Here is a 72,089-nt window from a genome sequence, read left to right as displayed (position 1 = left end):
AATGATGGCTGCATTTTGGTTCGCCGCAGACAGGGGGAGAGGCCATCCACTGACTGCATTCGTACATGGCATACAGCGCCAACTTAAGGCCTTATGATGTGGGAAGCTATTGGGTACAGTCAAAAAACACAGTTGGTGCGTATCCAGGGCACTGTGACCAGTTTGACCTACGCGAATGACATCCTGCGACCCGTAGCCATACACCCATACACTTCCTGCACGACCCCTCAGACGCCATATTTCCACAGGAAAATGCGCGAACACATGTTGCTGTACAAACACATGTCACAGGATGCCAGACTGTTGCCCTGGCCCACCCGATCAGCGAACTTGTCGTCCATCAAAAATGTGTGGGATATGGTGAAACGACGGGTGCGGTGCTATGACCCAATGCCAACCAGCAAAGATGAACTGTGGAACTAGGTGAATACAGCATGGATGGTTATACTCCAGGACGCCATTCGCGCCTTATACGCGTCGATGGCATCACGCATGGAACAAATTATCAGTGCCCATTGAGGACCCCGTTCCTACTACGCAACAGGACACATGCTGAACCAGGTGACTGAAATGCTAATCATTTCTGCAGGACATGCTAATGAACATTTCCTGTGAATATGAACTTCCTATCTCTAGTCTTTCAAGGTGTTCTGTTTTTTATGAACACGAGTGTATATTCCGGCGCAAAACACGTACCGCTGGGTGGGTAGAAATGGACATCAGTGTTCATAGCTATCATAATAAGGATTCAAAACGTCACAAGTGTAGGCTACTGTGTAGTTAGAGTTGTGTATTTCTTATTTCTTTTAGAATTTGTTTTACGTCGCACCGACACACATAGGTCTTAATGACAGAGATGGGATAGGAAAGGCCTAGGAGTGGGGAGGGAGCGACCGTGGCGTTAATTAAGGTACAGTCCCAGCATCTGCCTGGCGTGAAAGTCGGAAACTAGGGGTTGCCGAGTGGGGTTCAAACCCTCTTTCTCCCGAATACAAGCTGACAGTTATGTAACGCAAACCGCGCAGCTACAAGCTCGGTGTAGTTAGTGGAAAAGAGTAAAAGAGTATCACTCATTATATCGGTGTCATGCGTGGACCCGCTAAAAAGAAACTATAATTAATAATAAGTGTAACAATGAAGGTAACTTTATTACATGTACAACTGTTCGAATGTCTGTATGAACTGTACGAAAACTAAAACTCGATTACTCATAGGAGGGTGGATTTCCGTGAATACATATTCCAGAAGAAAAAGTTGTTTAATTGGCTGACTGCTGATTAGACCAAATTGGCGGACCATTCCACCACTCCTCTAATTATGTAATTTACTATAGAATAACGTTGGTAGAAAGTTGGAGTCCTGCACATTAGTCACTCATTTCACTCCACTCAACCAACGATAATCCTGGATTCGGCTTGCTTTCTAGATGAAGTCATCTCATTTAAGTCCTTAAAGTTCAGGTTTTGCTTGATCTATTATATTTTATAGAAGTGTTCTGAAATGTCCATGCTATTCACTAATTATTAAAATGTTAAAAAGAGATAAACTGTATATCAATCTCAATTAATTGTACTGTAGGACTATTCTTCAACATTTTTAGGACTACATTATAACTTAATTTTTAAAATACAAGAATCATTATCTTGAAAGTTATGTCTATCTGTTAATTCTTCAGGCCGGAGGCTAACTGGTTCCTCGGAAAGCATCTCAAAAGGTATGCAATTATAGGGTAAACCACAAAAACCGTTGGCGGTGCCGTAATAATAATAATAATAATAATAATAATAATAATAATAATAATGACGTGTGGCCTCGGAGGTGGCCTGGTGCAGGTCTTTCGAGTTGAAGCCGTGCAGGCGATATGCACGTCCGTGAGGATGGAGCTCTACCTGTGATGAATATTCTAAAAATGAAAACCGCACACACACCCAGCCTTAACCAATGACGGTTAAAATCTGCGACCGGCTGGGAATTGAACCCGGGACCCACTGAACCAAATGGTGGTGGTGGTGGTGGTGGTGATTATTGTTTTAAGATGAAGTACAACTAGGCAACCATCCTCTATACAGTATAATACTAATTAGAGAGAAAAAATAGAAGGGATCCAACATTTCGAAAAATGAAGATATTGGCCAGGGAAGATAAAAGGGACACGAAGGGCGTGGAAATGAAAGACTCCCTATGCCTCGATACCTAATACCGTCGGTGTCATATAAGAACAAGAGCTGACCAAGGGAGGTCGAAGAGGATAGATGAAAGTGGGGAGCATGGCACAAGTAAGTGGACTCAGGTGGACTTATAGCAAAGGCCAACACGCTAACCATTAAGTCATCGAGCCGAACGTAATGAGGCATAAAAGGTATGATGAGAACTGAAGTGGTTTTCCATTGCTCTCCTCACTCGGCTAGAAAATGCTATTGTAGCACGACTGACCCAATGAGTAGTGTCTTTCATTACATCCAGATGTTCTAGGCGAACTCCGAATGTCATTACTTAGCACCATCCAGGCCTCTGCAGCTTCCACATTGTCAGAGCTTTAAATGAGGGAGACTTCGGTACATGCTACACTTTGCTCTGGCCTGTGCCGAAAGATAGATGAAATAAATACTGCAATAGCAACAGGCTAAGAGAGCTATGTACTCATATAAAAACATATAGAATAAAGTTTTACGTATACAATTATACTTACATGTAGCATTCTATTAAAAAATGCAGAAATGTTTTATCCCCTTCGCTGGCTTGGGGAGATTAAGTGAACCGCGTTCCAGTCCTCAGTTCAAAATCTTTGGTCCAGCCGAGGATTGAACCTGGAATCTACGAGTAAGGGACAGGCATGGTACCCTTACACTTCGGGACTAGCTGAAGGTCAGTACTGGGAATACATATTCGAAAACGAGTAATTGTTTCTATGGTCGAGTGCCGATTGGACCCATCTTGGGTAATCATTTTCACCACTCATGTTATAAAGCCTTTATAGCTATTTTATTGCTGTAGGCCCGGGACTAACTCCTGAAGCTAATGCTGGCTATATTTCGAACCTCTACATATTCATATCCTTCGAACATACCTACTCTGTCGCACTCTGTCATGCTTCAGTTTTTACATATTTCTGCTGTTGTCTATACTTGCTATTAAATTACGTTCAGTAATTATATCTGGAAAGTACAAGAAGTAGAGGTACGAGAATCCCAGTCGATCATGGGTTGAGACTTTCGCCTGAAAAATTACATGGCTTCAAGAAGGGCATCTGGCCTTAAATCCCTGACCAAAACTAAAATATGCCTGGGTGGCTCCAGCGACCCCAGAAATAGGTGGGGTTAGCTGAAGAAATTTCCAAGTTCTACTGCGAATCGGAACCAGTTTTCCATGGACGGCAGCTACACTACGGAAGTGAACACCAACTAGATAATTTGTACCTTTCACAATCGTACTGAAATCCAAAGGGAAAATAAATTTTAACCAAAATATTACCAGTTGTTTCTTTCATGACACAGCAATATAAGCGTTGGCAATAGATAATCACAGAACATACTGCCACATACAAGTTAAAAATAGCTGCCAGATGATGAATGAATCTGTACGAAGGGTATCTTCACTGTATGGTGGGTTGTTTCGCAGAATGCAACCCAAGAGTTAACAAAAAACACACTAGCTTCAGTAGTAATGGCGAAGAAACTGTACAAATTCTCCCTTACGTACCATCGTTAGGTGATACCGACTATAACTGCTGCAGCTGCAGCCTTGTCCATACCGCTGCATTCGCTCTTGACTTCATATTTTCTCTTCATTCATGCAAACGTTTTATCAAACCGAGACCTACAGTATATATAGCTACGAGGAACCTATCTGACTTCAACTTGAGGGAACCGCTATGTTGTTGAGTTTGCAGAAAGCGCCACCACACAATGTCAAGTTTGTATGCGCATTATGAGCCTCTAATGCAACAGGAGAACGATGGGAATTTGTCTTTGAATGTTGCAAACAGCATCTGCCTGTAATCAGGAAGATGATTAATATGGGATAGAAGTCTTATTTCACAAACTGGTCATAGTCAGAGTTCACAGAATGATCAATGCCGACATATAAATTACACCCTGAGCAGTGTGTTACTGAACTAGTTATAACATTTCACTCCATATAAATCAAAAGCTAACTTTTTCGGCGTCATAAACCATTCAGAATGATCATATTTGTATATACCAATGTAAACTGTTGACAGGACTCTCCGTTAGCAACAAATGATGGCCATGCGCACTAGACCTGGGTGGCGTTTTCAGAGATATCAACAACATTAGGTTTCCCCAACCTGGAAGTGGGCAGGTTCTTCGTCAGCCATACGTCCATCCTTCACCGCTGCATGGCCGATTATAATCTCCTTGGCAAAATGTGAAATTTGTGCTGGATATATATATAGCCAGATATCATTCGATATCGCATCGAAGGTGTGTTACCAACTCACTTGTCAGCTAGTTTCAAAGTACTATAAAGCTCTTTACTCTAGCCGGCTTATGTAGGTTATTGTATTGTTAAACGGATACAATTCTGAGTAAACTATCTGTAAATTTAATCGATAAAAATGAACGTGCCATGCCTTCCACACTTATCATGAATTCACTTTGGTCGACACTTGTCCTCTTAGACGCACAAAATGGAAATGTTTGAATTTAATTTAGGATCTAAGTGATATACCAACAGCTGACCAATACTGAATGGAAATGGCTGAGGTCTGGAATCCAGGGAACCTCCAGATATCCGAGAGTGATAATCATCGGCTTTAATGCCCCTGTTTAGGATGCTCAACTGGGATTATGGGCTTTGTGTATATTTTAATGATAGAGCTATGAAAATTAAGTTTGATAGCCTATGGTAAATATTCACTTGTACAAGTACAAATTCAGGGTGACCCGAAAATCCAGTAATACTTGACGAAGCAATACTTCACGGAATATTGGAGGTAGAGGGATAATAATTGACACAATGATTCCTTTGACATGAGGTTTCATTGAGACCAAAATAAAGTACACAAAATGACCAACAGATGGCGCTGGATAGCAACACGTCAGTGACGCCATATGAGACCTGTGTACGGTATGAAAAGAGCCGTCGTGAGAGAGGGCGTCAGAGACTCCTGCAATCGTGGCGTGTCGACGTTACTAAAAAAGGCACTGTTAGTGAAGCTTTATCTACTTTATTTTGGTGTCAATAAAAACCCCTGCCATGCCAATCATTTGTGCTCTCTACCTTCATTATTCCGTAAAGCATTGCCTCATCAAATGTTAATGGACTTTTGGGTCGCGCTGTAACTCACCATTATACACTACACAAGGTAGGGACTCTGCTTTGTTCACTTGGAAGAACGCGAGTTCGATACCCTGTCAGGAAGCCAAGAAATGTGGAAATGGTATTTTAACTACAGAAGAGGTGCATGGCTCTGTGGTGTTATTAGCCCACAACAGAAATGGGAACCAGGTTAATTCCTGCGAGTAAATGCTGGTGAATGCAGGGCTTATCCCACATACAGGATCGAGTGACATGAAACTTGTTGGGATAATAAATTAAGGCATCAGAACATCGCTCATTGGTACATGCCGTGGTACCTAGGGGCGTTGGTTTAAAGAGCAACCAAAAGTGCTGGCATTTTGTTCTGGAAAGGGGTACTTCAACGTGGCAGTAGATTTATCGCATTAAGTAGAGGCTCTACTGAATTTTCTATATTCGTTAAATCTGTATGCTCAGTATGGTGAGACAATTACTCTAGTCTAAGTTAAGAAAATTTAGAATTTTATTTAAATTAAATAATTCCTTTTGCTAGATTTTATGTCGAACCACTTCAGACAGGTCTAATGGTGGCAATGGGATAGGATACCGAAAAAAGCCTCCGTGGTCTTCAGCTAGTTTGCCTAGTTTCCTAGTGTGAAAATGGGAAACCACGGAATACATCTTCAGGATATCCAACAAGTGGGGTTCGAACACACCATCTCCCGAATACAAGATAACATTTGCACGGTCCGACCCGCGTGGCCAACTCACTTGGTAGAGCGACCAGTTAGTTCAGAATTATGACTCATTTATTTTTGTTGAAAAAAATTGGTATTTTTCACCAGCTGAAAAAGTTTACTTTTTAATGATATTTTAGTAAAATGAAATGTCGTATGGCTTTTAGTGCCGGGATATCCCAGGACGGGTTCGGCTCGCGAGGTGCAGGTCTTTCTATTTGACACCCGTAGGTGACCTGCGCGTCGTGATGAGGATGAAATGATGATGAAGACAATACATACACCCAGCCCCCGTGCCATTGGAATTAACCAATTAAGGTTAAAATCACCGACCCGGCCGGGAATCGAACCCGGGACCCTCTGAACCGAAGGCCAGTACGCTGACCGTTCAGCCAACGAGTCCGACATGATATTTTAGTTAACGAGTGGCATCGCTTATCTCCTCCATGAATTAACTCAAGGTTTTTCGGAAAGTTTCAATGTTTTTAAAAATGGTTGGTATAAAAAATGGTGCCCGTTTGTTCAAATTTTGAAGCTAATAAGGTTAAAAATGATATCTGAACAATTTTGAAGTTTAGAAAAATGTTACTTTTGTGGAAAGGCACAGTTGGAGTGAGCGTGCAGGTTTGATGTGCCTCCGTAAGGTCTTCACAAATGACCGCACATGTAACAGAGAGGGCACCACCATGTGCTTCGAAGTTTTGAGAGTAAGATAGTACCAAAGTCTCATTTTTAATCCAAAAATCTCAGTAAGATCGTCACTTAGCACCTACGAATCTCAAACGACTGAGCTACGATTTGATTCTCTAACCTTAAGCAGAACTGTGGAGTATTATTTCAGGCAGTGTATACCCCTGCTTTTATTTTCTCGCATGTGTTTATTTTCTAATATGCGACTACTTATCGCGGTGAGAATACAATCGCAGGGCGAAGTTTCGAGACGCTATTCAACGTGTTATTAAATAAGTTTTGCCGACATTTTGTGGTGTAGTGTACTCGTTAGCAGACGATCCTTTACTTAGTTACTTGTTACTTTTGAATTCTAAGCGGTATGTAGTGTGATAATTAATGAAGTTCGAAACTAGAAATATGCGGGGTGGCATGTTGCTGGTCTGGTCACAGCGAAATCAATAGCAACACGTGATCTGCGGACGTCACACCGCAGTTCACGTGCGCACTCCAGTCGCATGCGTCACACTGAGGATTTACACAATGAATAAAAAATCTCGCTGGTTGTAGGTTACTTGAACTAAAATACATAATTTTTCATTTTCCGCTACAGTAATGATAATAACAAGAAATGAAGGACGTGATCACCGCAATGGTTCAGCAGTTTTATTTCTACCTGGACGGCTGTGGTTTGAATCCCGGAAGAAGCTTGCGTGCAATTTTCACTCCAAAAATTACGTGGTATCACTAAGGACACCTGCCATCAAACCCCGACCAAAACCCGAAGTGAGACAGGTTAGCTCCATAACGCCAGTAATATCTGTCGTACGATGAATTATTATTATTATTATTATTATTATTATTATTATTATTATTATTATTATTATTATTATGGATGGTTCTTGATCCTAAAGAAAATTCTGTTTAGGGAACAAGTGCGAAGAAGTGCTACATCTGCTATGAAGAATCTATGAAGGAATATAGAAGAAATTAAGTATCGAGGATGATAATTATATATAGCAAGTGCAAGAAAGGTATGTGCAAACATCCCAATGAAAGAGTGTGTACCTTCCAAAAAAGGCAACATTCACTGCCCGATGAATTAAACTGTATCTCTACAAAGGTTTTATGTAGGAATAATAACAAATATTTATAGTAGTGCCTTTATGAAATTTCTAATGCTCATTTCTAATAACCATTCATACAATTTGCAATTATTGTAACAAAATTCTTTGTAAAATTCATATTCTAAATCAGCATACTCTAAAATTATGTGCGCACAAAATACCCGCCCTTGATCCAACGTGGAATGGGCCTACTGGGTTAATGCCGGAACAAATTCGTCCTATTCTCTCTCAGCTCGTGACTGAGTTTCAAGCTGCCCTCAGTGTCGTTAATTTGGCAATTGTTACAGCTTCTGATAGATATCGACCTTTGAAGTTCAAAAGCGAGGTCCGTCTTGTCTTCAAAGCATTGTGTTCAATATTGCGTATTCAATATTGCGTATATACTGACATTACCGTCATTGCTAATAAGTAATAACTAATATGAACATCCTGAAATTATATGTAAATTTAGCGAATACCACAGTGATTACCTACTTGGGCAAATCTTCTAGTGACATTCCATACTTCTTGTCAACTACTCAGTCATACTGCGTAACATTACACGAAATCTATTCATGTTGTCTATCTTGTGTGAATTGGATGTTGATTTTTGTACAACATGTAATATTGTATACTTGGTCTATGGGCATAGAATTCATGTTTTGTCTCTTGCCTGGTGATGAAAGCATTGCTTCTGATGAACAGGATGATATAGAAAAGCACTCTATCATATTTTGAAGTTTTACATGACTTGATATCGTAATTATAGCCACCTCCAGTTCTACGCGGAATCTGAAACGCGGGGATGTAATTTCCAATTCGGATATACCACATGCATTGGCAGCAGAGCAGAATAAATCAGACTGACTCGTAGACCGATCAGTGTCCTCTCATTTATACTATTGTTGTTTGCTATCATAATCGAGTTTTTGTATTCACTGGGTGTCGATTTCATTTCGGAAAGAGGTAAAAATATCCTCCACTATATCATTATCCGGTTACGAAATACTCCCTTAGTGTTCTGTTTCCGTGTACAACTGCTCTGTTTTCAACCGAAGTGACATGTTAATATTCGAACGATTTAGTATTTTTAAAACATAGGTATATATGTCTTAATTACTTTACAAAAATAACATACTGTACTCATTAATAATATCTCAAAAATATTATCTAGAGAATCTTCTGGAAAACTTAAAACTCTACCATATGACTGTCCAATACTTATATATTAAGTCATGTGCCTATATGCTAGGGGTAGGGATATGCCCATGTGGTACTATTTTCTGTGTGTTGTTAGTGATCATTAAGTCAATTAGTGTATGTGAAGATGATGTATGATTTGTCGGTTTAAGTGGAAGTTTTGTCATGTCACATGTGTGTAAAATACTTAACAGTTGTTTTGTATCTCTAGCCTGTTCCAGTAAATTAGTACTGAAGTCTCCAAATATTTAAGTATGTTCATAAGCAGGTGATAGTCTCTCTAGAATGTCTTCGATGTCTTTAAAATATAATAACGATAAAGACAAAAATGTTGCAGTATCTGAACGTCATTGCCATCTCTGTATTTGTTTAATTGATAGAGGAACACTTAGTTAAAGTTATCTGAACACCAGTCGCCTAATAGGACGGTGATATCTCTCAGCAATCACACTTCGTTCTCACCTGGACACCTAGCTGGGTTGTGTTTACATATTTACGGTCCTAGTGTACTGTAATCTATCAACATTGGCTGCTGACTGAAGTCATCCTCTCCTTTCATCCCTCTCCTGTCGTCATTGTGCCCAAATTTAGCTTTCCTGGTCGAACTATTGTGGTCATTGTGCATTTGTTTTCATACAAGGAACATTGCATAACTAAGCACTACGAGCAATTAAGCCCCCCTCCCCTCCCGCACCTCCTAGGGTCCTTCAGGTTACATGGATAAATTTCGTACACACTTTTCGTGATTTATTTAACTTAGACGTTACTGGCAAACAAAGACAAGAAGTTCATTCAGCAGGACAATGTGCCTAGTTTTATCAAATGGGATGTATAAGTGGAATATTAAATGGCGTAGGACATTTATTTCAAAAAGCACTCAACATTGCGTACAAAATTAATTAGATGAAATACATAAAGAAATTTAAATTAGTAAATTAATGAATAACAAGGTTTCTCAGCCCTTCAAACACTATAGGCGTTAAGAGCCACAATAGTACTGGATTTTGCCCTGAATGGAACTCGTTATCGAGCCAGAAAATCTGTGTATACGGCTTTTTAAGCACCCTATCCTAATCGCCTCTTCTGAGATTCAGTCCCGATACCATGCGTGAAGCAACATCACCAAATAAACTATGTTAATCACCAAGACAGATTACGTAGTAAATGGACGTTTCTAGTGTAATAAGATCAGGACGCACCACAATTAACTCTCACAAATGAACATTGAGGAACTACTCTCTTCGCATCGGTACATCCGTGGTAGAATATTCTTCTCATAACCACAAGCTCTCGATTTCAATCGTGTCTGTCATACTTGATTTTTGAATGGAGGGGAAAAACCTTGTCACTCTACATTGTTGACATGCTAAAGGTCCCTGGCGACGCACTCAGCATCATTCGACCGGATCAGTTCAACCATAAGAACCATCCTGAAGGGTCTCGCTTTTGAAGCAGAGAGAAGCAACATCGGAACATTTAGAAGGCAGGAAGACCGCCAACATTGCACCAACTCAAAAGGTCTACGTTCCATTAGCTGAGACCAGTAGCAGTAGTGTAAAAATAAGCTACGTCACTGTTCATCGGTTGCCATAACACCATCCAAAAATCGGGCAATGTAAACAATAAACTCGTAATTGTACACCAAATTTCTTTAGTAGGGTTGGAAGTAGGGTATTTTTTATTTCCTTTCCTGCGTCTCTCATTAGATTCACCACGTTTACGAGACTACCTCAGCGCATCTTCACAATGAGTAATTTCTACATTCTCCATTGACCGTATACACCTAATGAACATACAGGATAATTTGGGAGTAAATTTCATACATAATTTAGGATGCAAGACAGATGATTGCCGCGAGTATTTGTACGCATGACTTGTTGGTCTTTGTCACCGAAGTCGATTTCTATGTCCAAATCGATTTCTAGGGAGCCTTTACCTGCTCTTGAGGCAGAGAGAGCAGTCTAGTAGCTTTAATTCGAACTATGTATTGTTCTAGTTCTCCTTTCACTCACTCGAGGGCAAAATCGATCGCTACATACCTACCAACTTACGTCCTTCCGAAGAAGTTAGAGGGTGTTGAGACTATCAAGGAGTTTGCAACACAAGTATTCACTTGTTGTTGCCATTTCCTTTAAAGGGGTGCTGAAATGATCAATCTTGCTAACGTGAAAACTGCAAATATTTTATATCTGTATACCTGAAACGTCTATAGTTAGAACTCTGAAGTCATTAGAGCTGTTTTAACATCAATTTTAAGTTAATCTCACTCTAATCAAGTGAGCTTGAATATTACATTTTTATATTAAGATATTATGAAGGAAAAACATATTTATAAGTCTGCCTTATTCAGGCGCTATGTTATGATCTTTGTTCAGTGGCTTCTGCTAACACTTGCAGTAACTCCGATCGTGCGTTAACTGCTCTTTAGCTAACGAGATAGAGCTACACGTAACAATAACAATGTCAAATGCTACAAATTGTGTTCAAAGTTATTCTACAGTATGTGGATTTTTGCAAATTTAATGTTATTAAACAAACACATACCACACTCTAGGCAGCCGTAATTGTTATGAAAATACTACCAACGTACAAAATTAATTTGTCTCCACAAATTCAACGCAAGCCGGAGCCTTGTATGGCAGTTGGATTTGAAAAGTACAGATGTTTCAGTATAACCATGCACAACAGGTAGTGATATCTACACATACAATTTAATTCACGTAAAATCATGTCCCAAGAAAACAAAAAATTAAAAGAAAAGTAAGTGTGCCAGAATATCGCTCTGAAAACCTGTTCTCTACGAGCCAGTAAATCAGTCTCTCACACGAAAGCTCTCTTAAATGATAGCAGAGTCTGCATCAGTCTACTTAATAGCCTGGCAAGAATTTTTGTATTACAGTAATATTTTCAAAAATCCTTCAAGGAACAATATTAGAAATCAAGGAAGGCTCTCATTTTACGTGGCTGTTGATATAGTGATCATAGCTACGAGGCCGCTTGCTTTACGTTGATTATGAACCACACTGGTGTAACTATTCATTCCAAAAATATTACAAGCATTGGCCGGGATTCAAACCGCAGCTCACTTGGTGAGACACCATGGAGAATACCAGCCGGCTATCACAGAGTGGAACATCCTCCACCGTTTTAAAACTTGACTACCTCTTCTGAGTTTGAGGCTGCAAACTATGGATCCTGATGGCGACACTCTAAAACTGAGCCACAGAGAGAGCTTTAACAACGCGGAAAATTTTCACTGGTATGAAACAATAAAATGAATTATAAACTAGGATCTATGATTGCAAGGTTCTATGCGACTTTAAACTCAAGAATAGTTTTCTTAAATTCGTTTTCGGAAAAATGTGTTTCATACATGTCTCTTTCGGTTGGTAACGACAGCGAGTAATAATAATAATAATAATAATAATAATAATAATAATAATAATAATAATAATAATAATAATAATAATAATAATAATGGCTTAACGCCCCACTAACTACTTTTACGGTTTTTGGAAACACCAAAGTGCCGGAATTTAGTCTCGCAGGAGTTCTTTTACGTGCCAGTAAATGTACCGACTTGACGCTGACGTATTTGAGCACGTTCAAATACCACCGGAGTGAACCAGGGTGACAAAGGTAAAGCGGATATTTGAGGGGCAAATACACTCAAGTCACGTTTTACACATTTTTGTTTTTGTGAGAAATTATCTTGTTAGAATGACGTGTTAGTGGTCCAGTATAAAACCGTGCATAAACATTTAAGCCATACCCAATTTACATTTGAAAACGCGCGAGCACTTCATTCTAACAATAATTTTTAACACAAAACCAAAAAAGTTTGAAAAATGGCTTAAGTGTGTTTCCAAGAAACCTCATCAATTATAGGTTAGTCAGCTTGGCATGTATTGCGTGTAAACCCAGGGAAAGTACTGTATTGAGTCTGATTATATCAGACTTGTTTGCAAATTTACTAACTAATTTGATATAAAACAGTTCGGGTTTCGGAAAGGTTGTTCCAGTGAGGCTCAACTTGTAGGATTCAGGCAAAATATAGCGAACATTTTAGATTCAAGAGGTCAAATGGACTGTATCGCTATCGACCTATCCGTAGCTCATGGTGGCTGCTGGATTAGACAAAATAATGGTTGAATGGGTGGCTCAATTTCTAGGAGATAGATCTGAGAGAAATAGAGTAGGTGAAGCATTATCTGATGCTGTAACAATTAAGAGGATGTCCCTCAGGACAGTATTTTTTGACCTTTATGTCTTCTTATGTATATAAATAATATCAGTAAAGAACTGGAATTACATATAAGACTTTTGCAGATGATGTTATACTAGTAATAATTTAGTGTGGTTATTACTGTTCTGGTGCAGCCCTTATATAAGGCAGACCCTCCGACGAGGGTAGGAGGCATCTTCCGTGTATGGAAAACTGCATGTTACTGTAGTGGAGGGTAGTGTTGTGTGTGATGTGTAAGTTGTAAGGATGTTGGGGATATTACAGTACGAGCACCCAGTCCCCGAACTAGGGAAATTAACCATTTAAAGTCTAAATCTCCGACCCGACCGAGAATGCATTCCGGCGCCCTGTGATACGAAGGCGACTTCGCTGACCATTCAGCCAAGGGCCTGGACGATGTTATATTGTACAGGGTAGTAAATAAGTTGCATGATTGTGAGCAAAAGAAAAAAGCCTCACGACAACGTTGTGAGGTGGACAGCAGACAATGGTACGATGGTAAAGAAGATTGCAAGTCAGGTTGTTCATTTCACCAAGAGGCAAAGTCCTCTTAGTTTTAATAACTATGTTGATGGAGTGAAATGAAATGAAATGAAATGTCGTATGGCTTTCAGTGTCGGGAGTGTCCGAGGACAAGTCCGGCTCGCCAGGTGCACGTCTTTTGATTTGACACCCGTAGGTGACCTGCGTGTCGTGATGAGGATGGAATAATGATGAAGGTGACACATACACCCAGTCTCCGTGTCAGCGAAATAGGGAACATGCATGATCCGGGGTTTTAATTAAAAATATGCTAATCTGATTCAAAATTTCATGCAGAATTCAAAAATGTGATCAGAATGTACAAACAATAACTCCAAACATGATAAAAATCTACGAAAATGTCACGTCACGCAAGTACGCGATCTCATTGGTCTGACGTCATCGTACAGGTTGACTGAATTAGCAGACGAAATAACACATAGTGTGCTGTGAGAAGCAGGATACACTTCGCGTATTGCTACTTTACGTTAGTGTCTGGTATGGTTAAATTCGAGGTCTATACATTGGATAATAATCTGAGTGGTATATTTTAGACTTAAAATGAATCCTGCGCAGACAGTGAGGCAGAAAACTTATAAATGGTGTAGAGTTCCGATGTGCAATAGCACATCGCATACCATACCAAACAAATTGTTTATAAACGTTCCAAAGACGCTAAAACTAGGGAGAAATGGATTTTGGCGAGCCGGAGAAATGCTGGTGATATATCGGAAAAGTCTACAGTTTATTTTTTTGAAGATTTTTTTTTTTTTGCTAGGGGCTTTACGTCGCACCGACACAGATAGGTCTTATGGCGACGATGGGATAGGAAGGGCCTAGGAGTTGAAAGGAAGCGGCCGTGGCCTTAATTAAGGTACAGCCCCAGCATTTGCCTGGTGTGAAAATGGGAAACCACGGAAAACCATCTTCAGGGCTGCCGATAGTGGGATTCGAACCTACTATCTCCCGGATGCAAGCTCACAGTCGCTTTTGAAGATTTTAACGTAAGATTAATTTGTTTGAATTTTCAAATCACTTTTCCATGTCAGCTGTTCTAGTGGTAAAACTTTAAATTTTAATGTATGATGCTTTATTTAAATGCTTCAATTACATCTTGGAATATGAAAGTAATAAACAGTGCATTAAATAATGCTGATTATTAAAGTATTCTCCAAACCTAACCTATGTTTTGGGTGATATATGTCTAGATAATAAATCAAAGGGGTTATGAACCATTTTGACAGCTCTAATTCTACCAATATATCTTGGCATGGGACAGTTATGTATGTCTTTATTGAAGAGCTTAATTGGTAAAGAAATTTAGGCTATATCTAAATACTCTATAATGTAACAAAGAATAGGCGTGTGCATTATGAAAGGAAACAACGTGAATTTAACAAATGTATAACTCTACACAAAACCAATGCTTGTCTGTTACGGTCTTATAAGTTAACAATGCTCAATTATAATAATTATCATAATATTAATGAAATAAATAACATAATTGCACACAGGTGAAAATAGTGATATAGGTGTTTAAAATATCCAACTTAGCCTAAGTTTTAGGTTATACAAGCCAAGTCAATAAACCGAAGCGTAAAAATACCGCGCGAGTTGGCCGTGCGGCTAGGAGCGCGCAGCTGTGAGCTCGCATCCGGGAGATAGTGGGTTTTGAACCCCACTGCCGGCAGCCCTGAAGATGGTTTTCCGTGGTTTCCCATTCGTGGTTTCCCATTTTCACACCAGGCAAATGCTGAGGCTGTACCTAAGGCCACGGCCGCTTTGTTCCCATTCCTAGGCCTTTCCAGTCCCATCGTCGCCATAAGACCTATATGTGACGGTGTGACGTAAAGCAAAAAAAAAAAAAAAAAAAGTAAAAGTCACGGCACCCAAAGACATTCCTGTATTGAGCGACTAAAATGTCACCAGGACACTTTTCTTTCCTGATATGCTCAGCTTCTTAAAAGCCAAATGTAATTAATGTTATTGGCTTCACGCCCCGCTAACTACTTCTACGATTTTCGGAGACGCCGATGTGCAGGAATTTAGTCCTGCAGGAGTTCTTTTACGTGCCAGTAAATCTACCGACACGAGGCTGACGTATTTGAGCACCTTCAACTACCACCGGACTGAACCAGGATCGAACCTGCCAAGTTGGGGTCAGAAGGCCAGCACCTCAACAGTCTGAACCACTCAGCCCGACTTGTGAAAACTAGATGAAGTCATATTTATCTTTATCATGTTTAACTTTTTCCCACCACAAAGATATTTAATTCTCTTTCATGGGCACCGGAAGTGGGTAGGCCAGTTGTCCCAACCATAAATATATATTTTTTGGGGAATTATAGATTATAGTACTATGATCTTTCTTTCCTTCCTTCCTTCTTTCTTTCTTTCTTTCTTTCTTTCTTTCTTTCTTTCTTTCTTTCTTTCTTAATCAGTTTATCCTTTAGGGTTGGTTTTCTCTCGGACTCAGCGAGGGATTTCACCTCTACCACTTCAAGGGCAGTGTCCTGGAACGTGAGACTTTGAGTATGGTGATGAAACTGGTGAGGAGGGCCATTACCTCGCCCAGGCGGCCTCACCTGTTATGCTCAACAGGGGCCATTTGGAGGATGGGAGGATCGGACGGGATAGACAAGGAAGAGGGAAGGAAACGGCCGTGGCCTTAGGTGCCTGGAGGAGAAGTAGGAAAATACGAAAAACCACTTCGAGGATGGCTGAGGTGGGATTCGAAACCCTTCTACTCAGTTGACCTCCCGAGGCTGAGTAGACCGCGTTCCAGCCCTCGTACTATTTGTTTTCAACTTTCATGGCAGAGCCGGGAATCGAAACCGGGCCTCCGGGAGTGGCACACATTAACCACTACACCACAGGAGCGGACTAGTACTATAATGCTACCTATATGTTTATGTTATTGCTGAAATCCGATTTCTTACTTTACTATTGCTGAAAGCCCGAAAATGTAATGTTATTCTTTAATAGGGGAATCAGTCTAGAAGGAAATGTTGAAAGTGATGTGATATCTATCCAGGTTCGTTGTTATCCTAATACTATGGGTTACAGTACACTGCACGTATATAAAAGACGCCACTTACAAACTTGCTTGTTATCCGCAAATTTCTGCGGCCACAAAAGTCACATTTTTCAAGAATGATGACATCTACACATGCCGGGAGTGGGTAATTTGCGCGCCTGCTGCCTTCCTTGGATGTGGTAGCCGTTTCTCAGGCTCCCTCTCCGGAATCGAACCCTGATTCCCCGTTACCCGTTACAACCGCGGTAGGCGCAGAACCTACCATCGACAGTTGATAAGGCAGACATTTGAAAGATCGTCGCCGGCACGAGGACCGTGCGATCAGCCCAAAGTTATTCAGAGTCACCAAGGCAAACGGACCGGACGAGCCGAGCGATTGATTTTGATCTAATAAAAGCGTCTGACTGTGCTGTTTTGATCCTTTCTTCTGTCATTTCGAAGTTATTCGCGATCATGAATAATAAACAATCGGCTTTTAGCAACGGCTGATGCACAACGGCTGGTAGAGCTCCATGCGGTACTGGATCGTGACGTCACAGCGCGCCGCTTACGTCAGAGGCCGTTTCACTCGCCTTGCGGAAAGGCACTGTTAAATATTTTTTTAATGGTAGAAAACAAGGCAACATACCACAATGTAATACGTTTACGTACTATTTCATTGGTGTACTTTTCAAAAAAAAATATTTTTGAAAATGATGCATGTTCCCAATTAACCAATTATGGTTAAAATTCCCGACTCTGCCGGGAATCGAACCCGGGACCCTGTGACCAAAGGCCAGCACACTAATCATGTAGCCATGGAGCCGGACTCTTGATGGGGTGAATGTTCCTCACAGAGACCACTGGAAGTACAATATGGGTTAATATAAGGAATCATACTCATTGGAGAAATCACATACCGTAAACGAGGTTATAAATAAAGTTAACAGTTCTTTTCAAATAATTATGAGATTATTTAGGGGAATAAAGGAGAAGGCGTATAAGTTTTGGTATGACCCCAATTAATGTATATTTTCAGTGTATGGGATCCACACCATCTTTACTTGTTAACAGAACTGGAAAAGATCCAAGGAAAACAGCACGATTTGTTCCGACATTTGTTACATTTGTTGCGGAAATGTTCACAAACGTTGGGCTGGGAAGACTTGGGATTAAGGACACGGGCTGCTCGACTAAGCTGGATAATAATAATAATAATAATAATAATAATAATAATAATAATAATAATAATAATAATAATAATAATAATAATAATACCCCCTGAAAATAGAAATTGTTCCTCATTAATTACCTTCAAAAGACAGTCTAAAGATTTCCTCTTGAATACGTAGGCTATATCATGTAGTTATGTGTGAATGTGTGAGTGAATGTCTGGAGTAGGCCTAAATAGTTCCCAAAAGTTTACATAAATTAGTTATTTTTTATTAATTCCACCTAGAGTAGTTAATATTGAATTTATTTATTATTTTTCTAATTTTAGACTTAGGATGTAATCTTTTAGTATTAGACTATATTAAGTTATATTAATATTATATTATATACACTGTGTTAAGTTAGAATATTAAGTTTGGATTCAGTATTAAGCCGCATAATGTGGTTAAGTGTAAGAGAGGGCCAAGAGGCCTAACTTCGCCACGAATAAATAAATAAATAAATAAATAAATAAATAAATAAATAAATAAATAAATAAATAAATAAATAAATAAATAAATAAATAAATAAATAAATAAATAAATAATATTTTTTACGTCCCACTAACTACTCTTTTACGGTTTTCGGAGACGCCGAGGTGCCGGAATTTAGTCCGGCAGGAGTTCTTTTACGTGCCAGAAAATCTACCGACACGGGGCTGACGTATTTGAGCACCTCCAAATACCACCGGACTGAACCAGGATCGAACCTGCCAAGTTGGGGTCAGAAGGCCAGCGCCTTAACCGTCTGAGCCACTCAGCCCGGCAAGCGGGATGGAGCTGTCAGTGAAGAGATGGCGTGGAATGACATTAAAATAATAAGCTTCAGTGGAACATTTATAGGTAGGACGATGATGATATTGATGATGATGATGTTTGTTGTATGAAGGAGCCTAACAGTTAGGTCGTCGGGTCCTAATGGTACGAGCTGCAACGAAATGAAACGGTAATTAAAACTTCAACATGTATCCACTGACTAGAAACTAAACCTAATTATGATGGAAACATCATCGTGAATCCAAAACAATCAGCGGATCCAATTCACAATGCCTTATTTTCTGAGATGATGCTTGTTGTCTAAAGGGGTCCAAAGTCCAGGTCACTGGCCCCTCATAATGGTACATATCACTGGTAAAGTAGAACCATGGTGTTCCTCCTATAGTGGTACTAATCGCAAGTAACGTCGACCCATGGTGTTCCTCTTATAGTGGCACTTATCACAGGTAGCGCAGACTCATGGTGTTCCTCCTATAGTGGTACTAATTGCAAGTAACGTCGACCCATGGTGTTCCTCCTATAGTGGTACTAATCGTAAGTAACGTCGACCCATGGTGTTCCTCCTATAGTGGCACTTATCACAGGTAGCGCAGACTCATGGTGTTCCACCTATAGTGGTACTAATCGCAAGTAACGTCGACCCATGGTGTTCCTCCTATAGTGGTACTAATCGCAAGTAACGTCGACCCATGGTGTTCCACCTATAGTGGTACTAATCGCAAGTAACGTCGACCCATGGTGTTCCACCTATAGTTGTACTAATCGCAAGTAAGGTCGACCCTTGGTGTTCCTCCTATAGTGGTACTAATCGCAAGTAACGTCGACCCATGGTGTTCCTCCTATAGTGGTACTAATCGCAAGTAACGTCGACCCATGGTGTTCCTCCTATAGTGGTACTAATCGCAAGTAACGTCGACCCATGGTGTTCCTCCTATAGTGGTACTAATCGCAAGTAACGTCGACCCATGGTGTTCCTCCTATAGTGGTACTAATCGCAAGTAACGTCGACCCATGGTGTTCCTCCTATAGTGGTACTAATCGCAAGTAACGTCGACCCATGGTGTTCCACCTATAGTGGTACTAATCGCAAGTAACGTCGACCCTTGGTGTTCCTCCTATAGTGGTACTAATCGCAAGTAACGTCGACCCATGGTGTTCCTCCTATAGTGGTACTAATCGCAAGTAACGTCGACCCATGGTGTTCCTCCTATAGTGGTACTAATCGCAAGTAACGTCGACCCACGGTGTTCCTCACATAACGGTAGCAATCACAAGTAGTCTCATGGTTTTAAGTCCATCATTCCTTGGTCGCCCCCGTTTTGTCACCTCTTACTGTAGGCAGGGGATACTACGGATGTATTATCCGTTTTTGCTATTTGTTTTACGTCGCACCGACACATATAGGTCTTATGGCGACGATGGTATAGGAAAGGCCTAGGAATGGGAAGGAAGCGGCCGTGGCCTTAATTAAGCTTAATTTGCCTGGTGTAAAAATGGGAAACCAAGGAAAACCATCTTCAAGGCTACCGACAGTGGGGTTCGAACCCACTATCTGCCGGGTGCAAGCTCACAGCCGCGCGCTCCTTATCGCACGGCCAACACGCCTGGTGACTGCCGTGTTCTTTATCTGCGTCCCCCACCTACAGTTGGTTTTAAAGGTAGGAAACATAATATATTATGAAGATAAAGTTTGAATTCAAGATAAGAAATTGGGGCAAATATTAATTTATAGGAAGAGGAATTAGGGATTGAAATAGCAAGGGAAATGTTCATTAGCGTTGATTAGGCAGGGGTGACGGGTGAGTGGGGCAGTTGCCCCCCTGCCCTCACTTTGTGGAGAAAAGTTACATTTTTATTCTACCTTAGCTACCTGAAACTAAGAATTATATTTTCTTAATGTGTCTTTTCAGCTAATTCTTTCCTTTAATTTCTTTAATTATTAAGAAAAACATAATGCCGGGCTGAGTGGCTCAGACGGTTAAGGCGCTGGCCTTCTGACCCCAACTTGGCAGGTTCGATCCTGGCTCAGTCCGGTGGTATTTGAAGGTGCTCAAATACGTCAGCCTCGTGTCGGTATATTTACTGGCACGTAAAAGAACTCCTGCGGGACTAAATTCCGGCACCTTGGCGTCTCCGAAAAGTGTAAAAGAGAAGTTAGTGGGACGTGAAACAAATACCATTATTATTATTATTATTATTATTATTATTATTATTATTATTATTATTATTAAGAAAAACACTTAGCGGAAATACGCACAAAATGTCGTTCGTCATGACTAACAAAATTGTACAGTACCACAGCAAGCAGTGGAGGCCCGCGGAGCATGTGGTTGCATGTTCTGTGACGATGGGTAGCAGGGGTAACAAGCCTGCCGCGCGCATTCGTTAGTCGGCATTCTCACTCAGTCAATATGTGTGTGCAGTTGTATCTAGTGTCTGTTACTTTGTTAGTGTGTAGTCAAACACTAAATGACTTTTAAATTGTATACTCACACCAACCTTTTAATTGTAAATACATGCGTAATATTTGTTCCTTTGGTAAAAAGTAAACTCGTGTACTCATCCTGAGGTGGTGCAACTCTTTTAAGGCACACCCCAGTGGCGGCGCGTGACTTTCGTCACTGGGGGTTCAACAGAAGAAAAAAATTGCACCCCCCCCCCCTCCACCTCTCCCGTCGTGGGCCGTAACCTCCCAAAATAAGATGATAGAAGTTTTGAAAATGTGATCGAATACGAGAGAAGCAGACAATACATGCCGATATTTACCACATGCAAAATTAGAAATGTTTCACAATCGACTTACCCTATGTAGACAGCTTATACAAAAAATCCATCCTGCGCTCCTTGAGGGATGCAAATTTATCTATAACTGCTTCGTTGAAGTCCACAGAGTCTCGAACCAAGTCCTTTTCAATTGACAGCATAGCAAGAGCATTAAGTCTATCCTCGGTCATTGTGCTGCGCAAGAAAGTCTTTATTCTTTTCAGGGTTGAGAAGCACCTTTCTGCTTCAGATGTCGTCATGGGAATAGTAATAACTATATTTAAAAGTTTTATGCTTTCACCAAAGACACTCTGCAACTTATTTTCTAAAAGAAACTGCAACAAAGTCGTAGCCCCAGAAACAGTTCGAAAATCATTTCTCATGTATAATATTTCAAGTTCGGTTCTCAGTTTCGGTTTGTCGAGAAATGGGTAGGCCTCACACGCTTTGTACAGAAGTGAGTGGGGAAACTGCTTCTCAAAGCTGCCGAAATTTTCAGCTTGAAACAAGTTTGCTGCAAGAAGGTGGTTTGTGACTGTGTCACAAACTTCTTTTGCCGCAACTCGTTTCGAGGTACGCAGCGGCCCTCGTGATACCTTCACTGGCGGGGGCAGTATATCATGTTCGTCAGCGATGTGGTCAATTTTATTTTCCCGAACCATTTTTATAGCAGCCTCGAAACCTGAAAGTGCGCCTTTGACTTCCAACGGATCTGAATTTCGCTTTTGTAGCTGACTGTATAAAATGTCCACATGAGGCATTATCTGATGGAAAACAGCCAACCAGAACTGAAATAACGGGTGCTCCAATTTTAAACGCAAACCTCTTGCTTGCGATATGGTGTTAGGCTGTCGAGAGGTAGTTTCCAGTTGATCCAGGCATTCGATGAGGGCATCTCTGTTCTCGTAAACTACTTCAACGGTCCTTGATTTAAAATTCCACCTTGTGTTTGAAGCATGAGGTACTCTTCTACCAACTATTTCGGTCAATACACCTGATCGCTGCGGGGAGTTATTAAAGAAGCTGGGGATTTCACTTAAATCTGCAAAAAATATACGGACATCCGTATTCTGGCTTGTCACTTGTGCCATGACTAAGTTCAAAGAATGGGCGTAACAGTGAACATAATGTGCATGCTTAAAATCTTCCCTGATGAGAGCTTGCACTCCTGAATGGCGACCACTCATTACATTCGCCCCATCGTAACTTTGTGAAATTAACTTATCTGGGCTATCAACAACATCGCTCAAAGAAGATTTTAAACACTCTGCTATTGTCTTAGCATCATGACTAGCGGGTGAGAGGAAACCCCAAAATCTTTCAACTGGCTTACCGTTGGGAAGAACGTAGCGCAGTACAATAACTAATTGTGCTGTAGTTGATATATCGGTGGTCTCGTCTGCGATTACCGAAATGAAGGGCGCAGTTGTGATTTCTTTCTTTATTTTCTCGCGACAGATTTCAAACATGCACGAAAGCAGTTCATTCTGAATGTCTTTCGAGGTGCCTTTGAAAACAATAGCTTTGGACAGATGGTCCTTTAATGCAACGTCAATTTCAGAACTAAAATTAACGAGGCCTCGGAATATGCCAGGATTCGACGATTCACTTGTTTCGTCATGCCCGCGCAATGCCAACTCAAACGCGCCACAGAACTTTACACAGTCGATAATTTTTGACAGCACATAACGATTTTTCCGTACTTGATCGTTGTGTCTTTCGACAGACTGCCTGTAAGCACAATCAAGTTGCTGCCGGATATCGTGTTTTCCCAGAAGATCGAATTCTAACTGGGCAAGCATATGAGATTTAGAACTTTCGTGTTTCTTTATTTTTTGGGACAAATGTCCTAAATCTACTACTCCGACTTTGGTCCAAGTCCCTTCGCTTTCATCACTCACGAAGCATAAACACGGAAAACAAAACAACCTGTTAGTAACTTCGCACCCACAGATCCACTCGGTTCTTTTGTATATATCCATTCTGAATTTACGCACGATTTCTTTACTTTTACTTTTAGTCTGCTTCGTTATAACAAGATCAGGCATTGGGCGCCCGGCATTCTTAATCTCAAGTTTTCGCTCAAGAGAGAGACAAGAAAAGTTTGTCTTCTTAAGTATCTGGACACTGTTCAAACTCATTATGTAGCTCCTTACCTTTCCGGGGCACAAAGATTGTGGACGTAACTACAACGCACAAAAACACACACACGCACACGGACAAAAGATTGTAACTTCTTTATATCCTAAAAATTAAGTTTCAGAACGGCACAACGGTGCAAAAAAACACTCACACGCTTGCACAGCGTACAATAATGTTATGAATTATGATAATTGCTAAGTACAAACGTTTACAAACACTAGTTTCACACTTGAAAAACACGAGGAAACTATAGGAATGAATGTTCGCACTTTTCACAATGTTGGTAACTTAATTTTAAGAACTAGTGTGAGCTGGTCAATTACCGTTTTCATTGGTATTACCTTCCCGCTACTCTTTGCCTCAATGATTTTTAAGCTATGTTTCTCTCCAAAAAAGTAATTATTCCAAAGAAGGCAAATGAATAGATGTTTAGTAAGTATTGATATATTTGGGACAAGGTATCAATTGGAATTTGGCAATTTAATATGACTTTTGGTAGTAATGATGCTGTTCAACACTAGCGCTAATTATGTGCACTATTCTCTGCTGCCTGGTTAAATTCCTGTAAGGGCAACAGATGGCAGGCACATACTATTACAGTTTTCTTACCCCAACAACACGACTTGCGACAGACTTGAGAGAGAGTGGCATACTGCGCATGCCTACACCACGGATATTCTTTTCTGCGATATCCAGGTCTTGCTTTAATGCTGACAGACTTCCCCCCGCACCTCACTGGTCCCTTCGCCTAAGTACGGACGGAGATGCAGCCTTGTATGGGGGTTCATTCCAGACGAGTCTCCAGCCACAGACTATGCGCAGCTCACATGAATTAAGAGCCAGTACGAGTATATTACGGACAGATGGGCTTAGCACGAGCTTTGAGAATGACAAGGGAATCGTGAAAATTAAGTAGCTGAGTACAATTTGATATAAACTGGAGGTGCATTGCTCCATTGCGCTATACCAGAAACCGCCACTGGCACACCCCCAATGGAAGTGAGCTGCATGTATCATTTTAACCACATACCAGGCCTCCTGCCATTATTAAATTTATGGCAGTACTGGGAATCGAATCCGGGCCCCCGAGGACGGCAGCTAATAACACTAACCGTTACGCTATGAAGGCGGACGTTCCTTTGGTGAGTTTTATTGTATAGTACTGTTATTACTGCACATACGTTGGTAGACTGTCAACCTTTATGCCTCTATCGTTCAGAGAATATCAGAAACTTACCATTTCAATTCAGTGGCGTATACTGAGGGCTCTCAAGGCTATCGGTGAAGCCCAAACCTCAATTGAGAATGATGGAAGTATAAAGCACATTATAATGTAAGCATCTCCCACATTGTTCCATATTCAAAACTTGGAAACAGCGAGAAAAAACGTCATACGCATTTCTGATTGTGAGAACTAAGCATCGGAGACTGATATCGCAGCCCGGATTCTCGTCCCTCTCCCCTCTACTCACGCATAGCGGCTTGCTGCTATATATCGGTTAGAGGCGGGGACCGGGGGGGGGGGGATAGGTGTACTAGACTTCGGTCCGTCACTACTATCAACCATGCAGTGGGCGAAACTATTTGGAGTCATTTGAGGCAATGCCTACCCTAAGAAATACGATTAAATTATATACATATCGTAAAATTTATCTGCTGTTGCTGTTGTTATTGTGTTAAAACTACAATAACCTCTATTTAATATGTATTACATGGTTTACAGCAGCAGGCTATGTGCTTCGCTGAAAGCCCGCTAGATGGTAACAGCGGACTACTTGCTCTGACACAGAGGCAGCATATAACTTGGCTCACCCAGGACGTTTTGTTTTGTTCGCGTTTCGCCAGCTTGTTGATTGGGAGCAGGGTGGTGGAGTAAGGTTAGGTTACGGCCCGCGCCCCTCTCTCCACTGTAACCGTACAACAGGGTTACAGATTCCATTCAGTATTTATTATTATTATTATTATTATTATTATTATTATTAACCCGATTCAATAGATTTTATACATTCTGTTTCTCATCATTTAGACTGTAATAATTAGGTATCACGTATATTATTGTATTTAATCATAGGTTAAGTGAAATTTGTTTGTAATTATTCTGTATTGTAGTAAGTGAGATTTGTTGGTTTCATATTGTCATGCTGTGGCTTGTAACTCTGGCTAGATGAGCTGACATAGTATTTTGCAATCGAGGCTATGTTTAACTGAGAATGTTATGTGCAAGTAGATTTTCCGGTGACGCATTCAGCATAGTCATCCTCAATCCGCTTGGGTACGCTTAGACAACACTTGACTGATGACATCAGTGCGTGGGCACGTGATTGCGACCAAGTGTCAGTATTCGCCAGCTACTGTATGTTGAAGTGGAAGGGATGAACAGAGAGTAGGGAGATGAGTCGTCATCGCGAGGTTATAAAAGTCGATGCGACGGTGGTGAGAGGTATCATATCTATCAGATCATATCGTTCAGATCATATCGTGCAGATCATATGTAACAGTCAGATGTATCAAATGGAAGAAGTGGTCTTAGTGTGATGGTCAGAGCTAAGAGTTGTGTTTTCAAGAGGTCTTGTAATAATCGAGGAGGTCTACTAGTGGTGGTTGTATCCGAGCAGAGACGAGTACTATGCTGATAAAGAAACATCATCTTCTTGTGAGGATGGACTTCACAAGATGTTTCAATAATATTTTCCAATTTCTTATAATATATTGAGTGGACGTAATTACATTGGAGCTCTCTACACGCGTACATGGTATGTAGGCCAACTCCTTGTTATATAAGAAGATAACAGCAGACGGCTCCCGATTTCAGCTCATAGGTTTTCCCAAGAATTTCAAGTTCAACAGCGGTGTATGCAGACATCAGGTAATTAAAGCATCAGACATTTATGCATTCATAACATGAAGAAGAATGTAATGAGCGTCGATATCACATCTCACTTCAAGTTCATGCCAATAGCTTTTTTTGTTTAGATTAAATTTTCCTTTTATTAGTACCGCAAATCTCACTATATATATATTTTTTGTTAAATTAAAAGACGTCAATGATTGTTCATTGTCACGTAAATTATAGTCATAAACTCAGTTTTATTTTAATTATAATAAGTGATTCCAGTTCCATGTACAATCCTCAATTGTGGAAATGCAACAGTAATTTAATATTGTCCTGATCCATATCCCTGTATATTGCCAAATATGTGAGTTTATCACCTCACGCCTTGAGATAATTGATAGAAGAGGTATGCTCTACCAAATGATGTTGTTTTTATTTAAAAAGCAACTAGCGCTCAAACAAATGTTATGTATATGGTGTGAAGGAGATGAAGGTATAAGAGTAGTGGTTGGAGTAGCCACACCACAATTAAAAATTTCGAATATTTGGTCCTTTCGTACTAAAACATTCATCCACTGCAAAGATAGAAACCGACCTGGCTTACGCCGGTCTGAACTCAGATCATGTACTTAAGGATTTAAAAGTCGAACAGACTTATTAATTCCTAGCACGAAGACGACAAAGAAGTACGTATTGTTAATTGTGTAAGTGCTCACGGTATTCTTTCGAGTTAGTAAACAGTGCATTATTGGCAATTCAGACATTCACTTTCTGAGTTTCTCTTGTGTGAAACAAGACTGACATCATCTGGTTGAAACTCGCGTTTAAATAATGAGTGAATCAGGCCCCTGCGGGAACTTCACAAGTCTTTTGAACTCTTTAAAATGTAAACCATTCTCTGTTTGGATTTATGAAGAGAAGTGTGAAGCCAAAAACGAAGGATGTATGCCTAATTTAGATCTTAAGTATTTTGACGCTAAAGTAGGTAGAAAATGTCAATTTTCTTGGTGTACACGATATTCTTGTTTTTTTTTTTTTTTTAAACGGTCTACGTGTCTTTTGTTTGGTGGTGAAAAGGAATGAACTTTAAATGGGATAATTGTTACAAAAACGTTCTTAGGAAAGCGGAGAAGCGTCAAAATTGAAATAAACATATTCAGAATGAAGAGAAATTCCGTTTACTAGGGCGCTGGGGATAGAACGTTCTTTATCTGAAGGTGCAAGATTTTAAGCTGTTAAACATGACGAAGTCGTAAAACAAAATCGGCTTATTATTGAGAGACTTGATATTGTGTGTTTTCTTGGGAAACAGGAACTTTGATTTCGAGGTCATTTTGAAGGGGAGACTTGATCAATAGGAGCTGTTACCTGAAGTTGTTCGACCTTCTTTCAAAACTGGAACAGTACATTCCAGACCGACTGCAGTCCACGTCGAGCTTTTACTAATAATATTAATAAAAATAATAATGGTATTTTATTTACGTCCCATTAACTACTTTAATGGTTCTCGGAGACGCCGAGATGCTGGAATTTAGTCCCGCAGGAGTTCTTTTTACGTGCCAGTAAATCTACCGACAAGAGGCTGACGTATTTGAGCACCTTCAAGTACCACCGGACTAAGTCAGGATCGAACCTGCCAAGTTGGGGTCAGAAGACCAGCGCTTCAACCGTCTGAGCCATTCAGCCCGGCACGTCGGGCTTTAAAGGCACATCAAGCGAAATACAGAATGAATTAATCGAGTCTGTAACTACCACAATTCAGGAGACAATGAAAGCAGAATTAGATTCTTGTGATTTCATTAGTTTTCAGGCAGATTAAACCTTAAATGTATCAAATAGATCTCAAGTCTATGTAATTTTCCGGTTCTGCTCAAAACAGGATCCCACAGAAAGATTCATAGTATTTTATGATGTACCGATTGATAAGACTGCATCGGACTTATCAGAATCAATTGTCGATATCCTGCGAAAGTGAGGTGCAATTGATAAAATCGTATATCGAACATGTGACGGGTGCTCCACAATGGTAGGAAGGCATGAGGGTGTTCAGCATTACGTTAAGCAAGTTTGCCGACGGGCAATATTTCTACACTGCCCACCAATTACACCTTGTTGTTCTCCATTGGTGCGAAACAATAAAATCTGTCGGGCTCTTCATTGATAAGCTGACAGCGTTTCATTCATTTTTAGTAGATTTTTAGTAAATCCAAAAGATTCAGACTTCCACAAGCATGTACTACCCGTTGGAGCTTTCATTCCAGAGCAGTCCACACAATATTTTCACACTATAATGATTTAAGACAGGTTTTTTAAGATATTGCACAGAATGATGAGGGTTGGGACAGTGAGTCGTACAATTCAATCAATCAATCAATCAATCAATCAATCAATCAATCAATCAATCAATCAATCAATCAATCAATCAATCAATCAATCAATCAATCAATCAATCAATCAATCAATCAATCAATCAATCAATCAATCAATCAATCAATCAATCAATCAATCAATCAATATTGATCTGCATTTAGGGCAGTCGCCCGGGTGGCAGATTCCCTATCTGTTGCTTTCCTAGCCTTTTCCTAAATGATTTCAAAGAAATTGGAAATTTATTGAACGTCTCCCTTGGTAAGTTATTCCAATCCCCAACTCCCCTTCCTATAAATGAATATTTGCCCCAGTTTGTCCTCTTGAATTTCAACTTTATCTTCATATTGTGATCTTTCCTACTTTCATAAACGCCACTCAAACTTATTCGTCTACTAATGTGATTCCACGCCATCTCTCCGCTGACAGCTCGGAACATACCACTTAGTCGAGCAGCTTTTCTTCTTTCTCTCAATTCTTCCCAACCCAAACTTTTGCAACATTTTTGTAACGCTACTCTTTTGTCGGAAATCACCCAGAACAAATCGAGCTGCTTTTATTTGGATTTTTTTCCAGTTCTGCTGTTGGGTTGCTAAACATACTCAGGAAGGCCCATTTCATTTATTTGCTCTGTCTTTGTTTAATTTATACAGACCATCTCCTTGTTATGCTGGAACATAAAACCACATCTGATGTAATTCTGTGCAATAATGAAATTAGGAAAACCATTGGTAACCTCAACGATATGCGATCACAAAACACGGTATTCTTCTTGCATTGAAAATATCGTAAAATAAATAGTGAAATGTGGATGGCAGGACATTCCAAACGCTCAAAATTTTAACACTGAAGACACTTAACTTATGCAAATGGAAATACGGTTCGACAATTTTGAAAGCATTCACTTTGTTGAATTGTTGGATCCAACTCGGTTCATAGTTTACAAAGAGAGCTTCCCTGCTATTAAACTAAACAATATTATGAAAATATAACCGTTTTTAATAGAGAAATACTGGAATATGAATTGATAAACATTTATTCCTACATAGAAAAACATTTGTCACCTCGAAAGCGTTTATATTATATTGTCCTCAATGACCTCGAACCAGTGTATGTTGAAGTGTCAAAATTGATTCGCTTAATATTAAGATTTCCTGTGATCACAGCTACCTCTGAAAGAAGTGTGAATACTCTGAAGAGGATAAAAACATTCTTGTGTAATACAACGAACAATGAAGGACTCAGCAGTCTTAGAAGCATTTCTATCAAGAAAAAGCCTGTGAAGGAATTGATGAATGATGAACTGTTGAAAGACCGAGTGATTGACCATTTTGCAACCAAATAAACTCGACGTTTGGAACTGCTCTACAAAAAACTTTAAGCTTTCCTACCTACCCATTCTCTAACTAACAGCTTCGCCACTGCAACCATGCATTACTCATCGTATATACTTCCTCATCTCATACTTCTGACTTAATCATATAGACAACAGAGTGCTGGTATTTCACTTCCGTTTCCTTCTACATCCTTGTAGGAAGACACTGCAGGGCTGCTGTTGTAAGAGCAATATAGTTTTATTTTTATAGGTAAAACTGCTAAAATGAAATGCAAATATTTCAGGTTCTCTTTTGTTGGTTGAAATCGAACCCGAGATTATGGGTCAGACACCACCACTCATCTCCCGAGGAAGCTAATAAACCAGTGAATGATGGGTACGACCGCTGTAATATTCAGCATTTGTATTTAATAATAAATAATAATAATAATAATAATAACGAAATGAAATGGCATATGACTTTTAGTGCCTGGAGTGTCCGAGGACAAGTTGGGATCGCGAGATGCATACTTTTTTCCTACTTTTAAAAACACCACTTAAGTTTATTCGTCTACTTGTTGTATAATTCCACGCGAACTCTCCACTGACAGTTCGAAATATACCACATAGTTGAGTATCTCGTCCTCTTACTTCCAAGTCTTCCCAATCCAAAGTTTGTGACATTTGCGTAACACTGCTCCTTTGTCGGAAAACACCCAGAACAAATCGTGCTGCTTTCCTTTGAATCATTTCCAGTTCTCGTATCAAGTAGTCCTGGTGTGGGTCCCATACACTGGAACCATACTTTAGTTGGGGTCTTGCCAGAGACTTACACGCTCTCTCCTTACATCCTTACTAGACCCACTAAATACTCTCATAACCATGTGGAGAGATCTGTAACCTTTCTTGACAACCTCATTAATATGATTTCCGCAATATACCTTGCCCTATATTGCATATTGTTTCTAGTCAAACAATCAGCAGTAACAACGTTAATATTACGGGAATTACCTCCAGAAGACAAGAGATGAATGCTAGTCGAGGTGTGATGCTCGCCATGCCACTTATTTCTCTTCTACCAGATGTAAAGTTTGTGGGAGAGCTTTAATATACTCTAACTTGCCTTGCGGGTGGGGGCGGTAGAATAACACCCACGATATCTCCTGCCTGTCGTAAGAGGCGACTAAAAGTGGCTCCAGGGACTTTTAACTTGGGAGCGTGGGTTGGCGACCATGGGGGTCTTTAGCTGAGCTCTGGCATTGCTTGTGCCAGGCTTTTCACTTTCATCTGTCCTACCCGACCTCAGTTGATCAACTCTTGTTCATTTCAGACCCCGACGGTATTAGGTCACGAGGCCTAGTGGACTTTGTCGTTCTTTAGCTGATACCTTCATTTTTCTAATTGTCGGATCCCCTCTACTCCCCTCGTCCTCTCTGATTAATGTTATAGGAGGATGATTGCCCAGTTGTACGTGCACTTAAAACAATATTCACCACCACCGCTATGACAACAACGGAGCGGCACCACGTTCTCTATGCGGTCCGTCCTTAATGTTATAAGTGGCGGCTGTAATAATATCCTAATTTGAAGGGGGTATGCGAAGTAGCTCCTTTGCGAAGAGCTTTCGCATTACTGGCCATCCACATGGTCGTTTGCAAGACTACTTTTTATTTATTCTCTTTCGACCGCGCGTCAAAACTTCTTTTTATTTTATTAACTTCTCCATTTTCTACCTTGAAAGCCTTGCAGGCGGCCATGGACCGGGGGTGACAGTGGCTCTTGAGCGGCAGTGGTCTAGCGCCGGGGATGTCTTGGTATGACCGCGACAGGGTAACCAGTGCCGAAAGGAGATATGGGATTGCCTGGTGGGTTTAGGGAGGTTTCTCATAACTTCTCCTTTACGGAGGGGTGGAAGTAGCTGGCAGAAGACTAGCCTTTGCACCTCAAGTTATCCTGTACTCTTGTACTAGGCTATGTTCCTGCGTTAGTACTCGCTTGTCGGTCATTTGTCCAAACAGGTAGGTCACCACGGGCCGTGAGGCGGGGCGGAGCCTCACGGCACCCCCCCCCCCCCAAAGACACATACTGACACAGCTCAGCTCTATTCTCTTTATTTAACATACAAAAAGGCAAACCTTGCCGAGCTGGGCTGAGCGATGACCGTCCGACCAAACCTCCAGTGATTTCCATCTCTTCGGATCGTTGATGAAGCACGAGGATGAACGTCATGACGTGGCTTCAGAAACTGGAAGCAGATTTCTGTCTTGCCAATATCGACGTCTTGATGTAGAGGAACAAGAGCTTGGATAAGAATAGTGAGTATGTTGAATAGCAATGTGTACTACTATGTATTCTTGTATCTGCCAGTAAAATAAAGTTTCTCCGTGCAAGATCTTGTTTCCTTATTTTTTTAAAGGTACGTTGTACTTGTGACACATGGTGACAGTCATCATTGAAGGGTCTGCCTTACAAAGGCTGCACCACTTTTAGTAATAAGCCATACAAAATACACCCTAGGTTGTACAAAATTCCCTGCACTTGTGGCAAGGTATACATAGGCCAAACATTCCGGTTCCATTGGTATTCGTATCAACGAACACCAACGTAATATCCATCTCAATCTGCCAGACGAATCAGCAATAGCTGAGCACACCCTATCTATGTCGCGTTCCAAGATATGCGACTTCTACTAACATGTTTTCATTCCTTCCTTGAAGAAGGAGGTGAGCCTCTTAGACGGTTACGACGCCTCTCCAACCAGGAGATACTTGGAGAAAGTGAGGGGGTAGGCGTTCGTTGCCTATACTAGGAACTGTCTCGACATTCACCTTAGTGAAGGAGAATGGAAAACCACGGAAAACAATTTTCAAGACAGCCGAAGATGTGGACCAGTCCCTCTCCGTCTCCCGAATACAGGGACGTAGAGCCACAGTAGAGCCGTGGCCATCCCTTCTCTGCTCGGTTGGCCGGTCAGAGTGCAGAGCTGTCGGACCACGAACCAGCGGTGGCCACGTGTGGGCCCAGACTCACCCTGCATCCGCCGACTCGATGGTTGAGCTGTTACACTAAACACTACAGGTCTGGGATTATACGGGATGCTGTGGAAATACGTATTTCAACAGGGACACACTCTGTCACTTACGTCATAGGCTTACGTGGTTGCCAGCATTAAGGATTTATATAGGTGTCCTTTCACTATTATTATTTCCGATTTTTTCCAAATTCGTATTCTCATCACACTGCGCACAGGGAGCCATCTAGTGGCGAACGAGAATACCACTTACTATAGACAACGGTAAAGCATTCTTAAGTTCAAGTGATTCAAACGTTCATTGATTTTTAGAGATGTCTTGCTCGTGAACAGACGAGATTATCTTTTCAAGACACAAAGCAAAGTTCTCTGTAAAAAAAAAAAAAAAAAAAAAAAAAAAAAAAAGCCCAAAAGCTTATTATCGTATCTACATACAAACTATTATCTATGTAATATCATCATCATTCATTGTGCAGAATGTGAATCACCAGTATACTTTATTTCAAGGAAAGCGTGTGTTTGGTGGTTAGTTACACTAATGCGTGTATTTCATGTACATCACCCTTTAATTGGTCAGTTTCATTTGTAAATGGTCCGAAGGAATGCAGTTTATCAAGTTTCTATTGACTCAAGGAAAAGTATAACTGGGCAACCATACTAAGCAAAATATGAAAAGTTCCACCAATGCTTAGAATTCATGTATTGGCCAAAGAAATACAAGCACCATAAAGGGCTTGAAAATGAAGGACTCCCCAGGTCTCGGAAACCTAATACCGTCGGGACGGAGAAAGAACAACAATTTACCAAGGGAGGTCGGATAAGAAATATGAAAGCGAGTAGCCTGACACAAATAACTGGAACCAATGTCAGGCTCAAAAATGCTAAAAAAAGGAAAGCCTCTGGGACCCCTTTTAGTCGCCTTTTAGCCAGGCTAGTGTACTCTACCGGCCCCACCCACAGGGGGAAAGTAACATTATTATTGCTATTATTATTCCTGTTTTATTACTAAATTCATTATTCAGCCCGTACCGTAGTTAGGTCTAGTTTTACGGCTGAATATTCTTCCTGACGCCAACGCTGTGTGGTGGGACGTCATCAGTATTACGTGTTTCTGATGTGGATGGTAGTCTTTTGTGTATATGAAGTGTATGAAGATGATGATAATAATAATAATAATAATAATAATACCAGGGCTTCCCTGGTATTTAAACTGCGCGCCTTGTCTACGGCCATCTATGGCAACGGACTTGAACTTGTAAATAATAATAATGTTATTTGCTTTACGTCCCACTAACTACTTTCAAGGTCTTCGGAGACGCCGAGGTGCCGGAATTTAGTCCCGCAGGAGTTCTTTTACGTGCCAGTAAATCTACCGTCACGGGGCTGTCGTATTTGAGCACCTTCAAATACCACCGGACTGAGCCAGGATCGAACCTGCCAAGTTGGGGTTAGAAGGCCAGCGCCTTAACCGTCTGAACCACTCCGCCCGGCTTTGAACTTGTAAACTCCCAAAGAATTTCGTCTTCTACAGTTAGATGGCTCTAACATCGATTTGCTAGCTCACTCTTACGCACTAAAAATGAACCTAGAACTTAGGAAATTTCATTTTTGTTATTAGTAAACCTTTTTCTGAAGACTGTTTCCTTTTTTAATGTACCGAAGTTGTCAGCAATTCAGCTGGTTCCTCCTCTACTGTAATCTAACTATCAGATGCTTGTAAACATTTTCTCTAGCCAATCAGAACCTAGGTTGTGTACAGGAATCCAGCCTATCAGCAAAAGCGTGGTTCAATTATTTAATCGGAAAGCTTTCCCTTACGGAACTGCATACACAGGGCATTTTAGGGCCGTCTTGTCTGAATTGCTCCAGTTCCTGGGAGTGTGACTTGACGGAGGCCTAGGAGGCAGGGGCGCGGTCTGATTGAAGAATATCCAGCGATACAAGGTAAGGGCAGAATTTTCCCAAACATGTGATAGCGCCTGCGGGTAGTTTGAAGGTTTTAGCCGTTTTCTTTTAATGTAATTTTGTAAACTGGTGGTTTAAATGTAGGATTTTCGGTGAAGTCTGAGGACTCTGTTTCTATTCCCTACCGGGAAATATGTAATGTAAGGGAAGGAAGAGTGGTGATCCTCTGCCATCTCCCATTCAACCCTGCAATTGGGTGACTAAAGTTTTCAACCTGCCTGCGCCATTTCTTGATGGATACAGTACTTTTGTATCCATCTCTTGGCACAGGACAGAGTAAAGTGTAGCTTCCACCGAAGTCCCAGTCTCATCCATGGCTGTGACAATATGGAAGCTGCTGGGGTATGGGTGGTGCTGAGTAATGACATTCAGAGCACGACTAGTTCATCTGAGTGTTATGAAAGGTGTTGCTCATAGGGTCAGTCGTGCTGCAATAGTACTTTCTGACCCAGTGAGGAAAGCAGTGGCAAACTAACTCACTCCTCGTCTTGCCTAGTACGCCTCATTTTGGTGCTGCCATTGGTTTTGGGGGTTTCCTTATAACCGCATAACCTTTGGTGGTACTATTTGAGGATCCAACCAGCTTCTGGGCTGATGACCTAACAGACAGACATACAAAGTTTTCAAACTCTAAATTTTGTAATTCATGTCTTGGCTTTAAAGTATCCTCTTTTAGTCACCCTCTTGTAGGATGGAATTGATATCTGTATCTTTGGCCGTAAGCCCATTTCGGTTTTTAGTATTTTTTTTTGCTAGGGGCTTTACGTTGCACCGACACAGATAGGTCTTATGGCGACGATGGGATAGGAAAGGCCTAGGAGTTGGAAGGAAGCGGCCGTGGCCTTAATTAAGGTACAGCCCCAGCATTTGCCTGGTGTGAAAATGGGAAACCACGGAAAACCATCTTCAGGGCTGCCGATAGTGGGATTCGAACCTACTATCTCCCGGATGAAAGCTCACAGCCGCGCGCCTCTACGCGCACGGCCAACTCCCCCGGTTTAGTAATTTCTATAAGGAGTGTTGGAGTTTCGCCTCCTTGCCTTTTGTTAATGGCCGGTTATGTGCAACCTTTTCTCTTTTACTCTTAAGGCCATGTAGCGTGGGTAAATATGCCCCTGTTTATCCTGTATTATCCATAAGGCAACTGTTGTTCGTTGCAGCTCAAAACGCTTAAAAGGCTTGTCATTCACTAACCAACCATAGCAAAGGAGTAACCTAAGTTTAGTGGTAGCCCACATATTGGATTCAGCATACGCCACTGCATTTGATGGTTTTGTCCATTTTTCTTATGTCTATCTCCCCCTCTTCCCCGCTATATCCCCAGACCCGGGTACTTTTTTTTGCCTATTCATTTTTGTGCCCCCTCACTTATTATTCCCAATCTCCGCTACTGGAAATGTTCAATAATTTTCCAAGTTCTTTGAAACCAAAGGACTAGATAAACAACTGATAGGGAATCTGCCACCTGGGCGATAGCTCTAAATGCAAATCAATGATTGATTGATTGATTGATTGATTGATTGAATAAAATGAGTCACGTAATATGACGTTTTAGATCTAACTTAGCCAACGGCCGTAGCCGTGTTGAAACACCGGATCCCGTGAGATCTCCGAAGTTAAGCAACATTGAGCGTGGTCAGGAGTTGGATGGGTTGCCACGCGCTGTTGGTGGGGGGTAAGGGAATGGAGGAGCGGAAAGGAACTGGCCACCCTACCGTACGTAAACTCCGGCTCAGGAACACCTCTGCGGAGGTTCGGACCTGCCTTCGGGCAGAATACACCCTTACCTTACCTTACCTCCATTCTCTCTGTCCTATCCTTTTTGTGTGGTTAACGTAGCGCGAAGTCCCACAGGTTTTCACGACGATGGGACCGGGGAAGGACAGAACTGGGAAGCAAGTGGCAGTAACCCTTAATGTAGGTACAGCGTCACCATACTACTGGCGTGGAAACGTAAAAGCACGAAAAGACTTTTTTCAGCGATGTAACGGTGGAGATTGAACCCTGTATCTCCCCAATGAAGCTTCCACGACGTTTACCATTTAGCAAACTCGCTCTGTCCCTGAATTTTCTTATCGCGTTAAAAGAAGTTTGTTAAACATCTTATTCTATATTTTCACATTTACCGAAGGAAGGAACGAAGAAGTTAGACTTGTTTTGTGAGCTGTTTGATTTTGTTTAGGAAAGTTTCGAGTAAAACATCACACACAGCTCTAGTGAGTGGATTTTGTAATAGGTATACCTCATTCATAGCAATCAACGTGTCATTTACGAATAGAAGCTGAAATACGTACTGCTATGTACATTTCCTCTTATTTTCAGCGCTTGAGGAGGCGTCTTCCATCAGTTTCTTTGGTCGCGTGGCGTGTTGGGACTGCGCCGTATAAAGCGAAAGGCTGCGAGCCTCTCAGAGAGTTACCAAACGTAATTAGTTTTCAATTTCACAGCAGCAGCGAAAGCTCTTATCTTGACATACGGTTTTTAGTGAAACGTCAACGAACGGTGACAAAGCAGACTGTGCTTTGTAGCGCTGGACCACGATAAGGGAGCTGTCAGCCTGGAAGGAAGTTCTCCCTCATTTGTAATTTTCAGAAGACTCCGATAAGATGTTCACAATGAACCAGAATCTATTTCCTTCTACAGATATTCCTGGAGACACTTGGGTCGCCTCTCACTTCTTATCAGAATACCCTCTCACACTTCTGGATTTGCGGAAACAGAGAGAAAAAAATTGCGCACAGTTGAACGTCGAATGTTTTTGACGATGCAAGGGTGAGAAAGGGCTATAATAGGAAAAATAGCTATCATGCCATTTTACGGTACAACCCCAGCATTTGCCTGTTGTGAAAATGAGAACCATGGAAAACAACAACTATCTTCAGTGTTGCCGACAGCGGGATTCAAACCCATTATCTCCGAAAGCTAGCTAACGGATAAGTGGCACGAAATGCGTAGCTAAATCGTTCGGTGCATACGGTGTAAGCGTACGGTACGTCTCCCAAAACACACAAGCAGTAGAAGATGGGATTTGCACACACACTTTCATTAAGACCAACATGAATGTCAGTGTACAATATGCGGGCCCCAATGACTTTGTTGATGATCTAAACCCTCTATTTGCACCCAGTACTTCCTTAATTGTAATACCGAAGCCTCCGTGGCTCAGACGGCAGCGCGTCGATCTCTCAACGCTGGATACCGTGATTCAAATCCCGGTCACTCCATGTGATATTGTGTTGGACAATGCGGAGGCGGGACAGGTTTTTCTCCGGGTACTCCGGTTTTCCCTGTCATCTTTCATTCCAGCAACACTCTCCATTCTCATTTCATAGCATTTATCAGTCATTAATATATCACTTTGGGAGTGGCGACCCCGTCGTACTAATAGCCTATATATGATTCATTCATTACATCTCTGACCCGGTCAATGACTGGAAAACAGGTTGTAGGTTTTTTCAATTCTAATCCCGATAAAAGTATTTTCAGTTACCCGGATTGAACTTTTATTTCACACAGCTGGCAACATCTTAATAATATGCTGAGGTCGGCATTGAGACAATTCCATAGTTCTGAACGCTAGTTTTGTGATGGAGTAACTCTACACAAGATCTTTGAGCAGCTGGCATCAGGTTGGGAGGATGTAGAAGTTTATACTTTGTACAGGACTCGCTGGAGGAGTAAACGCCATTTTAATCTTGGATTCCCAAATTACAGAATTGAAACTACCGAAAACCTACATGAAAATATATTAATGTATTTCTAAATATATATTTTACAGGGTTGATGAAGTAAATCATAAGCTCATGCATTAAAACAACAATACAGGCCTATGGTATGTGATCAATAAACAATATATATGAAGATAAGGTTAGAATTCAAGAGGGCAAATTAGGGCAAATGCAGGCATACCACACTGTCGGCAGCCCTGAACATGGATTTCCGTAATTTCGCACTTTCACATCGGGCAAGTGCTGTTGGTGGCTGTACCGCAAGACCACGGCCACTTTCTTCCCACTCCTAGCCTTTTCCTGTCCCATCGTTGCCATAAGACCTATCTGTGTCGGTGCGACGTAAAGCCGATTGTAAAATAAATAAATAAATAAATAAATAAATAAACAAACAAACAAACAAACAAATAAATAAATCATGTATAGGACGAAGAGTAAGGGACTAAAATAATTTATCCAGGAAAATGTTCGATAAATTTCTAAGTTCTTTGAAAACATTTAAGAAAAGTCTAGGTAAACAACTGATAGGGAATCCATCTGCGAGACTGTCCTAACAGCAGACTTCGTAGATACGCTACTCTACGACTACAGTAGTTCCCAAACAGAGAGATTAATTTATATGGGAATGATTTAAGCTTCTACCACTGTTATCATCGTTCCTGCCATCATAAGGACTATTTATTTCTATTTTTAAAATAGTTGTGAAGAAATTTACATTAGACTTAAAGGAAACTTCTAATAAAGGCATTTAACCCTCCCCTACTCTGTAAGGAGAGCGCTCTATTTCCGAGCAATTCCTGAATTCCTGAATTAGTAGTCAATAGTTAAAGGTAATTTTAATAGATTTGCAATAATATTAATAATAATAATAATAATAATAATAATAATAATAATAATAATAATAATAATAATACTTGACAAAGAGGCCATAGCAGCAAGAATCAAGAAAATGGAAGTCACTTTCCAAACCACCCGCAACATTTAGAACAAAAAGTGCTTTTCCCTGAACACAAAAATTCTTCACTACAACACTGTCATCAAACCAGTATCACTGTATGCATCTGAATGCCTTATCCTGTCCAAGAAATGTTTGCTTGCGGATTTAGAGAGGAAAGAAAGAAAGATCCTACACACCATACATGGTCCAAACTACAAAAATGGCATCTACATTAGAAAATCCAGGCAAGAAGTATACTCTAAGATAGAGAAGATCACGGACACAATGCGTAAAGGCAGAGTTCGCTTCTACGGTCATATACGACGGATGATCGACTCTCGATGGACGAAACGTTTTCAGTATATTTGACGCAAAACCAAAAACGGCAATGTCCTGGTACGTTAATGTCAAGAATGATCTTAAAGAACTGGGCCTACAAGCAGAAGATGCACAAGACCTAAATCTTTTCAGAGCAGCCATCAAGACTTTTGGGACTTTCCGGGACGAAAAACGGGCAACTGGTGCTAAATGGACAGAATAACGTCGTGCTAAACACAGTGAGCTAATGAAGACGATGTGGATCAAGCGAAAGATGAACAAATGCTAGAATGTAAAGTGAGGCTTATCGTGGTCCCTAGTTGGCCGATTACCGAAGTTGAATAATAATAATAATAATAATAATAATAATAATAATAATAATAATAATAATAATAATAATAATAATAATAATAATTGTACTACGGGTAAATCTTCCCCGGATATTTAAACTGCAGGCCTTCTCTATAGCCATCTATGACAGTGACCAAGTTTTTTGTAAAACGTTATCCTCCGATGGTTAGATTGTTCTGCCATCTATTTTCTAGCGATCCCTATTGGGGTAAGCGCAATCAACTTAAGAAGAAATTTCATTTTTTGTAGTTGGTAAACCTTGTTTCTGGTTATTGTTTTTTATGTGCCGCAGCTGTCAACACTTCACCTGGTTCCTCCTCTAATGTTATCTGCCTATAACATCCCTTGAACTAAGTTCTCTAGCCAATCAAATCCGGGGGAGGGTATGGTAATTTAGCCTATTAGTGCTCTGGATTTTAATTTAATCTAGAACCTTCCCCTGCGGAGTTATTTTAGGAGAGCGCTTTAACCTCCTGAGGCCCAGAACATTTCTCTTTTGGTCAAATGTCATAAAAGTGAATACTTCTTTAACGGTGTCTTGGTTGGAGAGAGTGAAGTGAGAAGCATATCACACCAAGGTAAATGAATTCCCAAAAAAATGGAGCACCAACAAAAGGTCAATTTTTAGTTATTTTATTTTTAAAATATTTCTTTTACGTGATATTCCATTTTTAAACACTGTCCTTTTAAAAGGACGCCAGGCCTCAGGAGGTTAAGCCCATGGGGTCTGATTTACTCTGGTTATTGAGAGTGCGACTTGACGGAGGTTAGAGGGGGCCCGTGGGCAGGGCGCGGTCGGCTTGAAGAAAATCCAGCGCTGACAGGTACTGGCAGATCTTACATAAGCATGTAATTGTGCCGGTATGTGTTTCGAGGTGAAGATTTCAGCAGTTTTCTTAAAATCTAATAAGTAATCATTTATTTTTTGAGCTGAAATGTAGGACCTTCTGCGCAGTCTTCGGACTCTATTTATATTCCCTCATGGGAAAATATTCAATGTGAGGGAGCTTGAGTGGTGACACTCAGAACTCTCCCCTTCTACTTTCGAGTTGGGTGACTAAAGTTTTCAGTCTGTACATTTTGGAAATTTGTCTCGGACTATAAACGTCCACTTTAGTCACCCTTTCTAGTATGAGATTAGCCTCTGTGTCATTGGGCCTTAAGCCCACTTAGGTTCTTGTCTTTTCTAGAACATTCTTCTAAGGAGTTTTGGTGTTTCGCGTCCTTGCCTTTTGTTAATGGCCTGTTTAAATGTAACCTTTTATTTTCGTTCTTCAGGCCTTGTAGAATGGGTTATTATTCCCCTGCATATTCTTCATGGTCCTTCGGGTACCTGTGTCTACGTTTAGGTTCCCTTGGGGAACAGTACTTAACCTGATTGTGAGACATTGTAATAGATAAACTCACCATGGGGCATCCTGTGTACAAACACTATGAAATGTGGTCACCCTAGGGGTTGCCAGTGTAATTGAAATTGTAAATAGCAAATCAGACTGTTTGATTGGCGCTCGGAACAACTACGCTCTTTCATTATATTGTACCTGTGAGGAGCAATTTCACACGTAGGTTAACGACAGGGAGTTTCTCTCAATTAATCTTGTACCTGATTAAGGACTTCTAAGTCCAATGTATTGTTGGAGCTGACGAGCTCGTTATTTAATGTGAATATCCTCAAGTAATACTTTAATTGTTTCTTGTTATACCATTAAGTTGGTCTCTCTGGATATTAAGAAAGGAAAGGTATAAAATTTCCAATTTTATTAAAGTAAATGCTTGTTCTATCTGATCCCTGCCCAGCCATTCACCCCAGGCGCCTCTACTCCTCTGTGAGCCACAGACGTACGGATGATAATAATAATAATAATAATAATAATAATAATATTTCGAATAGTAATAATAATCTCAGTCCGCCTCTGTCGTGTAGTGGTTAGTGTGATTAGCTGCCACCCCCGGAGGCCTGGGTTCGATTCCCGGCTCTGCCACGAAATTTGAAAAGTGGTACGAGGGCTGGAACGGGGTCCACTCAGTCTCGGGAGGTTAACTGAATAGAGATGGGTTCGATTCCCACCTCATCCATCCTCGAAGTGGTCTTCCGTGGTTTCCCTCTTCTTCTCCAGGCAAATGCCGGGATGGTACCTAACTTAAGGCCACGTCCGCTTCCTTCCCTCTTCCTTGTCTATCCCTTTCAATCTTCCCATCCCTCGCAAGGCCCCTGTTCAGCATAGCAGGTGAGGCCGCCTGGGGGAGGTACTGGTCATTCTCCCCAGTTGTATCACCCGAACCAGAGTCTGAAGCTCCAGGACCCCTTGGGGCGGTAGAGGTGGGATCCCTCGCTGAGTCCGAGGGTAAACAGATTAAGGAGAAGAAGGAGGAGAAGAAGAAGAAGAATCTTAAATAAAGAAGTTATTTTACTTGCCGGTAAATCTGGCCTGGAATATTTGAATACCTTCAAACACCACCAGACTGAGTTGGAATCGAACGCACCACCAACTTGGGCTCAGAAGTTCAGGGCAGCCCTGTTACCATCTCAGCTCAGGTATTTGCTTCTTATATCATTGACGGAGGTATTGCAAAGAGATATGGACACAGTCTTCAAGAAGGGGTACAAGATGAAAACAAATACATCTAAAACAATGGAAGGTAATTGAATGAATCGATAATGCAGGAACTATCAGAACAGGAAATGAAGTTTTAAAGGAAGTAATATTGTTCCACTGATTATTACAATAACCAATGTTTACTATTGTTGCTTGGGTACTGCAGTAACGATTTATGGGAGAAGTAAGGAGAAAATAAATGTCTTATCACCAGCAAGGAATGTCTGCTTAAAGAGAAAGAGAAAAAATTACCTCAAACCCAGATACATATATTAGATATGTGTTTCTGAAGACTTTCGTGCGGAGCGTAATGAATGATGTATGAAAGTGAAATATGGACAATAATTCGTGAAGAAGGAATGATTGTTTTTAGAAATGTGGTGTTACAGCATAATGGCGAAGATGCGATGGGTAGATCTGATCACAGATGAAGATATACTGAATGAAGTTAGTGAGGGGAAAATGGTATGGTGACGTTGGACAAGAAGACAGAAATTGGTAAGACACGACTTGAGACATCTAAGGCTCGATAACTTCATGTAAGGTATGAATGGCGTAGGGACGTCAAGGAGTAAATATGACGAACAGATTGGAGAATTTACAGTATGTAGGATGAAACAGTTATGCAGAAATGAAGTTGCTAACACAGGTTAAGGTGTCATAGACGGCTGCATTAAACTAGCCTATGGAGTGAAGACGGATTTTACTATCAATCCTCAACCAATATGTTCCGCTTCAATACTATTTACTTTAAAACTAACATCCTGTTCTCCATTTCACTGATCAAAAGCCACCACTACCGCTGGTGTATATAGGTTGTTTTTTCTTGCTTTACGTCGCACCGACATAGATAGGTCTTAATGGCGAGGATAGGATAGGAAAGGCCTAGGAGTGGGGTGAAAGTGGCCGTGGCCTTAATTAAGGTATGGCCCCAGCATTTGCCTGGTGTGAAGAAAGCACGCAAACCCAAGTTCAGGGCTTCCGATAGTGGAGTTCGAACCCACTATCTCCCGGATGCAAGCTCACAGCTGAGCGCCTCTAACCGCTCGGCCAACTCGCCCGGTATTTAGTTTGGTTTTCTATTTGATCCGTAAATAGTAAAGGAGTACAATCGGTTGTGATTTAATCAGTTTACCCAAACTGTTCGTCTCTCGTGACCATGGAATACAGAACAGAAAATTTTCCGCAAAGAAATAATCGATGACATCACGGGAGAAGTTTCATTCATTTCTAGAAACTCACATACCACAAATACTTGCTCCACGCTCCTCTCATTCTCGGAATCTCTGAGGTTCAGATAAGTCACGAGCTAGGCTTCATGGTGGGGGACTCTTCTAAAGTTTGATTCCATTGGGAAGTGATACCCAGCAACTTCTCAGAATGGAAATTATTGCTCTCCACTGAAATGGAATGAATATGGTCTTTGTGGTTGTTGTATATTGCATAGAAAGCAAAGCACGATATTTTATAGACTCTGGAGAAATGAACAAAACTTCACAGTAGACACAACAATACCACCTACAGTTTAATTTCAACAGGTTTAGACTCGTGAATATTTTAAGTTCGTCTACAATATATTCAGAAATATTATTTATTACTAGTTAGCGAGTTGAACCCGTCGGTGACGGGTTATATTTTACACTTTTATTTATTTATTTATTTATTTATTTATTTATTTATTTATTAGATACAGCCTATGGAGGGCCATTTTACACTAATAATAATAATAATAATAATAATAATAATAATAATAATAATAATAATAAGTTTAAATAAGTATAAAAGATAACAAAGGTATAAACAACAATATTAAGTAACAACAATAATTAACAATTTTAACAGTAACAATGTGACAACAATGACAACGGTAACTGGCAAGTGTCGGTTTCAGAAATTAGGAAGAAGAAAGGTCAAGGGTTGGTGGGACGGAATAAAGTGAAAACCTGGAGAGGACTTCAAAGGAATCTTTTAATTTTTTGTTTGAAGGATGAGAAAGGTGTGAATATGTCGATATCGGGTAGTGAATTACCAAGTGTAGGGAGACGGTGGAAGATAGAGCGTTGTTGTAAGGTTAGGCGCGGATGGGACACATGATGGGTGCGCCGGTTGCGTGTAGGGCGGGGAGGAACGTGCATAGGGAAGTACGCTGGAAGAGAATTACATTTGGTGTAGCCATTGATTATTTTGTGAAGGTAACATAGATCGGAGAACTGTAAACGACTTCTCAGGTCAAGTATACCCAGCTAGTTCATAATGTCAGATTTAGTTTTGTTCTTAAAAACAGGATTGCGAGTCTTAACAATGAAAGTGAAAAAGTTAAAAATACTATTTAGCTGAGATATGTTTGTGATAGCAGATGAAGACCAAATAGGGGAACAAAAGTCAATAATGGAGAGAACATACGAGACAAAGTATAATTTTAAGGCGTTAATATCATTAATTTCAGTAAACCTGTAAAGAATGCCTAGAGTACGCATAGCACGGGATTTTATGGAGTGAATGTGAGCAGAGAAGGTTAGTTTACAGTCTATTATAACACCTAGGTCTCTTACCTGAGAAGCCGATTGCAATGTATTTCCGTGGATGGTATATGCAGTGTTCATTCCTTGCTTTAGCAATGAAAAGGAGATTGTATTGCACTTCTTAAAATTGGGAGAAAGATTCCATTTCTTAAACCAGTCACCACACGAATTGAGAACAGTCTGTAATTCGTCACAGTCATCAGGCGTAGACACTTCTCTTAGGATTTTCAGGTCGTCGGCGTACAAGAGGAGGGAACACTGACTATTTCGGGTGCAAAAAATTATGTCATCGATATAGAGAACAAAGAGTAGGGGTCCCAGAATACTGCCCTGAGATACTCCTGATAACACAGATAACCATGATGAGGCAGATTCAGGGAGTACCACTCTGTTTTCTGCCGGAGAGGAAACTTGTTATCAATGACAAGACGGGGCCATGGATATTGAATCTGGTAGCGAGCTTATGAAGAAGAAGTGCATGATCCACTGAGTCGAATGCCTTGGCCAGATCTATATAGATTGCATCTAACTGAGATTTATTTTCCATTGCTGAAATGATGTGGTGATTGAGAACAGTGAGGTTAGTGAGGCATGATTTTCCGGGAGTGAATCCGTGTTGTTCTTCAGATATGTACGGCTGTGTGAAAAAGAGGAGTCAGCGGTGGATTATTCTTTCGAGGACAGAGGATAGTATTGGAACGATAGATATAGGGCGGTATGATGGCATATCATATTTGTTGCCAGATTTGAAAATAGGTGTGATATCAGCTTGTTTTCAGCTGTCGGGGAATGTACCAGTAGCCATACACAGGTTTATAATTGTAGATAACGGTGCACAGAGAGATGCAGAAGTATTTTTGAGGAATATAGGGCTAATATCATTGGGCCCGGTGGAGCGGTTTGTTGGGAGACTATTGAGAATATTTTGTACTTCGTTAGGGGTCGTTGATATTTGTGACAGTGAGTAACTGCAAACACTATTGATCTGTGGTAGTTCCGTGATAGGTGCAGGAGGGCTAAAGGTAGAGTGAAAGTACTCATTGAATTTTTGAGACCTTAATTCAGTTGGGACATCATCACTACGTAGTTTTATGGGCTCAGGACATTGTAGAACGGCCCGTTTACCTTTCTTTCGATTCGGCGATGTTAAGGCATCCGAGATCAAGGGATTCTTTCGTTTCTACCTCCCTTTCTGACACTTATTATCAATCTTCGCGTTATCTTCACTTTGCGATGGTCATGTTTATTCGATACTTATAAGTAGAAAGGTGCAATGTGTCACATTTAATTATGATTTTTTTTAGCTTTTCACTAGAAAGTTGTTAAGGAGTATTAATTACATATCATTGGGGCTAAGTCCACAGAAGACTGTAAAGGGTTCTTAGACCTCCTAAAGAAACTCAGTGGTACTCTCCAAACTCTCATATATTATGGAAAGTACAAAATGCCATTCATTTATTTTGATTGGTGATCAGTTTTCTTGTAGCGAACGAGTTACTGGAAAGTACAGAACAACGGTTTGCTGCTAGTGGACGTAGTTTCCTTCCTATTATTTCTGATTTTTCTCTTATATAAAGGAGGAAAGTAGTCACAAAGGATAACATGTTCCTAGTGATCTCCATTTCTAAGTCGTACAACTTCTTTTATTTACCGTGGTAATGAGAAATGAAAGCTTCCCGTAAAACATCTTCAGTACCACAATCAGAGACAACGCGACCGACTATCCTGCACAGTCCAATTCACTAGTGTATTCGTAATTTTAGTTCCCGTATTAGAGGACACAGGCTTTGCTATTAGTTGCTTCAACGTTCACTGGGAAGATGAACTAGTAGAGACATTGATAGATACAGGTACACTTTGGAAGGGATTGATTTTAAAATGATATTGAAGACTACATGGACTTCCAGCATAACTGAAAGATTTTCCACATTTCTTACAAAACACTGTTTTTCTTTTTGCCACCTTGCAACAACCGTTTAGTTTAAGTACGGAAATTCATCAAGCTTTCCGGGCATCGATCCGTAAGCCATATTTGTTACTGAAGTTCACAAACACTGAATGTGAATATATATATTGTCTTCTGAATAACAACCGCACACGAACTGAGATTTGTGTTCTCATATTCTACTGCGTCTGTCTAGCATTTGGTATCTGTACATTCGCGCATTACCTCGAAATTACTGAAAACTCCTTAATAACAGTCTCTTCAAGTACCACCCCACATCCACCCATTATTTCACCTGTCTGTGTCCTGTATAGGTCCGCAAATATACTACAATAGCCTTACCGGTATATCCTTTCTAATAGTTTGTAAAATAAATTGTCGTAACCTTTGGTTTACAAGAAAACAAAGAAGGTGGTATTACTGAAAGCTGAAAGAAAGATTTGGAGATCAGCTTAATTTAATGACCAGTCAATCCCACAATAGCTGAGGCTAGCACACCACAAATAACAATACAATACACAGGTTTTGTGCCAAGAAAAACAGTCATTTTCCTTCATCACACTACAGTTTTAATCGGTTCGATTAATGGTCTAAAGCACATTGATCGCTTAATCGTATTTTTAGATTGGTTCTATTAATTGATTAAATCTACAGTTCTAATAATAAGACTGGAACAACCTGGTCTGAAGACAGAACAGAAGCACACAATAAAAGAATGTAAGGAATATTTGCACAAAGGAAGGAAAATGTACGCTTCTAAGGACTTTGCGCACTCCTAATGGGCTTATTCGCAAATATAATAATAATAATAATAATAATAATAATAATAATAATAATAATAATAATAATAATAATAATAATAATAATTTCCCAACGTTTCGCATCCACCATGGTAGTTGTGCCCAGTAGCGCTTGGGAGATTGAGCAATGCCCTGTCCAAGAATAAAACCAAGTTGGCAAGATCTGGAGTTCGCTCTTCCACCCTCCAAGCCACTGGGAATACTCCTCTTCCGCCTCAGAAGAGGAAGAATCTGCTAAACCGCGGAACATCTCGGCGAAAGAACGGGTGAAAGAGTCTGAAGTTGAAAAACCTTTGGTTAAAATGTAAACATATAGGTGCAAGCCTGGCAACTAGCTTCTGTAACCGTAGTCCACAGTTGGCCGTATCGATGTAAATAAATAAATAAACAAATAAACAAACAAATAAACAAATAAATAAACAAATAAATAAATAAATAAACAAATAAATAAATAAATAAATAAATAAATAAATAAATAAATAAATAAATAAATAAATAAATAAATAAATAATAATTGAAAGTTTATCTTTGTCGTCTTTTTCTTAGATATCTTTTTCAAATCTATATAATATGATATTTTGGTTACGTTGTTTTTATCCCGGATGAGATGTATAATGAATAATGTATCCTCCGGTTTCATTTCTGTTTGTTTGTAGTTGTATCACACCAAATCTATTGGAACGATTAGCATGGAAGTTGGCATTTGAATGGAAGTTTGCCGTGCGGTTAGAAGCACGCAGCTGTGAGCTCGCGTCCGGGAAATAGTAGGTTCGAACCCCACTGTCGGCAGCCCTGAAAATGGTTTTCCGTAGTTTCCCATTTTCACACCAGGCAAATGCTGGGTCTATACCTTATTTAAGGCCACGGCCGCTTTCTTCACATTCCTAGGCCTTTCCTGTCTCATCGTCGTCATAAAACCTATCTGTGTGTCGGTGTGACGCAAAGCAACTAGCAAAAAAAAAAAAAAAAAAAGTATAGTGGAAATAAAAGTTATTGCTAAGTGGAAGGTTATTGGTGGTGCTGGGGTTGAGTGTGATTAGAGGATGTTCGTAAGTGTTTTTTGCGCACATTTCAAAAACGGTTAATGTTTAGAAAAAAGTGCATGTAACAAAAGTTGTTGGAAACCAACTTATTCTGAACTTATCCGTTCATTTTCCATTACTAACACAGTAAGTATACGGAGCGAAAACAGATTCTGACTTCATTTCACATTTAGAAGTGCAATAATTATTTTTAATGGCATGGCTGTACTCAAATTGATTTTCTACACTGTCACCATAAATGTACTACTTGTCAGACCGTTTCGATACAATCAGGTATGATGTCATCCAATGTCCTTATCAGCAGGTCCGACTCGTTGGCTGAACGGTCAGCGTACTGGCCTTCGGTTCAGAGTGTCCCGGGTTCGATTTCCAGCCGGGTCGGGGAATTTAACCTTAATTGGTTAATTCCAACGACACGGGGGCTGGGTGTATGTGTTGTATTCATCATCATTTCATCCTCATCACGACGCGCAGGTCGCCTACAGGAGTCAAATAGAAAGACCTGCACCTGGCGAGCCGAACCCATCCTGGGATATCCCGGCACTAAAAGACATACGACATTATATCAGCAGTATCATTGTACTGACTGGCATTGATAATATGGTGTGTGCTCTGTCTCTTCTGCTGCCACTTATTCCTCTAGATGGGATTACTGCTGCAGTAATTGTACAACAATTAACCCGTCAACGACGCACTCAACGTTTAATTAAATATAGAATTACAATATTTACTCTACAGTAGTAATAACTTATATTAGCGCAGTTTTCATAGAATGTAGCCTATTTGTCAAGACCATGGCTTATTGCCATTGTATGCAACCACTGTTTTGATTTACAGATCTAAAGCAGACACCAGAAATGTACTGAGGTTAGCAGCCAAAAAAACACTTCTTTCTACCCGCCCGTAAGAGAAGACTACCAAGACCATGTCTTCGGAAGTATTATTTATATTTATCTACTATCAGTTAATATCATATCGTAAAATTCATAAGCCGACAATAATAGGTAAATCAATGAACACTTACGTTGTTGTCAACTATACAGTAGTTGTTTTCTTCTACTGATAGTTTTAAATATACATCTAATCTTTAACAATTCCTGCATCTGGATTCTATAGAGTCTCTAACGTCCAGTTGTGGACTCGGTGTTCGTTACAATGCAAAAGTGGCCAGCAGTGCATATTTTATGCATATTGCACTCGCTGTTAATATAATTATCTTCTTCAGCCTGTCAACCCCAGATGCTGTCCTCGGCTGAACACCCTCATGAATGACAGCTGTCGCTGTTTGCACGTACAGGACCAACTGCCACAACGCTATATTCCACACATGAGCATTCTGCAAAACAAGATAGGCTACGTACGGCTTCTTGCCATTGTATGCAACCATTGCTTTGATTTACAGATCTAAAGCAGACACCAGAAATGTACTGAGGTTAGCAGGCATAAAAACACTTCTTTCTACCCGCCCGTAAAAGAAGACTACCGAGCGAGTTGGCCGTGCGGTTAGGGTCGCGAAGCTGTGAGCTTGCATTCGGGAGATAGTGGGTACGAACCCCACTGAACGTAGTTTTCTGTGGTTTCCCATTTTCACACCAGGTAAATGCTGATGCTGTACTTTAATTAAGGTCCTCCCCACTCGTAGCTCTTTCCTGTCCCATCGCCGCCAAAAGACTTATCTGTATCAGTGCGACGTAAAGCAAAAGTTGTAAAAAAATTGTAAAAAAGGAGAGAGAGAGAGAGAGAGAGAAGAATGCTGAAAGAACAGCCGAAATTCGGCAATTAATCATATTCACGAAGCGACACTGCACGTCATTACGAACAACTGTACCGTTATTGCATTTGCTGATTTGCTTCCAGCATCTGAGAATATCGTGGTAACTTGCCTTATATAATGCTCCTAAAAATGTTGTTTAGTAACTTCAGTATGGTTTATGATCATATTTGTTTATACTCACACAATTGTAGGTAGTTTAAGACGGGAACAGACGTGGTGGTGAGAAAGGTTATTTATTCCTCCTCTTTCTCCTCTCCCATTTTCATACTATCGTTGCAGGGTAGTATGGAGTCTAAACATGTGCATCGCCTTCTTTACTGATCAAGCGAGTGGCTGCACGGTTTGATGTTTGGGTCAGGTAGCTCGCAGCTTGCATTCGGGAGATAATGGGTACGAACCTCACTGTCGGCAGCCCTGAAAATATTTTTCTGTGGTTTCCCGTTTACACACCACGAAAGTGCTGGAGCTGTCCCTTAATTAAGGCCACGGCCGCTTTCTTCTCGCTCCTAGCCCTTTCCTATCCTATCATCGCTACAAGATCTATATGTGTCGATGCGACATAAAGCAAAATTGTGGTAGAACGTGCTTGTGACGGGAGATAAGTATGCTAATTTTTCTCTCGGTTGATACAAAACAGTTGTCCTCTAACGTATGTTGTCAGTTATCTAGTATCATTTATAACTCCCGGGCTGATTGGCTCAGGTGGTAAGGCGCTGGCCTTCGGAACCCTAGTTGGCGGCTCCGATGATCAGCCTCACATCAGTAGATATACAGGTACTCCTGCGGGATAACATTCCGTCGTCTTCAAAATCGCAGAAGTACTTAGTGGGACTTCAGTGTCGTCAGATATCAACATCTCGGGAAGGGGGTTCATCTCCAGATTCAGTAGCGTGCATTGAGATGAAGCAAGGAAAGTACTGATTCAGTACCCGAAATTCCTCTGAAATTAGTCATATTCTATTAGTTATTTACCGTATTTCCTCTTGTCTGAATGCTCAGTTCTCGTCCGCGAGTGGAAGCTTTGGTTCAGTTTGCGCTAGAGGCAACACAGAAGAGGTATAGCGTGTACTCCTACAAGTCCTACACCCGCAAAGCATTGCCCAGCAAGTCGACCTGATGCATGCATCATCTCGTTTCCAAGACAACCTAGTTCCCTTCTTCCTCGAAAGGTAGCAGCAGGCAACTGGCATAGTCTGAGGGCGAGAACCCGAGGACAACACTGAATAGCGGGTGAGGAAACTTTCACTTCGAACACCATGAATAGGCCGCACGCATCCCGTGACCCAACCACGGAGCTGGCAACTAGTGGCAAGTTTATTCTGTGAGTGATTTTATTACTATTTCTATTTGCTTTACGTCGCACCGACACAGATAGGTCTTATGGCGACGATGGGATAGGAAAGGGATAGGAGTTGGAAGGAAGCGGCCGTGGCCTTAATTAAGGTACAGCCCCAGCATTTGCCTGGTGTAAAAATGGGAAACCACGGAAAACCATCTTCAGGGCTGCCGATAGTGGGATTCGAACCTACTATCTCCCGGATGCAAGCTCACAGCCACGCGCCTCTACGCGCATGGCCAACTCGCCCGGTGCTACCTGTTTTCTGGGAAACAAGAGTTATCCTTTAGAGGTCATGATGAATCAGAATCATCAATAAATCGCGGCAATTATGTAGAATCACTTAGTCCGACTCATTGGTTGAATGCTCAGCGTTGAGGCCTCCGGTTGACAGGGCCCCAGGATCGATTCCCGGCCGTGTGGGGGATTTTTAATCGCCTTTGATTAATTCTTCTGGTCCGGGGACTGGGTGTTTGTGTTTATCCCAACACTTTCTTCTTCATATTCACACAACACACTACACTACCAACCGCCACATAAATATGCAATAGTGATTAGATTCCTCCATGTAGGGTTGATGTCAGGAAGGGCATAGGCCGTAAAACAGGGCCAAATCCACATGTGCGACGGATCGCACCCGTGAGAAAAGCGGTAGAATGTATGTATGTATGTATGTATGTATGTATGTATGTATGTATGTAGAATTACTTAAGTGCACGGCAGAATATGATCCATTGTTGGCGAACCACCTTAGAAACAGCATCAGTGTACAGAGTCGTTTCCAAATAAATGAACTGATTGACGCATTGCAACTTCTTTGTTGGAAGAAAAATAAAGTATGAACTGACATCAGCAAATTTTGTAGCAGCATTAGTAGACGAAACAACAGATGTTTCAAACGAGGCTCAAATGTCTTTTCTAATGAGATATTTGTATGAGGGGTGAGGTAAAGGAACGATTCATAGGCTCAATGATGTAAGCTGTGATCGCAGAGCTCCAGCAATAGCTGAGATCATTAAACCATCCTTAACGGAATTCGAAATTAATCACAAATTAGTTGCTCAATCCTGTTATGGGGCGGCCGTCATGGCAGGATGATTATACGGGGTACAGGTACTGATAAAGGAAATTCATCCCGAGGCCTTTTTCCTTCATTGTGATGTCCATGTTCTGAACTTGGTTTTATCACAAAGTGCCAGTGTGATACCTGAATTTAAGGTATTTTTTCAGTACTTTGAGTGGACTTGCTTCTTTATTTACGAGATCTCCAAAACGAGCTAAATTTCTCGATGAGTTTTTGAAGTATAGGCTTCCACAAGATGGAATTATTCTCCTAGACTCATAAATACAGTGTCTAGGAACAAATCTGAACTACGTGATGTGTTCACTACCATGTTAAATAATCCACAGGAAGTAGAACTGATATTCTTGCGCCTGTATCCGGTTTCCTCTCTTCATTAGCATATTTTACTGTATGTTCCTTTCCTTATATCTTCGACAACATTTTTGCTTTCACAGATGTTTTATTCAGCATTCTTCAAAAGCAGTCATTTGACACTGTGTACTGTTAGGCAGAAAATCACTGCAACTCAACATCACATTGTGAATCTCAGAGAAAGTTTTGACGAAATGTACCAGCAAACTGTTTCCGATATACGAGATCCTTCTAAAAGAAGAAATATAACTTTCAGGCGAATCTTCTTTGAAATGTTTGATAATATTCGTTCTCCAAACCCGATTCCAAGATCATTCTAATTTGCACTTTTCTTGGATTTGTTTTCAAAGAAAAATTTCAGGGCTACAGCGAAATATTTTGTGAAAATGAATTTACAAGTCTGCTGAAATCAAATGGCAAGCATTTTCATAGTATCTGGCTCAAAAAATAACTTAACAGTGCTATATGGCAGCAGTGATTTCCACCAAAACAAGGACTGTTTTGAATTAGCTAAACTGATCATTAGTTCTCCTGCTCTGTCTTCAATTTTCCCCCAAACTTCCCTACTTGTGCAATTAATACGCACAATTTCCGTGTCGACAGCGACAATGGAGCGATCCTTTTCTGCTCTGAAAAGAATAAAATCTTGTTCAAGGAACAGGATGGTGGAAAGATGATTAACCTACCTAGCAGTAATATCAATCGAATCTCGCCTGTTGGAGAAAATCAGAAAATTGGGATATTGGGAACTTTCTTTGACAGAACTGTCAGCTTCTATGCCGGCAAAGAAAGGCGTGTAGACTTCCAACTTCGTTAACATTAGAGGAGTTCACATTTTTATTTATGTTTAGTAAATGATTTAAAATTAGGAAAAGCATGTACGTAAATGTGGCTAACCCAGGCTGGTACAGTTTTTATAAGGCAGACTCACGAAGAGGGTGGCTGCATCTTCTATTTAATATTCTGTGTGTAAGTGTGATGGAATGAAGTGTTTCGTGCTGTGTGTGAACTGTAGATAGGAGAAAAGATTTTAATGACGTCGCAAAGAAGTCCCCGAACGATGGGAATCTACCATTGAAGATAAAATTCCCTGGCCCAGCAGGAATCGATCCTGGGTCCCTTCAATCTGAAGACCAACACACTAACTGTTCGGCCATTGCGCCGGATATCATAAAGGTGAACATATTATGATGAAATGTCATCTATAGATTGGAAATCAACAGGAGATGGCATATTTCACACCCACAGTAACCTTCTGTGAGTGTAAGGGCCGTAATATCATCTCAGTTGGAAGATATGTAAGCAAAAGCTGTTAAAAATGGATTCACATGAAAATAGCTTTATCGTTCCCGTATTTTTATAGTAGGCAGTTTATTTCTTAACTTATTTTTCATCACGTTTTTAAACAGATATATCTTAAAATAGTGTATTTATTTACCCATACTGAGACAAAAATTATGCTCAAGCTATGTCTGAAGTACTATAGAATAATATATGATAACATAAATAGCTTAGAATTACTAACATCCATCTTTCTGGTGCAGAAAATCACTTTACTTCCCGAAAATGCGCGCTCCTGGCAACCATTACACTAAACACACGTAAACAAACACGTCCACCAACCTAGAAACTGCAAATATATCAGAGCAGAAGTTTTTCTGGATTTTCTGATGTAAACGCCACGAGGCAGCACAAATCAAATGTGGGAATCAGGTCACCCAATGGCCCAATAGCGGAAAAATCTTAGTAGGAATTATATCACCCACTGGCCACGAAAGGGTTAAATAAATTTTAGCATAATGAAGCCAGTAATTAAACCAAACGATTGTATAAGTAACACAAGATTCCGTGATATTTTATCTGATATCGTCATTATTTCTTTCTTTCATTTATATTTTTAATTTCAATTTTCGCCCTTGTGTTTGGGAAAATAAATGTCACTTTCGTAAATCTTTCTTTAATTTTACGTAGTTGATGTATTCCTGTATACCTGAGGTGCTGAAATGGGCGCCCGTTGAGGCTAGCCCTGTGTGGCCGGGCTGGCGTGACGTAAATGCGGGCAGCTTACGTAGCAAGCATACGTCACAGAGAAGCGAGAGAGCGGACACACTTTGCGGGAAAGGGAGGCATTGACGTTCAATTGTGATTACGAAGTGCTGATTGCGGTAGCCAACAGTATTTAAAATAAAACACTATAATCGTAACCAAAACTGACCTTACCAAGATATTCCAGTTTGATTTATACTGCATCCGATATAAATAGTCAGTTTTCGTATTTTCTTATATTTATTCATTCAAAGAAAACTGACACATTGTCATTTTTGTGTTACAATTCACAAAGGTACAGGGTTTAAGTGTACAAGCTACGGTTTACAATTCATTGGATGGGAATGACAGTTTTTCCATTTAAACAGAAGTAAAATTCATGTTATTCATTAAGCAAAAATGTATATATTTACATACAGTAGAAGTCCGATAGTCCGGCACGATCGGGACCGGCCCGGTGCCGGATTACCGAAAATGCCGGACTATCGGGCGGTACCTCTTACTACGATATAGGTTAAGGCGTACAGTGAAAACAGCTCTAACACCGCATTTTGCAGTAAAATGTTGATCAGCAGAATCATTAGTTTAATAACACACTCCTCTTTTCAATCGTGTTGTTTCTTATTGTCATCCCATAATAATGCCAAAGTTCATCGATATTTTTATCTGTAAGTCTTTCTTTACCATTGAGAGACTTTCCATCTACATCTTCTCTTTTCCTTCTGTACGCTTCAATTTTTGAAGGCATGTTACCATCCGTTTTTGAACGCGTCCCATACATTCAATTTTTTAAATCTGGTTTTTTATCATATGGTTGGCTTTCCAGTACTCAGTGTAGCACACAGCCTTCCAGACTGAATATTTCCAGAGATGGAGATATTTAAGTCAATGCATAACAACTGGATTGTATCAGACACATTTGCACTATTTACTTTGAAATAATAAAAAATACACTTCCAATGGTTTCGACAAATGCATCAAATTGTTCAGGAGGGATCATCATTAAGAGATAATAATATTAAAAATCCTGGAATGGTGCCGGGCCTTCGGGCGTTCCGGACTATTGGATGCCGGACTAATGGAACTCTAGTGTAATTCAACAAGTTTACTGCTTGATTGGCGTACGGTGTTTTAGTGTTGTGTGATTTTTTCTGTTCGCTGAATTTCTGAAAATATATTTAAAATGTAACAGGAGAAATAAGGGTGAAATGAGATCTTATCTGAGTTTCTGTTAAGGCCTAAAGGGTTATTTGATCCTGTTTGATGAAGGAATAAGAGGTGGATTAAGGCAATTTCTACATCAAAGATGAGAAAGATAACAGCGATTTAAAAAAAAAATCGTAAAGAGAAGGGGAGTCGCGCTGAACTCTTAGGATCAAACCCATACTCAAACGGGGATTTTTTATCTCGATAGCTAGTTTCTAAATGGCGAGAGGGAGTCTCATCACGAGTGGGTACATAGATATTTACTATCCAAGATTATTATTATTTTTTTTTGCTATTTTGCTTTACGTCGCACCGACACAGATAGGTCTTATGGCAAAGATGGGATAGGAGAGGCCTAGGAATGGGAAGGAAGCGGCCGTGTACTTAATTAAAGTACAGCCCCAGCATTTGCCTGGTGTGAAAATAGAAAACCACGGAAAACCATTTTCAGGGCTGCCGACAGTGGGATTCGAACCCACTATCTCCCGGATGCAAGCTCACAGCTGCGCGCTCCTAACCGCACGGCCAACTCACCCGGTTATACAAGATTAAAGTACAACAACAGTGTAAAGGAACAGTATGCCTTCAAATAAATAACCTCACTGACTTTATTCCCGGTAAGTATGGTTGGATTGTTGGTGAGTTTATCAGATAATTTAAACCCAAACGACCACAAACCACAGCTTATCCGCCTCAATGCCGTATTATATTTTAGAAATGTTTCTAAAGCACCTCTTAAAATGTAACAGTAAAACTTGTAATTCATTACGTACATTATAAAGATATGTGAGGTTGTAGGTCTAAATGTTTATTGCATCCGGTCAAAATACACAAACTGCAATGAACATAAATACATTGTTTCTTACAACGTGAATGGAAAATGACGTGGATTTCTGCCCTTATTTTCTGCCACTATTTCAAACTCGTGTATCGCCGCAGTGGTCGAGAGTGACTGGGAGAATTTCGCCATTTTTCACGATCTCATGTCACGATCTGTGACATAACCACAACGTTACTGTGGTTGAATAGCATACGCTCATCGCCTGACTGTCAGTCCGCCACTTACAGTGCTGTGCACCCGCGGGACGGAATGCCCGGCGTGAGCACCTTTGCTCTACACCAGGGCCTCTCAGGATGCATGCACCAGTGCATTGTGCGGTGCAAGGTGCAAAAAGACGACATCGCTTGGTTGACCAGAGTGCAGAACCTCCACTCCTCTATTTGGAGCAGTAGCGCTGTCTCTCTCTTTCCCCACACCTGTCTCGCTCACTCCGCCTGTCTCCCCCCTTCCTCACTTGTTCCGTAGCGCTCCAAATCCGAGCCGAGTTGAACCGAGCTTAGCAGAGTTGCCCCGAGACGAAGCGCTGGTCCGAGCGGAGCCGAGTGGGACTGATGCACTGTGCACAGGACTTCTGCGCCTCAGTTTGCACGCGTGAGATTTTGGGCGTTTGAGAGGGCCTGCTCTATACCTTGCCAATCAGAGGACGATGTGACTACAACGAACAACAACCACGCCTGAGAGTAGAGGACTTCACGACACTGAAGCCCTGGTATCTTCTTGGCAAGGGTACAACAGTTACTCTTAAATGTCAATTTAACTGCGATCTTTTAACTCTGAGACACAAACAACATCCCATGAAACCAGGCTCACTTCGTCACATCCCTTCCACTGAATAAAGATGTCCGTAACAGCGACGCTGGGCAACAGTGTTACGGAACAGGTGTACACGTGAATGAAAGACAACACAACTGTTACATGGTTGCCAACAGGGTAACCTCGTTAGCTCAAATATGAAAAATGGAAGCCAGATGCGTCAATTTTGATGTATTTTGCAAATTTCATAGCGCTATTCAAATATATTTTTAATGTCTCCCTCGCATTTAAATTTGTTTACTTGAGATGTCTTTTGGCTCTTTTTGACTTCGGCGACAGATAAGAATGATGAGATGATGATGATGCGTGTTGCGTAAAGGGGCCTAATATCTAGGTCATCGGCCCCTAATAGTACGAAATGTAATGACAATATAAACGTACAAAATTCATCCACTGACCAGAATTCAAAACGTGATGATGAAGAATGAATGGATGAATATGAATTTAAAATAATCAGCGTACCCAAATCACGATATTGAAGGTTAAAAATAATTCCAAAATCGATGCACTGACTAGAATTCATAAAGACGACGATGAACAATAATTATGAACTTGAAACAATCAGTGAATCCGACCTGCAATGCCCCACCTTTCCAGAAACTAACGTAAAGCAATAGTATGTATTTACGAAGGGGCTGTGTCCAAAGCTCAATGCTGAATCGATGATGCTTGTTGTCTAAAGAGGTCCAAAATACAGGTCAGCGGCCCCTTATAATGGTGCTTATCACTAGTGAAGTAGAACCATGGTATTTCTCATGTAGCGATACTAATCACAAATAACGTAGACTTACGGTGTTCCACACATTGTGGTACTAATCACAGCCAACGCCCAGGCCCGTGGTGTTTCTCACATAATGGTACTAATCACAGGAAACGTAAGCCTGTGATGTTCCGCATGTAGTGGTACAAATCACGGGTACTGTAAACCCATGATGATCCACCCACCGTTGCTACTAATCACAAACCTATTGTAGGCCTATACATCACATAGTGGCATTACTCGCAAGTAAAGGCGACCCATGGTGTTCCTCGCGTGATGGTATTAATCACAAGTAATCTCATGGTTCTAGTTCTTGTCCCTTTTAGTCGCCTCTTACGACAGGCATGGGATACCGTAGGTGCATTTTTCATCTGTGTCACCCACCCACAGTGGGTCAGAGAGAGAAAAAAGGAAGGGGTCCGACATTTCGAAAAATTAAGTACCGGACAAAGAAAGGCAAAGGCCATGAAGGGCGTGAAAATGAAAGACTTCCTAGGCCTCGAATGCTCTAATACCGTCGGGTTCGGAAAAGAACCACAGCTGACCAAGTGAGGTCAGGCAGGACAGGAGCCAAGCACAAGTTAGTGGAAGCAATGTCAGGACTCAGCCAAGGGCCCAGTGGTCGCCAAATCGCTCTCCCAAGTTGACATTCTCTGGGGGCCCTTTCAGTCGCCTTGTACGACAGGCAGGGGATGCTGTGTATGTATTCTTCATCTACGTCTCACATCCACAGGGGGTGACAAAATGGACAGGTCGAGGTAAAATTCATCCACGCCATTTTCTTCACCGCATATTAGTAGAAAACTACACATACGAAAAGGGAAGTCCGACTCCATGGCTAAATGTTTAGCGTACTGGCCTTTGGTCACAGGGATCCCCGGTTCGATTCCCGGCAGGGTCGGGAATTTTAACCATCATTGGTTAATTTCTCTGGCACGGGGGCTGGGTGTATGTGTTGTCTTCATCATCGTTTCATCCTCATCACGACATGCAGCTCGCCTACGGGCGTCAAATCAAAAGACCTGCACCTGGCGAGCCGAACATGTCCTGGGACACTTCCGGCACTAAAAGCCATACGCCATTTCATTTTACGAAAAGGGAAAATTATGTTTAATATTGTTTGTCTGTATAATTTTAATGCTTCGTAGAAAGGAAGGGGAAAGGAAAATTAGTAATACATTCGGTAAATCATATGAATTCCCTGTAAATCCTAGGTAATCAGTGGACAAATGGAGGGAATACGAGGATTTTGAAATTCTACTCACGTAATTGGTAATATTTCTGATATCGTTTCGATATAAATAGAATATAATGTCAAAACAGCAGGTATGAACGAATTTCGGCTAGAAATGGAGATAGTGGGAAGACGGCGATGAAGTGGCTTGAAAGAGTAACAGGATCAGCAAGGAATTTGGTTAGGTACTTCCTGATTGGACAGAGGCAGTAATTTTACTGATCTACTAGCAAGGGACAGGAAGTGAGTTGGTGATATTGAGGGATTATAGGAAGAAGGGTAAGTTATACACGGAGTTAAATGACCATTTATGTTGACAATCGGACGACACAAGTTATATAATATAATGAGTTCTTGGTTTAAAGTAATCATGCGAGTTAGACAAAGTTATCACTTTTAACTCTTATTATTCATCATTTAGTGAACAGTATAACATAAAATTGTGATGGATGAAAGGAGTGTGAGTAGATTGATTTACGTCGATGATTTTGTTTCAATGACAGGCTATCTTCCGATTGGAAGCTAACAACAACGCGGCTTGTACCACGTGGACAGTCGCTCGGTTATTCGTTATTATGCTAACCCACGAAATATAGACCTTGAAAGAAATATAGAAAAGCTAACCTAAGAGAGATATACAACACTTACAAGAAGAGGGTGTGGAACAAGGTGAGATACAGCAAAGATCAGTCTTTAGGAGGCAAAATGAGAATGAGGGCTGCTCCTGAGAAACAACTTCCAAAGAAGTGAACCCTCTCGGTGAAAGAGCGAGTAAGGAGATCAAAAAGGAATTTTGGTGGTAGAATAAGGAGGCATAAATCTGATGGATGTGACAGGTAGACTCTGTAAACGTGACCGACAGGTGGCCATAACGATAACGAATGACTATTGAATGATAGTATTATTTTTTAAATATTATTATTATTACTACTAAGAAGAAGAAGAAGAAACAACTTTACACAGGATGTTTGAAAATTCAAAATACAAATTTCTAGAGCCTTAAGAGGGGACTGAGCTGATCTTTTGACATCAAAGAAAAATCAGAAAATGTATTCACTTTTTCTCATTAAGAAATTTTTCTACGTGAAATTGATCTATTCTTTCTTCTTCAAATGATGATTAGCATCCTGGTCCACTAAAACAGCTCTTCGATGTGGCGACCACCAACTTCAATAGAAATATTGTACCTTGGAATTATGTCCTGGTACACTCGCTCAATCTTATCGGATGTGTGTTGTATAGCTCCTTTATCCGGCAGCAGCGGGAGACTTTTAATTTGAAGTTGTGGTTACAGATTACATAGAACTGTACGTTTCCGCACATGGGTTCATGTTCTGCTCAGTCCCCTCTACAAGCCCTAGGAGTCTGTAATGGATATTTCCCAACACTCCGTAATATTCTCAGTAAGGAAGGTAAGCGAACTATGGCCTACCTAAAGAAAAATGAGGACGATGAGATGAGAGAACTCCTGCGATGGGAAAGACTCGGTAAGGCCATCACCACTTCTGCTGAAAGAGAGAATAACTTACATGGGATGAGGAGAATTATTCGCCATGCACGAGACTACAGTCAGCAAGGGAGCGGCGCATCGCAATTGAAGAAAAGAGGAAAAGAAAAAGAATCAGCACTAAGCCATTCGCATGTAGATGATAACAGCCGGCGCCCAGACGAAGCAGAAGCAGCGAGCTTCTAGAGCAAACGGCAATACAAAGAAAGTAAAACCAAAAGGGATCTAGTATAAGCAGCGAGGGATAGATGACTCAAATACCTAAACATATGTCTATAGTATGAAAATGCAAAACTACAAGTATTATACTTTCAGTTATATTATCAATTACATTTACCTAATCAGTAATTACGTAATAATGATTTCGTGTGGCTATTTCTAGCCAATTGCAGCCTTGTTAGGCAGACCCTCCGGCGAGGGTGGGCGGCATCTGCCATGTGTAGGAAACTGCGTATTATTGTGGCGGAGGGTAGTGTTATGTGTGGTGTGTGAGTTGCAGGGATGTTGAGGACAGCACAAATACCTAGCCCCCGAGCCATTGGCATTAAGCAATGAAGGGGAATCGAACCCGGGATACTATGAACCGAAGGCCAGTACGCTGAACATTCAGCCAACGAGTCGGACTAATAATTACGTAGAATACTAACTTGCTATTCTTCCAAGGGATCAACGATTCGATGAAGTTTAAGAAAATTTCTTTCTTAACTACGAATTGAATAAAATACTGTAGGCCTGTAAGAGTTTATTTAATTCGGGTATAGGGGTGTAGGGGTAGCGTGCCTACCTCTTACCTGGAAGCCCCGGGTTCGTTTCCCGGCCAGGTCAGGGATTTTTACCTGGACGTGAGGGCTGGTTCGAGGTCCACTCAGCCAACGTGATTAGAATTGAGATGCTATCTGCCGGTGAGATAGCGGCCCCGGTCTAGAAAGCCAAAAATAACGGCGGAGAGGATTCGTCGTGCTGACCACACGACAGTTCGTAATCTGCAGGCCTTCGGGCTGGGCAGCGGTCGCTTAGTAGGCCAAGGCCCTTCAAGTGCTGTAGTGCCATGAGAATACAGATATTTCAATATTAACTAGAACTTGTTTTCTGACATATTCAGAGGAAAGGATAGGAATAACTGATGAATGTCATCAACAAAGACTCCTCACGAGACTGTGATTGGAACTTCGACCGTCTTAGTGATATGCCAGAGGCATTGCTACTCACTATCACGTCTCTGTGCTCTAGTTCGATTTCTGTCTTGGCAGTGGATCCAATGCTGGGTCGTAGTTATTATACATATATATTTTTACGAATAACCCCATTTAGGACTATGCAGAGTACTTAAGAGTCATTTATTTTCCTTTCCTTACTTCTTCCATGATTTTGCCATTTTCTTCTAACTTCTTGGTTATCTTGCCATCTGTGGATTTTGGATCTTAAGATCCTCTTGTCTAGGATGTCTTATTGTATGATTCGTGCCAATTTCAAGTCTTTTTTTTATTTTTTTTATTTTTTTTTTATTTACATCTCTGACCAGTTCCATAGTTATATGTACGTATTTACTTTATTTCTGTTTTCTTAGAATTTGAATATTTAACTATTTATTTCGTGTTTCAGGGTTCATACCTTTTACGTGCCAGTAGAAATTTAATCTGCGTCCTCTTAAGCCACGTTAAGGAGTGGAAAGGAATCGGCCGTGGCCTTAATTAAGGTGTTAAAACGGGAAACCACGGAAAACCCTCTTCAGTTCTACTGACAATGGGATTCGAATCCCACTACCTCCAGACTGCAAGCTGACAAGCTACGTGATCTACGTGATCCAAACAGCGCATCCACTCCCTCTTGTGTTCTTAATACACTATTTACATAGTTGCCAATATTTATTGTGTTGTAGTCGCACTATTCTTGTAAAGACCAATCGGTGAAGATACAGAATATTTCTTTTGCTAGTTGTTAAACTTTGCACAAACACAGATTTTTAGCGAGATTCGGAGTGGAAAGTGCTAGAAATCGGATGGAAGCGACCTCGTAGGAAAAGGGGAAATCACAGAAATACATCGTTAGAACTGCTGACAGAGGATTTTTCAATCACTTGTATATTCGGAGTGCTATTCTACAGCTACATGAACCTTTTCACGCAGCTAATTCACCTGGTTGTATGGGAAAGAGATAATAATAATAATAACAATAATATGTTATTTCTTTTACGTCCCACCGGTTATCGGAGACTTCGAGATGCGGAAATTTTATCACATAGGAGTTCTTTTACGTAAAGCTACCATCACGAGGATGTCGAACACCTTCAAATATAACCGGACTGAACCCTCACCGTGGGCTCCGAAAACCAGTGCTGAACTACCTGAGGCATCCAGTCAGATGGGAAAGAGGAAAAGGAAATTAACCATCCAGGTCGAAGTAGAATGTTCCATTGTAGCAAATAATTTGTAGTACCTACCGACATTCATTTGCATACACAGCCTCATCTGCCGTCAAATAAAGACCTAGTATCCGGTTGGCAGTCATACCGGATGTGTTCATCTGTAGTATTCTTCATGAGCTACATCCGGCGAGTATCTGCGCCGTCAAAACATATCCGACAGTATCGACATGCTGTTGGCAACCTAGTTCCTTCCCCCCAATGGTAGACAGTCCTTCAGCTGCACTTCCTCTTAAAACAATAATCGCCGCCATCGACGAGACAGTCCCTTCCTGACCTAGCGTACGCTACTTGCAGTCCAACACGTAACTCATCAAATGCATGCTGCACAGGGATAATTATAAACGAAAATCTTGATATCTGGCCCCTAAGTGGCTAGAAAAAAACCAGTAAATAAATTGTGAAATAATCTGCGAGATACCTGAATGGAAATGATGTTCTATTAGAATAGAATCTGTATTGATTAAATTTTCGAGAACTGGAAGTAATTCTTATTTCCCGAGTGAACTTCTTATTCTTTAGGTATCTCTGTAAGTCGAATTTGTATGAAATTGTCTTGAAGCTTTATTATTATTATTATTATTATTATTATTATTATTATTATTATTATTATTATTAGTATTATTAAATAAATGTATTGTATAATTCGAATGGAGAGTTTGATTTTATACAAACAATTTTAGGTACAGCTTAATAAAACCAGTAAAGTTTTGTTTCTGACTAGCTTACGTTATTTCTCCCAATTAACATCCCGTATTCCGTTTTGAAGAATTAGTACTAGCATTTTTTTAAAATGATGTCATGGTCACAATTAGTAAATTATTACTGAATCTTAAGAACTGAAATATTTTGGTACTCTTTTCGCAAGAATTGTGTACTAGAATTGTGTATAACTAGGGCTCGGAAGTTGAGGAAAGGTCCTTTTTTTCTCGAGTGGTCGAAGACGGGGCCCAACATAATATTTGTTCATTCTGGGTCATTATAGGCAGACAATGGTGGGGTTTATTTGTCATGCCTTTTCGGCGTTTTTTGTATTATAGGTCATTTTTTAGCCTTTTATAGGTCTTGACTGCTTTTTATCGTCCGCCCCTGCGGTGAAGTGGTTAGTATGATTAGCTGCCACCCCTGGAGGCCCGGGTTCGATTCCCGACTCTGCCACTAAATTTGAAAAGTGGTGCGAGGGCTGGAACGGTGTCCACTCAGCCTCGGGAGGTCAACTGAGTGGAGGTGGGTTCGATTCCCACCTCAACCATCCTGGAAGTGGTTTTCCTGGTTTGCCGCTTCTCCTCCAGACAAATGCCGGGATGGTACCTCACTTAATGCCACGGCCGCTTCCTTCACTCTTCCATGTCTATCCCTTCCATTATTTCTGTTCCCACGCAAGGCCCCTGTTCAGAATAGCAGGTGAGGCTGCCTGGAAGAGGTACTGGTCATCCTCCCCAGTTGTATCCCCCGACTCAGAGTCTGAAGCTCCAGAACACTACCCTTGAGGTAGTAGAGATGGGTGAGCCCGAGGGAAAAACCGAACCTGGAGGGTAAACAGGTAAAGAAGAAGAAGAAGAAGAAGAAGAAGAAGAAGAAGAAGAAGAAGAAGAAGACGGCTTAATTGAGCAACTTTACCTTCTTTTGAATACATGTGTACTGGCCATTCTCGATTCTAATTACCATTAGTTCATCCACCACTTAAATATTTTTCTGAAGTACGACAGAAGATGAAATGAAACTAATGCTTGAGAAAACCAGGGGTATTAAATTACGTGCAAGGAGAAAATTTGACGAGACTGGTTTTGAAGATCTCACTTGCTTCAAGAATGAACTATTAACTTCCGTTCATGTGGAGAGAAGTTTTAGAACGTGCTGTCCGAAAACTGACTATCCTTCACACCTAAAATACTGGGAATGACTATTGTGATATACTGCTAAGCCAACTGAGGTAAGGTTTCCGAATAGCAATTTCTATATTCTAACCCTAGTGTGGTTAAGCCAAATGTGATACCAGTTATTTCTTTCTCCAGGGTGTGGATTGCGGGTTCGCTGAATTCATTCTAGGTGGAAAAAAAATTTCATTCTAAATTCTGCAAGTACTTTTTCAACAAACAAGGAATTCCTATTTTAAAGTTATGTTCATCTAAAAATATATACTGTCTGAAGGAAGACGTATTTCACTCATATTTTTGCACTGTTTGTTGAAACTACCAGAATTTCGCATTTTAAAGCATCACATTCCTTCATTAAATAGGTAATTACAACTAAAATTATGAATGAGTTTGGGTCGCATTTTTACGTCTTTTCTGCCGATTTTTAAGTCCTTTCTTGGATATTTTTAGGTCCTTTTACAGGTATTTCTAGACAATTTATACATATTCAATTTCCGAGCCCTACTTATCAGTAATACGGACAACATTCATAAGGTATTCATCATCGATCCACAACAGGTTGATACTTCTACAGCATCCTGCTACATACTTCGGGTTTGTTCACATAAGCCTCTATATCATTCTAAGTTATGTCCGCCTTCTTGAATGAATGGTCAGGTGTGGTGGCCTTCAGTTCAGAGGACCCCGGTTTCGGTTCCCGGTTTCGGTTCCCGGCCGGGTCAAAGATTTTAACCGTAAACGGTTATTTTCCCTAGCTCGGGGTCTGGGTATTTGGTCTGTCCCCAGCAGTGCTGCTTCTCACACACAACAACACTATCTTCGACTACAAACATACGCAGTTCCCATACACTACAGATGCCGCCCACCCTCGTTGGCGAGTTTACCTTACAAGGCTAGGAATAGCCACACGAAATTCTCTTTCTTCTTTTTCTTTTTTTCGTTTCAGCCATCTATGGGCTGCGATTACGCAACTTCCATTGCTTTCTCAAGTTCTTTCTCCTTCCTCTTTCGCCAGTATTCCTTCATCCGTTGGCTTACTGGTGCTCGTTCTTCTACCGGTAGTGTCCTCAAAACATATACTTTGTTATTGATATAAACTGATGTCGATTTCTCTATCAAGTAATAGTTCCTTACACAACAGCCACGGAAAGTTATGTTTTACCTTACAATTAGCCGAATTTCGAAGCGAGTAAGGTAAACTTATCACTGTAGTGGTTGTTGCGTACAATATTTTATTTCTCGCTAGCAAATGTACCCGTGCTTCGCTTCTACATTTTGTACGGATTGCTACGTAAATTGCTGTACACGCAGTGAGGAAGATTATATAACTAGCAGTTTCCCGCTGGCTCCGCCCGCAATGTACAAAGTATGGTGTTGTTCGTTACCATCCTCACGATGTATTTGCAAAGTTTAGAGTTTATGAAATAAAGCACATGATCTGCTGTGGTTATAGAATGCAATATTATATCAACAAAACACTTGAAAATACATCACACAAAGAAATTGAATTAAACGTTCCTTGGAACAACACTACGTGCCGAACTGTTGAAAAGTACTTCAAAGATCTTCCTCACGGAGACAAATTTACTCATAACTTTTCTCAGAATCTTCCAATTTAAGTAGTTATTACTCCAAAAGAAAGCGCTTGATCCATCAAGTGTTTTTAGACTATAATGAACTGCGTACCTCAATTAGAACGAAAGATATGATTGCTTCAGTGAGAAAAAATGTTGAAGAAATGAGACGTCAAATTGAATGTGCACTCATAACTTTCCTCAGATCAACCAATTTGAATAGTTACGAGCTGAAATGAAAGATCTTGATCCACTGAGTGTTCTTAGGCCAAAACGAACTCCGTACCTTAATTATAACAAAAAAAAAAAAAAAGAAATGGCGTATGGCTTTTAGTGCCGGGAGTGTCTGAGGACATGCTCGGCTCGCCAGGTGCAGGTCTTTCGATTTGACACCCTTAGGCGACCTGTGCGTCATGATGAGGATGAAATGATGATGAAGACGACACATGCACCTAGCCCCTGTGCCAGAGAAGTTAACCAATTATGGTTAAAATTCCCGACCCTGCCGGGAATCGAACCTGGGACCCCTGTGACCAAAGGCCAGCACACTAACCATTTAGCCATGGAGCCGGACTATAACCGAAGATATGATTGCTTCAAAGAGATAAAAAATTAAAAAATCAAATAATTTGAGGAAGGTGGAAGTTAAGTGATTTATAGTAGCTGATGACAAATCTGTGCATGAATGCCTTTCAGTTAAAAAAATGAAGGAAATCGACCGGATAGAATGGCCGGACTGACTGACTTTAGTTTCCATGATTTTTTAAAATATGTAGATATAGCATGTCTCATAGCGTTATCCAAGAAACACCACTGGGAGGACCCCATAAGTTGTAAGGTGCGCGCTGGCAAGTCTTGATGAAAATGGCAGGCCACGTTTCCTACCGTAATTCACAATCGGGTTCAGGAGTTTCTATTATAACGGCAGGCTCACTTGCCTACTGCCATTCGAACGGTGATGTGGAGTTTACATTATAAAGACAGCCCTGTTCCTAATGCCACTCAGAATCCAGTTGTGGGGTTTTGATAACAATCAAGAAATTCAGCTATGTATAAAGTAAAAACGAAATGAACATATTGGAACTCACTAAACTGTAATGACACGAGTTACGGATTTAAGAAAGCGGTAACAGAGGAAAAATTTAGGTGCAGGGATTCTTAGATAAGAAGATGACTTATGGTCTTTCTGCCTGAGCCTAAAGAGGCAAGACAGAGGCAAGAAATTAAAGCATACAACGGAAGGAGAAGAAGAAGAAGAATACAGTAGAATGTATAGGAAATGCCATAAAACACCTTAAGGTGCGAAATAATGGCTTACGGCCCTCAGTACTATTGAAATATGAACAGTCTTAGTGTTGTTCGAAGACAATTGTAACCCACAACGATTTTCACACCAGGCTAAAGCAAGGACTGTAACTTAAGGCCAAAGGGACTTCCTTTCCATTCCTAGCCATTCTCTATCCCACCATCAGCGAAAAACTATCCAAGGAAGGGCGAAATGAAATTACTAGCAAATAATAATAATAATAATAATAATAATAATAATAATAATAGTAATAATAATAATCTCATTATTGTAACATCACTTTAAAATACATAATGCCTTATTTACCTCCTACTAACCCAGTTATCAGACAAAGAAAGAATTTGCCTTGATCGAACGATGTTTGGAATGGGTAACAGTGATAACTTTGACAGCAGGTCTAGAACAGCGCTATTCACAGGGACAATGACAGAAAGATCAAAGGAAAGGTCGCGTGTTCAAACACGGTGACGTGACATGTCAGCTTCTTGCGTGCACATGAATTATTGGCAACATTAGTCCAGAGTAACAGTTTCTTTTACACGTTCTACCCCACTAAGCAGCACGATAGCGTGCAAAAATGTGGTTTTATTGCAACAGACTAACTGCAGATAATTTGGGAGCTTATCTTAGATATGACTTAGATGAAATTGCGACGCGTTCTGCCGCATTGAGTTTTAAATTCTTATACAGTATCACAATATTTTCTCTGCATACATATTTATGATTTAACGTCCGGCACGATGGCTAAATGGTTAGCGTGCTGGCCTTTGGTCACAGGGGTCCCGGGTTCGATTCCCGGCAGGGTCGGGAATTTTAACCATAATTGGTTATTTTCACTGGCACGGGGGCTGGGTGTATGTTGTCTTCATCATCATTTCATTCTCATCACGACGCGTAGGTCGCCTACGGGCGTCAGATACAAAGACCTGCACCAGGCGAGCCGAACTTTTCCTCGGACACTCCCGGCACTAAAAGACATACGCCATTTCATTTCATATGATTTAACATGAGTTAAGAACGAAGTTGTGTATTGGTAACACACAGGAAAATAGCGAGCGATACCACATAATACCAGAAATAATGCACTTGTAAAATTGATCATGACTGTTGCTTTAAACGTGCAATTATGGTCCGGTGGGGTCCACCGTTGTGATCTACATGTTCAGTTATCAAAGTGGGTAGACCGGTGTGTTAAAGCACTAAATAGTGTAGAAAACACCTATGATCGCTCTCACACAACCATTAAGTGGTTTTCCAAGATTTCCCCTACATCAGCGCTACAAGCAACTGTCCTCGAAGGCTAAGCGTCCATCCTCCAACATTGACGAAGCATCAGAGAAGATTTGAAATGGTACAATACCTGCCGATCTAAAATAAATAATTCAACAAGTGTCCGGCTCCATGGCTAAATGGTTAGCTTGCTGGCCTTTGGTCACAGGGGTTCGATTCCCGGAAGGGTCGGGAATTTTAACCATAATTGGTTAATTCCGCTGGCACGGGGACTGGGTGTATGTGTCGTCTTCATCATCATTTCATCCTCATCACCACGCGCAGGTCGCCTACGGGAGTCAAATCAAAAGACCTGCACCTGGCGAGCCGAAGTCCTCGGACACCTCTCGGCACTAAAAGCCATACGCCACTTCATTTCATTACTTCAACTAGTGGAGGTTAGCATCAAGTTCAAAGAAGACCAGAGTTCATTGTTTCCATGTGGCAATTAAGGCTTCCAGTCTATATGGTCTAACATCGTGGTTAGCCGGTTCGAGTCCCGAAGGTGATAAGTTTTCAGCATGGGAATGTTGACCGGCGGAATTGGAGAGGTGGTGGGATAAAACTTCTAAGATTGGGTGTCAAAAGCATGTATAAAATTATAAACCTCCCCGCAGTGTTAATACGGATTAAGGGCATATGGCACTGTTGATGGTGATTGGTCCGTCGGATGGGGACATTAAGCTTTGAGCACACTTCTTGTTGTTATTCGACAGGAATAAACTATGCGCCGACGAAACTAGAAGTCGTCCAACACCAAATTCTCTTAAACGTTGTCGCTGAAACCGATGTCGTTATAACAAAGTTCATCTGTAGCTTATATTTAAAAATAATTAGAAGTACGATTTCATAGAACCCGATGTTGTTTTCAAAAACGCAAAGTGCCATTCTTTTTAAAAATTAATAGCATCTTTTTCAAGTATTTTCTACATTTATGTTATGCTGACTTAGTTTCGACAAGCTAAGGAACCTCACAGGTACAAAAAGAAACATTTTTATTTAGTATTAGTATACTCTGTTGTTGAATACTGTGCATCAGTATTGCTGACTTGTCCATAGTTGAGAAACAAGATATCCAACTGAGTACCGGAATGCACAGGATGTATCACAACCAGACTCCTCTCCGCTCACTCCCACCTCTGACAGATTGCACCAGCGGATTTCCGTGGATAGAGTGTTCTACGGAGGGATGTTCTTTTGTTGATATGGGTGCCATGTTTTTTTACTATGCTTGTTCCTCCGAAGGGAATATAACATGGTAATCCACACCCAAAACTTCCGAAACCTTC

Source organism: Anabrus simplex, chromosome 3, assembly GCF_040414725.1.
Source record: "Anabrus simplex isolate iqAnaSimp1 chromosome 3, ASM4041472v1, whole genome shotgun sequence".
Taxonomy (NCBI): Eukaryota; Metazoa; Arthropoda; class Insecta; order Orthoptera; family Tettigoniidae; genus Anabrus; species Anabrus simplex.
Note: the sequence above shows the minus strand (reverse complement) of the source record.